This window comes from Beta vulgaris, chromosome 6 (genome assembly GCF_026745355.1).
Source record: "Beta vulgaris subsp. vulgaris cultivar EL10 chromosome 6, EL10.2, whole genome shotgun sequence".
Classification (NCBI taxonomy): Eukaryota; Viridiplantae; Streptophyta; class Magnoliopsida; order Caryophyllales; family Amaranthaceae; genus Beta; species Beta vulgaris.
Window position 1 is genome coordinate 18,028,881 of NC_079207.1, and position 72,089 is coordinate 18,100,969.

Consider the following 72,089-nt stretch of genomic DNA (forward strand, 5'->3'; position numbering starts at 1 on the left):
TTGATTAATGTTCTTGTATACTTCTCTTTGTTTTGATTAATGTTCTTGTATACTTCTCTTTGTTTATTTTGATTAATGTTATTCTTGTATACTTCTCTTTTTATTTTGATTAATGTTCTGTATACTTCTCTTTGTATTAATTTCTTGTATTTTCATCTTTGTTTTGATTAATGTTCTTGTATACTTCTTGTATACTTCTCTTTGTATATTATTTTTTGTTCCTTTTTTTCATTTTCGTTTCATTCTTTTTATTGTTTTGGGTTTAGTATTTTCGTTTCGTTTCTCTTCTCTTCTGTTTAATTTCAGAAAATGTGAGATTATGAGTAAAAAAAGGACAAAAAAAAATTTTTTTTTTTAATTTTTTTTTTTGGTAGGAAGGGCTGCGCTAGTTAGGAAAAAGTGCAGCCCTTCTAGCCCAGAAGGGCTGCGCTTTTTCCTAACTAGCGCAGCCCTTCTGGGCTAGAAGGGCTGTGCTTTTTCCTAACTAGCGCAGTCCTTCTAGCTTAAGGGCTGCGCTTTTCTAGCGCAGCCCTACTTAAAAAGTGAAGGGCTGCTGTCAAAAAGCGCAGCCCTACATGCCTTTTTTAGCGCAGCCCTTCTTCATTTTTCCACTAGTGGCTCCTCCTCTCCTTCTCTCTCCTGTAACTCCCCTTGCTCTCCTTCTCTCGCGTCCTCCAACACGTCTTTCTTCATCTTCAAGAGTTGTAGATCTAGCGTTCGATTTCAGAATGGGTAGGGTTTAGGGCGCTCCGTGGTGGTTCGGTTTCAAAGATTGTTGGTGGTTGGGATGGGGAGGGAGGGTGTTGATTTCGTGAATGGGGGTGGAAATGAGATGGTTTCAGGTGGGGGAGGGGATCCGAGGGTGTTGATGGTTGGGTTTTGGAAGGGGATCCGAGGGTGTTGATGGTTGGGCTGGGGAAGGGAATCCGAGGGTGTTGGTGGTTGGGCTGGGGAAGGGAATCCGAGGGTGTTGATTTCGGGGATTGGGAAAAATGGGTGGTGGAGGGGAAAAGAGGCAACTGGTAGGTAGGGGAGGACGGTTTTCCGGTAGGCATGGGTGGGGGAGGGGGAATGAGACAACTAGTAGGTAGGGGAGGGCGGTTTTCCAGCAGTGGTGGAGGTAGAGATGGAAATGGATCGGGTTCGGGGCGGGTGGACCATCGCCCGCCTCCATCCACCCCACCCCATCCATCCATCACCTATCAAACATCCACCCGAATCCATCCATCCATCCATCACCACGGGTGAAACGGATGGATCGAATGATAATCGGATAAACTAAAATAGCAAAATAGCAACAACAAAAGAGACAATCAGCAGCATTAAAATAGCAAAACAACAGCATCAAAACAGAAAAATAGCAGCATTAAAAGTTTAAAAAAGAAAAGTAAAATTATTATAACAGAAAAACAGCAACTTCAGCTCTAAAACATCAACAATAGCAGCATTAAAATAGCAAAACAACATCATTAAAACAGAAGAATAGCAGCATTAAAAGTTCAAAACAAAAAAATAGCATTATTATAACAATAGCAGCAAGACATGAATTAAGGACGGTAAGGAATGAAGTAGCAACATATACTTTAATACTGATACAAATATATACAATTAAAGAAAGGAAATTTACCACTTATAAACTAAATCATCACTACAATTCAATGTTTGTTTTGATTCTTGCATCAATTGGGAATCCAAAAAAAAAAAGGCAAGTTTAATACTTCATTATTTTCGTGAGTTGAAATGTGGAATGGAGTGAGAAGACTTGAGAGGAGCGAGGCTGCTGCTAGGGTTAACTTGCTTAGTTTGGGCCTCTAGACCATTGGATTTTTTGTTACTTTAAACGGGTGAAGGGTCGGGTGGTGAACGAGTGATGGGTCGGTTGATGGATGAAAAAATATTACCCGAACTCGACCCGCATCCATCACTCGGTTATCGATCACCCGGCTATCATCCGTTTAAACCGGGGTTTTCACCCACTTAATAAACCGGATGGAGCGAGTGGTCGGGTGATCCACTGGATATTTCCATCTCTAGGTGGAGGTGGTCGGTGGTGGCGTTATGGTGGTGGATGGTAGGTAGAAAGTGTTGGGTTATAAAGTTGTTGGGTAATTAGTTTAAGTGTTTTATTTAATTAAGTGCCTAATTTCTCCTTTAAGTGTGGTCCTCTATATGTTGCACTTCTTTAGAAAAGTAAGATAGTTTAAGTTAAAATATAATTTAATAAAAACTAACAAGTTAATATAAGTAAAAATAAGTTAAATAGAAAAGGTCCAATTTTCCTCAATAGGCTACAAGATAATGGGGATGGAATTTTTTTTTTTTTTTTTTTTGAAGGGAGGGATCGAATTGGTAAACAAGTAAATGTCGATTGTCAAAGTCGTTAATGACATAGGTTGAAGTTTTGTAAGGGCAAAACAAGACTTCTTTTCTTTCGTCTTATTTACTCCTCTCCTTTCTAACTTTGATTCCAACCAAAAAGGAAGTGAAAAATACTAAATTCAAGATGTGATTAGACTTGCACCTCCTGTTCTGAAATTGGAGGCAACTCATTTCCTCTTCACGTCAGCTCAGACTAGCTTGTGTAGATGGACCAGTGTCCAGTGATATGAGGTCTTGTCGTGCTAGTAGCCACTAGAGGAGGAAGTTAATCTATCTATTGTATTTGTAGTTTTGTACCATTTGATTGTCTCATAATTGTAAGCATTTTAATTTTATTACTGTATTCAGACTTCAGAGTAGTTTCTTTTCTTTTCACTAACAATTTCATAAAAGAGAAATATTTAATTATTTGTAATACTTTCTACTTTTGTTGTTTTTTCTCTATTTTTTTTCAGTTATATGGGATTTTCTCTTTTTTTCCTTTCTACCCCTCTCCTACCCAAATTTTATATTGGAGTTGATGGAAAAAAGTATTGCAAGTAAAAATACGGAGGAAATATATAATTTCAATAGACTTTTATTATGTTACTTTGCTATTACTCTTTCCGTTGTTTTAATTGCTACATTTTTATTAAACAGTTGTTTCTTTATAATTGTTATATTGTTTAAACTTTCCTTATTTGGAGTACTTGGCCCATCAAATAGTAATATTATTCCCTCCGTCCCATAATATAGTGTCTACTTCATTTTTGGTGGGTCAAACTTTAAAATCTTTGACCGAATATCTTCATTTGTATATATAAAAAAACATATTCATGTGGGATCTTGTTAGATTCGTCTCGATGTGTAGTTTCATAATATCAACTTTTTATATTTTTTTATCAATACGGAATTGAAAATATTATAAGCCAAAGTTACGTCCTGGAGACCGTTTATAAAAAGAAACAAGCACTATATTATGGGACGGAGGGAATACTAAAATCTGTTTTTTTTTTCTTTTTTTCTTTTTCCACCAAAAAGTACTCTTTTTCCACTTTTTTTCATTATTTTACATTAAATTGGTCAAAAATACCCTCTAACAAGTTTGAAAGTGACATTGCCTAAATTATTGTGCAAAGTAGAATGTAATAATTAAAAGAACGGTTTTTTCACCAAATACCCCTGACAAATCAAAAAATTCACATTATACCCTCAATATTTCAACAATTCACCATATACCCCTGACAATTCATTTTTGTGCACCAAATACCCTTTTTTTAACTGCCGTTAACCCACCGTTAGATTTATTTACGATTTTACCATCATTAAGCCCTAATCCTAATTTAACCTAACCCTAACCCTAATCTAACCCTAATTTTAACCCTAAACCCTCCCCTTTACCCTAACCTTAGCCCTTGGCAGCCCCCACCCCACCCCCACCCCCACCCCCACCCGGCCCTCTCCCCTCCACCCACCCTAGCCACTACCCCCACCCACACCCACCCCACCGCCGATGTGCGTGCCGGCCTCCTCCACCCCGATCGCGGCTACGCGTGCCGGCCTCCCCACCCCCACCGCCATTGTGCGTGCCAGCGTCTCCCACCCCCACTGATGCTGCCCGTGTCGGCCTCCCCACCCCCTGCGCGTCCGTTCGCCGCCGACCACCTCTTACCCCTTCCCCGTGATTTTCCTGCCCAGACCTTTCGAATTCCCCACCCTACCCCTCCCCCTTGAACGCCAAACCAGTCGATTTTCGAACCCCAACCAGTCGATTTTCCAGCCCCAACCAGTCGATTTTCCAGTCCCAACCAGTCAATTTCTAGGCTCGGTTTTACACATTAACCCGCGAAAATGGCAAATAGTGGTTTAATTGGTGGAGATTGTGGTTTAATTGGGGAGGGAGTGGTGGTGCGGTGGGACAAGCTGGGAAAACAGAGGAGAGAGAGAAAGATTGCGAAACAGAGGATTAGTGGAGATGGTGGTCTGGGCTAGCACGGGGATGGCTGGGGGAGCAGCGATGGAGGGGAGGGGAGGGGGTGGAGGAGCGATTGGGAGGGGAGGGTGTGGGGGAGCGACTGGGAGGGGAGAGGAGGGGGGTGGGAGCGGTAGTGGAGGGGAGAGGAGGGGTGGGAGGAGCGACTGGGAGGGGAGGGTGTGGGGGAGCGACTAGGATGGGAGGGAGGGTGGGGGAGCGGCAGTGGAGGGGTGTGGAGGGGGTGGGGGCCTGGGCTGGGTGGAGGGAAGGGGAGGGGGTGGGGTGGGGCTGCCATGGTGTTAGGGTTAGGGGTGGGTTAGGGTTAGGGTTAGGGTTATGGTTTATGTTTAAAGTTAGAGTTAGAGTTAGGGTTAGATTAGAATTAGGGTTTATGGTTAATAATGGCAAAATGGTAAATAAAGTTAACGGTGAGCTAACGGTGAGTTAACGGAAGTTAGGAAAAGGGTATTTGGTGCACGTTTTCGAAAACTCAAGGGTATACGATGCATTGTCGAAACATTGAGGGTATACTGTGAATTTTTTGATTTGTCGGGGGTATTTGGTGAAAAAACCGTTAAAAGAAAATGGACCAAGGATCTCTAGGTTCCATGATCTTGTTTTCTATCTCCCACATAGGAGACCAAATCTTGGTGGAAGCAAATTTTCTTGTTGTTGAGCAGGAGGGGGTTAGGGTTTGTTGGGCCTATGGGTGAGTGACCTGTGCGGGGACAGTCCAAAGGCAAATTATTCCTATCATGGGATTGGTGAAAAAGGGCCCCCAAAATAATTAAAAGAAAACGAATGTAATATTTACAAGAACTTTAAACTTCTTTGCTCATATAATGGGCAACATGCATGTGACGACCTAATGTGCTGACATCATATCCGATTCGTGATGTCATGTGGTTGAATTTCATCCTATGAAAGAAAGATCTCCAATTTCACCACCTAGTTACAAGATATTTTTAACTAAACTACCAAAAAAGAATTGTTAATATAGATAAAATAAATGCTTCTTACATAAAAAAATAAGTATAATTATGTACTTCGTTGTTGTACAAGTATCAATGTATATCTTCAACGTATTACTTTTTGATAAGTTATACTGAATGAATATTGAAGATATTGATTTTTAAAGCTATGTGTGTGGCAAGCGTAAAAGTCAAAATATTACAGATAGTTATTCAACTCCTAAAATCATGTTCAACCAAAAGAAATAGAACTCAAAAGACTATAAAGGGGGTTCCTCTTTCAAAAATCTAGCATGATTCTAACACGACACGATTTTTTTCTACTATATTCAGGTGAATCTAATACGACAAGAAGCTCGCAAATCCATCATATAGGACGGCATAATAACTCAGGGCATGTTCTCTTCGGCATAAAATAGTTGAACTGAACTGAACTTATTGGAGCTGAATTGAACTTATTGGAGCTGAACTGAACTGAACTGAACTGAATTGAATTGAATTGAATTAAATTAAATTGTATTAAATTGAATGTAATAAATATATAAAGAATATTTTAAAAAATAATAATATGAATATTAAATAATAATTATAATGATAAGTAATATAATAATAGCATTTTGGATATTTTTAAATGATAGTTATAAATAAATAATATTAATAATGATAAATTAACAATAATAATAATTAATGATAATAATGATAATTAATAATTATTATTTTATATTATTTCTATTAATATATTAATATTTGATGATGATATATAATAACAATAATATCTCAGAAGTAAATTAATATTACTATTTTAAGAATTAGATTTAATAATATAAAAATATTTAGTAATAAAAATAATGATTTGGTTGGACCGCGAAAATTACATCATAAACCGTCTTGACGCGATTTGATTGGTTTATGGCCTTAAAAAAGTGGGTTTATTTGTGCTTTGACCCAAACCATGTTCATCCTAATAATAATAGTAATAATAATGAGTAAAACTATAATAAACAAAACAATATATAGAAACACCAATAATAATAATAATAATACTTAATAGTAATGATATATATTTAAATAATAATAATAATAATGATAATAATAATAATAATAATAATAAGTGTATTTAGTAAAATAAATTATACCAACATAATAATAATATTTAACAAAATGGTTATATTAGAATGGAGCTGAACTGAACTGAACTGATTGGAGATGAACTGAACTGAACTGATTAGAGCTGAACTGAACTGAACTTAACTGAAAATAAGTTGGGGAGAACAGACTCTCAATCCTTACACAACTCTAGCTAATTGAGAAGCATTCTTATGTCTATTTGTATCATATGATGTCTTGCTATTAGACAACCCTTTGCCACTTGATCGTAGTTCAAGTTTAGGAAAATTTGCCAATATATACCATAATTTGAGTACTTTTTGAAATAAATATCTAGATGGTATGAAATTCTATATAAAATCAACGTTAATTTTGCTCCATTAGTGGCAAATAAAATTAGAAGAGAGAAGAGGATCGCAAGGAGTGTATTCAACATACACCAGGCTATTTTTTGCTCATTTGTTCATTTGAAGCTATATCTATTATGTAATTATACTCATTTGGAGGTTTCAAATGAACAATGAGCAAAAAAAAAGCATTGGGTGTACCATGACCATGGTACACCCCGGTGTATGATAAAAATTTTCGATCACAAAGGTAGTGATGAGTTTCGCGGGGTTCTCGTGGTAGAGGAGTAGGAGATTAATGGAAGGTAAGAAGGTAATTTTACATGCCACTAACGGAACAAAAGTAACGATTTTGCAAAAATCTATTAAGTGGTAGTGATTTCAAAAGAAATACACAAAAAGTTAGTATTTATATTAAATAAGGCATATTTTTCGTGCAGCAAACCATGTGGCAGATTATATTGCAAATGTCGGTCATTTAGTCTCCTTTGAATTCATTGTTAACCCCTCTTTCGAATCAGCCCTCCATAAAATCATTATAAACTATAAGTTAGGAAATCTCCTTGTATGGAGGGCTCCTACTTTCCTTTTAAGAAAAATATTAAATTTTAAGGAGCTTAAGTATTTATTTCAAAAAAAATACCCAAAGTGTAGTATTTATTAGCAAAATTTCCTCAAGTTTATTAGTCTTGAGAAAACTCAGCCTAATCTTGGTTTACCTTTTCATTAAAAAGTAGAATACAATAAAGAGTAACAATGATATAACCTGTTAATTTCGATTAAAGGTAAAGTGTAAGTGGTAAAAATTCTAAAAAGTGAAAAAAAAAATCTAAAGGAGAGAGTTTGTAGCAAGCAAGTAAATCTGTAATCAGAGAGACTAAGCTTGAAAATCAGGGAATTAAAAAAAGGCACTCCTACAGTCCTGCTTCAAAATACTCTATATATAATTTAATTTTAAAGGGAAAATAGCTTTGCAGATTAACCCTTTCTATTTAGATAAAATCCCAACATTATTAATTTATTTTATACTCTCACTCTCTTTCCTCTCCATCTTCTCTCTCAAATCTTCTTCCTCCCATCATTTCTCTCTCTTAAAATACACCACTCTAAATAATTAATCTTCTTTTTACAACTTTTTTTTAATTCAATGATGGAATTCGAGGATGAGCACGAAGAAGAGGAGGAAGAGGAAGAAGAAGAACAATCATCAGAAATGGCCATAACTCCAACTTTCAAGAAAAACCAACAACAACAAAATCTAGCAACAACAACAACAACAGTAACAACAGTGAGATACCGAGAATGTTTGAAAAACCACGCTGTCGGAATCGGAGGCCACGCTGTAGACGGTTGCGGTGAGTTCATGCCAGCTGGCACAGAAGGTAGCATCGACGCTTTAAGATGCGCCGCGTGTAACTGCCACCGTAACTTCCACCGTAAAGAAAATCTCCCCGACAACAACGTTGTTGTCAACTCTTCATCTCAACTCACTCTCTACACTCCTCGTCCCCACTCCCACCAAATTTACCAATTTTACCCTTACAACCGAACAACACCTGGATACCTCCACGTGTCGGGTGGACAAAGGCCGTTGGCGTTGCCATCTCCGACAATGAACCAGAACCACCATTACAACAACCAACAACAACAACAAAAACACGAGGAGATGGTTGTCGGAAGAGATGAAGTTGTTAATAATAATAATAATAATCACACTCATCATATAAGTAGTACTACTACGGGTGTCGGAGAAGGAGGAACAATGGATATAAGTGGAGGTACGATGTTGTCGGGAGGTAGTAATTCTTCGGGGAAGAAGAGGTTTAGAACTAAGTTTACACAAGAACAAAAGGATAAGATGTTGGATTTGGCGGAGAAACTTGGTTGGAAAATTCAGAAACAAGATGAACTTGTGGTGCATCAATTCTGTCATGAAACTGGGGTTAAAAGACATGTTCTTAAGGTTTGGATGCATAATAACAAACTTACTCTTGGTAAGAAACCCTAATTACTTTTTCAATTTTATTAGCTACTAGTCTAGTAGTTGTCTAGCTACTTTAGTTGTGTCTTTGTACTTGATAAACTATATATTTTATGGTGATTAGTGATGTTATTATTAATATGATTATGATCATATGTTAGTATTTTTATGAAATTAAAGGGATTTGGAGTAGGAAAATTATTCTAGCTCCCAGGTGTACTTGTTCTTAGTCTAGGTGTTATGAAATTAGTGTAAAACTCTGTGTTATTTTTTGTGGTTTTAATGGAGTATTAGTTATTATCTTGGTTATTAATTAATGGAGATATTTAATTACATGTGTTTTTTCTTGATTATTCTAGCTCTATTTATAATGATGTACCAATGTTTAGTATTATGACTTGCAAATTATGGGTTGAACATATAATTACATTGTTGTCGTTGTCCAAATGTTTTCTTATAAATATCTTGTTTGAAGCCATGAATCATCTAACACTTTTTCATCCTTTTATGTCTATAAATGGGAGTACTATAACTAAAAGGAAAAACTCCCTTATTAGGTGTTACTAATTTGTTCTTTCAATGAGTGTGTCCTCCATTATTTCAATGGCTCTTTCATTTGATTGAATCCCGGTTTTTCTTTCATAATTACGCCTTTGCATTTACTCTTTTTGAGTACACCCATATGATTGTTACAAAGGCTGATATTTTGTTGATCCCAACCCCCTATAGAGCCTTTAAAGTCGTACTACATACCACAACTATCCACAACTATCCAAGACATATATGTATAAACCCAAAATACTAGCATGGTCTAGTGTTCGAAGTGCTATCATTACACTGCACAAATACTAATTACAATATGTGTTTCGACATTAACTAGGATCCTTAGTTTGAGGGTTGGTTTCTCGTCTTGATTTTAACTAGTTATATGAACTTATTTGATATAAACTAAACTGAATCTGAACCGATCATCCCTAGCTTATTACTATAAACTATTAGAGCTTGTTGTAGTTATAGATTGAACTCGTGTATTAGTTCTTGTTGGCCTCGAACCTAAACTTATTTCTCTGGACATAACCAATCTAAACTTAATCGCCTTAAACTGTATTTATCAGGCTGAGAATATTGGGAATCTTGAGGGCAGTCTCAGAGTCTTGTGGCAAGACTCAAGAAGATTCGGCTATATTTGAGTAAAGTCCTCGACAAAGTCTTGGGTTGAGTTTTGATATTCAAGACTCCTCCCAAGACTTTTGTCATGCAACGGATATTTTTTTGGCCAGTAAAAAAATTGTCATGCATCTTCTTCTTTTTTGTGGAGTGTGAGTCTGAGGAGAGTTTGAGAGATAAAGTCTAAAATTGGAATGAGTTTGAAGTGAGTTTGTAAAAGTAAAAACTAATGGAAAGCTGATATGACACAGTTTGAAGTTTGGATTTGAGTATGAGGGATAAACTCACCCTTAGTTCTGGTTGACCCTGAAACCTAGCTTGAACTTAATAGCCATGAACTGTACTTATTTTTTATTTCAAGCGAGTTAAGAAAGGGGAGAAGGACCCTAGAGGGTTGAAAGAAACGCAGTGCTCCAGCTAGCAATGCAATGCTTTTGGTTTTTACTGATGTTACTTCTATTATATGTTCGCTAAATAGACATGGCAGTTTTTTTATTAATATAATTTTAACTTAGGAGTATGATAAAATGAATGAGATGTTGCAACACATATACTGCAAGATTCAAGTGCTGCTATGATTGATCCAGCAGCTCTTCTGAGACTACATGGGAAATGCAAGCTAAGTGTGTTTGAATGGGCCTTATATTGACATTGTCAGCTACACTATTCCTTCATTGATGAAGTAGTTTACACTATTCCTTCATTGATGAAGTAGTTTATACCTGATCCATTTTTAATAGTTTGTTACTGTTTGACTTTTACGCTATTTATGTATTTCTACAACCTTTTACATATAAGATATTGTCGGATTTATCTCAAATATATTTACAAAAGTTCAACTTTTTATAATTGTCAAAATAAGATCATTATACTTCATCCATTTTTTTTAGATGTTACACTTTCTATTTTAGGAAGTTTTAAATTAGATGTTACACTTTTATTTTGGGTAATAACTTCTCTCTATCTCTCTCCTATCACATGTTCACATGGGACCCTTTTGTTTTTCATTCTCTCTATGGCTATGTTCAGTTCACCTGAAATTTTCTGATCTGAACTTATCTGATCTGATCTGATCTGAACTTATTTTTTCTGATCTGATCTGATCTGAACTTATTTTTTCTGATCTGATCTGATCTGATCTGATCTGATCTGATATAAAATATATTATTACTATTATATTATTACTTTGTAAATCATTATTATGCAATACATTATAAGATCTTCTTTATAGTGTTACTATTATTATCATTTTATTTCTATTACAACTTTTATACAACTTTTATTATTAATAATAATTATTATATATTATCATTATTATAAGAACAACAATAATAATTAAATCATAATTATTATTATCTAAAAATAATTATATAACTCAAGTCATTGTTTTATAAGAGCACTTATACAATGTTTCACACTTTCCCTTAAAAAAAAGTTTCACAATTGAGAAGTCGGCAAACTGAACTCTTTTTTTTTAATATAAAATAGAACGATATACAAACAATATGACTTGAGCAAAAAATAAATAAATATCGTGCAACTTCAAATAGCTAGAGAGATTTGGAATTCGGTAAGAAAGGTATACCGAATCTAAATTTATTAATTTGTATGTCACACTTAGCTTATTTTGAAATGTAATCCGAAATAGTAGTTTCGTTGTCAGAATTTGAGATATCATTTTTATATATTTCTTATTTTTGCGTCAACTTATGTTCTTAACATGTGGCTTTAATTTTCTATTATTTAATAACAACAAAATAACTTAAATAATAATAGCAATGACATTTATAATGGTAACAACAAGATTAATAATAATTACCAATATTAATAATTAATAAGTACAACAACAACAACAATAATAATTCTTTTGAACAAATGTACTAGTAAATAATAATACCCCCTTTGTATTTTTTTATCTTTGTCACTTAGAATCTTGACACAATCCACAATTAGAGATAATCTTTTAGATTTTTCTTAATATATAAGAAAAAATATAGTCATGTGGGGTCTTGTTTGATTCTTCTCAATGAGTACTTTATTAATATTCAATTATTATAATTTTTATTAATATGTAGTGAAAGATATTTAATAATAATAAGTTTTTAAATATAAGCATGATATGATCTGAACTGATCTGATCTGATCTGATCTGATCTGATCTGATCTGATCTGATCTGGTCTGATCTGATCTGATCTGATCTGATCTGATCTGAACTTATTTTTTCTGATCTGATCTGATCTGATCTGATCTGATCTGATCTGATTAGATCTGAAATAAGCAAAAATAAGGTGAACTGAACATAGCCTATCTCTCTCCAATCCAAAAATTACCTAGGAGTCCGTGATTTGAAAAGTGTAACATCTATAAAAAAACGGAGAAAGTAGATACTAATATAGATGTTGTGTATTGGTTAAGTTTGAATTAGGATATGCTCTCTTCGAAATAAAATAGCTGAACTGAATTGAACTGAAATGAATGAAATTATAACTAATAGAAATGATAATTGGAGTTGAACTGAACTGAACTAAACTAAACTAAAAAAAAAGCTGTGGAAAACAGACTCTTAGTGTTTGTTTGGTACACATGAAAATATAAGCAATAAAAATTCTCATGATTTCCTAATTCCGAGAATTTTAAATTTCTACATGTATGAATTGATTTACCTACCCTCCTCTTGGTCACTCATATTTACTACATAAATCCCTATGAATTACAACTTTACTTATGACCACTAAATAATTTAGACTAATTTATAGAAAATTTCAAAAAAGAATTAAATTCCCAGAATTTATAAATTCCTTTAAAAAAAATAATTCCAATTACAACCAAATAAGCACTAAATATTGCAACTATATTTATATTGTATTTCCCATGTCCACGCCACTATTATATTATATGGCTTCTGTTACATTTTCTCTTGGGAAAGAGGAGCTGTTTTAATCTGCAACCAACAAGCAACAGTTTATATTTACTACTCTACTCCACTTCTCATATCTTACAATTATAAATATACTACTCTACCACCTAGTCTCTAATCCATATGTACGTCCTGTTTTTTTTCACCTTCCAGAAGATCGATAGATCCAAAGCTTTATTTTAAAAGAAAAGAAAATACCATGTTTTCATAGTATTTTAATACTTTGGTTTTTTTCATATAGTATATATTAAGAAATACTAATATTTGACAAATTTCTGATCCCCAGACTTCACTCCTCAATCACATGTTGGCACTTGAACTTCTTAAATCATATAATAGCTTTTTTCAAAATAATAAAAAATTATTGTATTTTTTTTTTCTAAAAAAAAGTTTTTTTTTTTAAAAAAAAAACCCACATGAGCGTCATATGTTGATACAGAAGAAGAGTTTATGTCACCCAGACACCAACATTAATATAAATCCAAAGAATCAGCAAAGTGCATCACTTGAAAAAGATTCACTTTCCTTCCTACTCTACTACATAAATTCCCACCAGCAGGCAGCAGTAACATCTCACTCATAATATTTTTTTGGCAGCTTTACCATTGCCATCTTCGACCATGTATGTTTCACAAATTTCAAATACCCTCCCCTCCCTCAACGTCTATTGTTTTGTTTTTATTCTTTTGTATGTTTGTTTGTTTTTGTTTCACAAATTTCAATTAAAGCTGCATTATTGCATGTTATTGAACAAGTGGTCCTGACAATAGTTGTCATGATTTTTGCTTAAGACTTTGGAAGGCTCATTTATTATTAAAGGATGGTCCTGTTATATGAAGTTTTTCAGTCCAAGGTATACAGATAATGAAGATGCATGTCAGTGTGTAATTTAGTTATGTTATAAATAATGTTACATCGTCCGTGTTACCTAATTCAAGTGAAACCAAAATTCGACTCTTAGTCATTTGCATTGCACAACCCTTCTATTTTTGCACAAGGCACCCGGATCTATGGGATCGGATATTTGAATATATGAGATCTTTGTAAAATTAGTTAGTGGTGGTACCTAATTTAAACTAAATAGGCATCCAATCCTTGTATGAGGTCTTTTTTTATTAATAATGCTATTAGAGAGAATGAGAAGGCAAATTAAGAACACAGGTTTAGAGGGAAAGTAAGGACACTGCTGTGATTTTTCATGTTATTACCGTGTTAGCTAGTCACCAAGCTGACTGTTAGTTTTATTTTTACAACACTGCAATGGATATAGAAAGAATTTCACATGATATAGTACGTACTAGCTAGTAATCTAAATAAATGTTTGGTCATTAAATAGTTCACATGGAACTTATTAGAATCTCTAGAAGTACTTTATGCATGACGTTTTTCTGTGACTTGTATTATTAATAATTGTACTTGCACAAAGCCTTCTAAGCCTTTTCAATGTGAATCAATTTGTGGTTGTAGTCTAGGTCATTTTTGGACGTCATGTAATAGCGGATAACCTATATACCATAGTATATATCAATATATGAGGTTAAGGTGGTGAAGTAGTGAACATTGTTTTCCACTTTATATCCCTGAGGTTTAGGGATAAAACCTTATGAGACTCATTTGAGGATTTCTATTTATCCCTCTTAAGTAAGTCTCATTCATCTTACTTTAATATATATATATGAACTTAAACCTATATATATGTATATACAACTCATCTACGACACGTATTACAAAAATCTTGATGTATGATTGCTTTTCAGTTTTCACTTTTCACCATGTTTTGAAGAATTTATTGGACCTATACAAGAATTATTTGGTAAAAGGTAATATTGACGATTATGATATCTATTTCGAGTGGTGCCATCACTTTTCACTTCATTTCAAATATCATGTATTAGATACTTCCTCTGTTTCTTTTTACTTGCAACAGTTTGACTTTCACGCTTGCCAATGCATAATTTCAACCATCAATAAGTTTAATTACCGATAAATAAAAAGTATATATTCAGAAAATATACCTGCAGACGAATCTAACAAGATCCCACATGAATATGTTTTTCTTCAAGTATAAATCACCAAACATAAACTAAGTAGAGTTGGTGAATAGTGTAAAAGTCAAACCGTTGCAATTAAAAAGAAACGGATGAAGTACTTTGTAACTAAATATCATTATTTTTTTTAATTTAGGATTTGACTTGGAAATAAAGCATTTATTAAGCTTAGAATAAAGTGTCACGACACATAAACTTTCTTAAGAATAGTTTCAGCCAAACAGGAGTATTCACTCAACAGGTAAAAAAGAGTTCCCAAAGAATACCTGTACTTGATCTATGTTTTCGACAATGGTGAGCAAACTACCACATTAGAATTTAGATGTCAAAAGTCCCAAGTAACTAAAGCTTGCGAAGAAAATATCACATTAATTGCTAGATTTTACAAAATTATAAAGGGACATACTATTTGTACCAAATATCGTTGCCACTACGTTTTCGGTATGTAAAAAACAAAACATTGCCAATTTGCCATACACAGCTCTATACATATTCTAGGAAAATTTGTCTAAATTCTTTTTCAAAGTTTACTTTTACGAAAAAGAACCGTTTAAAATATTCGTTGCAAAACAAATTACAACTTTAATTTTATTTTTTTTGCAAGATGAAACATATTCCAATTTTTTCGGTGTGGTTTTTAAAAAGCATAAGGATGGTGATGCAGTTAATAAGAATAGGGGGTTGGGGGAAGATTAAGGGGTCACCCCTATACATCTAAAAAACCACACCGAAAATGAAAATAGGTTTCATCTTACAAAGAAAATTAAATTTGTATATATATATATATTTTTTTTTTTTGCAAAGAATGCTTAAAAAGGTTTTTTCACAAATTTAAACTTTCAATAGGTTTTTTTACAAATTTTTCTACATTCTATTGAGTGTAGGTCATTTATTACACACTTGGCTGTAAAGATAGAACAACCATCTTGATCCACAATAAATGCTAAAAATTGAGCTTGAGAACAACTTTAAGAAAAACTTAAAACCAAATCACCCACGAATGTGTAGATATACTTTAGTATAGATAGATATGTAAAAATCTTTTAGAATCGAAAATATGTTTCATTAATCTTATGTCTCCTTGTGTGTGTATAACTTCAAGACTGGTATACCTGACATTACACGCGTAAATGATGGTGTAATATTATGATTGACTTCATATATGCATTATCAATATTCTTATGCGTGTTTGTTAGTAACCTAAATATGCATTAACAATAATTTCAATGGAATTGAAATTTACAACCTTTTTAGTAGTAGTTCATAGATTAATTAATTACCCAATTTATACTAATCACTAATAATCCACGTCATACCAACAATTGATGATGTGGTACATTGAATAGAAAATTTGTGAATCTTGGATGTGTAGACACTAACTCTTCTATTTTTGTTTTCTAAAAAAATAGTAGAGAATAAACTCATTTTGAGTAAGACATAGATATTCCCACTATGAAAGTGTACATAATGGAATATACTCATGCGAAAAGTAAATTCAAAGTCAATGTTGAGAGCCTTGAGGCTGTATAAACTCCAAGCCTACACACATATGATATACTTCCTCTATTTTTACTTAAATACTACATTAAAAACAACTGGAAAAACAAGTTAAGCTTGGTCTAATGGTAAGGAAAGAACCTTTCAACTTTGATTGGAGATTTGATCCCCACTAGTGACACTTTAAGGGATGGTTTTCTCTTATCATCCCCCCAATTTCAAAGTGTCTGCTCGCAAACCTAGGCTGCGTTAACCTACGAGAGGATTCTGTTTGACAAGGGGGTCTTCATCTTACCATATGGTTCCTAGTGAAGGGCCAAAAAATATAAAGAAAGTGGGTAGTTTTTGAGAAAGGTATATTGAGAAAGGGACCACTACTTTTGAATAAAAAACATATGTTAAGGAAAAAATATGGGTATTTTAAAAAAGAAAGTAGGGGTACCAACTATTTAATACTCCATCTGTTTCATATTAATTTACTCACTTCACTTTGGGGGAGAACCAATGAGGAAGTACAAAAGTATGAGGGAGAAACTGAAAAGGTGGAGAAAGAAAATGAAAAGTGAGAAAGAGAAACAAAAGAGTGGGTTAAAATATTAAACAGTGAAAGACATGAGTGGAAAAAGAGTAGAAAGTAGATGTGATATGTTACTAAATATAGAAAAAAGCAACATTGTGTAGATTAAAAAAAAATAGACTAAAAAGGAAAGTTTGTAAAGTAAAAAGAAACGGATGGAGTAGTATTTTAAAATTTGTAGAATGAAAAGGGATCAATTTATAATATGTATCGAGGAACATGATAATTATATTTTAGGAAAATGTGCACCCTTCCAACTTCAAGGTTGGAGGTTCAATTCCTACTAGAGACATTTTAAGGGTAGGGATTTCCCTTATCCTTCCCTCTTACTCTCAAGTTTCTGACTCATTAAGATCCAAGTAGAGTTCGGACCACTTCTTTTTATCCAAAAAAAAAAAAAAATTAGAAAAATGTAGCAAGTATTAAAAACGAAGCAAGTATATTGGACATAATTTTTGGCCATTTTCTTAGTGATTGCATAGGTGTCACAGGAGTGAAACGCTTTAGTGGAAAACGTTTGCCTCTTAAAGAGGAAGTATTTGATGCTCAGAAAAAGTAAAAGCTTTTCACCAATTTAGCCAAACATGTTCAAAGTGAAGCATCCTCTATGAGTAAAAGAGATTAAAAGCATTAATAATAAACCTCCTTCCCCCCAACTAGCACAAGTTCGCAAAAACCCAAACCAACCCTCCCAAAAAAAAAAAAAGAATCATCTGTTATAAAAGTGATCAAAAAAAAGGAAAGAAAAATTAGGTGGAAATAACAAACAAATTAGGAGTCAAAGATACAATTTGCATCTCATGTGATAATTAAAACAGGAAGCCAGAAACTACTGCAAGTTTTCTGTCACCATTTACCAGTACTGGTTCTCTTCTATGCCTCTTTTACAAATCAAATTCTACAATATCAGTGTGTTTTTTCAATAAATAATGTATTCAACCTTATGTTAACCTGTTTAAGTCGGCCTTTATTTGAACTTATTAGCATTAATTGTAATTTATAAGCTCAAAATTGAACATATGAAATAGTGGAAATAAGGTGAGGAAGAATAGAGTAGTGATTCTGTCTAGAAATTGAGGATTGTTAATGTGTGCTGAGTAGGAGTGAGCTCCAAGAGCGTTCGTCTGAATTGATTATCCGTACGTCGGAAACTTGCAAAAGAAGGTTAGACTATCTCGGGGTTGTTCCAGGATCGCCCCTCTGGCGCTCAAGTTAGTTAAGGATTAAGGTAGAGAGAGAAAGTCTAGAGAGAGATGCTCTAGTTTGTTAGGTGAGAATTGAATGCATGTTTATTGATGAGACTATTGGTATTTATAGTGTGGGGGATTCCCAGACAGGAAACATTGATTGGATGGACCTCCTTGGGATCAATGGCTATGTTGCCTTTTCGGGCAATGATCATTTCAGCCCTTTAGTGAATCCCCAAACTCTTGATTAGGTCAACTCACTAGTGGGACCCACTGCTGCCACCTGTCCAAGACCTTATGAGGCTTTTATGCCCTAATTTGGTTGCTGATCAATTGAGCTCAAACAATTAGCCCCACGCCAGGGATGGGGGATCATGGAGGTCTGACCGGGTGATGCCCATGCGTGACGGAATAGTAACTGATCTAATTCCTACCGACTCACTGTTTGACTGAGGGAGATAGGCCGAGCGAATCATAGCGCCGATCGGGTCACTTCCTGTGGGGGAAAGAGGCGACGACCGGGTTACTTCCTGTTGAAATGAATAGTGCCGACCGAGTGGTTTTTATTGGAGAGGATAGTGTCGACCGAGTGACTCTCTACGGGAGGGAATAGTGTCGATCGAGTCACGTCCTGTTGGAGAGAATAGAGCCGACCGAGTGTTTTTTTCGTGAAGCGGCTATACATCCGACTAGGTCGCTCCCCGTTGGTGACCATGAAATTAGTAAACTGATACTTAGCCATATTTGCCTAAGTATTAAGATGGCTCGGCAGGGGAGGAGGAACCTCTTGATGGCTGAGTGGGTTGGACGCTACTCGGATGAGGGGCTAATGAGCCCCAAGCTGTTCGAATGGGTGTCAACTAACACTTAGCCATTTTTAACTAAGTAATGAAGCGAGTCGTCACAGGAGAGAGGGTCCCCCTTTCGCCGAGTGGGTTGGACACCACTCGATTAGGGGCTAATGAGCCCCATGTTGTCCGAGTGGATGCCAATTGACACTTAACCATATTGACTAAATGAAGTAGGGACTCGGCACAGGAGAGAGGGGCCCTCTTCGACCGAGTGGGTTCGACATAACTCGGATAAGGGGCTAATGAGCCCCAAGCTGTCCGAGTGGGTGTCAATTGACACTTAACCATATTTTACTAAGTGAATATGCGACTCGGCACAGGACATGGGGTCCCCCTTGGGGCGAGTGGGTAGGACGTCACTTGGACGAGGGGCCAATGAACCCCATGTTGTCCGAGTGGGTGCTAATTGACACTTAACCATATTTGACTAAGTGAAGTAGCGACTCGGCATATGAGAAGGGTCCCCTTTTGGCCGAGTTGGTAGGACGCCACTCGGACGAGGGGCCAATGAACCCTATGTTGTCCGAGTAGGTGTCATTTGGTACTCTTTCATTTTTTAACTAAGTATGGAAGCGGCTCGGCAAATGAGATAGGGTATCCTGTGGCCTAGTGGGTAGGACGCCACTCGGATGAGGGGCCAATGAGCCCCATGTTGTTCGAGTGGGTGTCATTTGGTATTTAGGCATTTTTTGACTAAGTATAAAAGCGGCTCGAGGAAGGAGATAGAGGGTCCCTTTGGCCGAGTGAGTGAGACGCCACTAAGATGAGGGACCAATGAGCCCCATGATTTCCGAGTGGATTCCATTTGGTACTTAGCCATTTTTTAGTAAGTATAGAAGCGGTGGCAGTTGTCTTGCCCGAGCGAGTACATCAGGCTCCAAGTGCCACTTGGCAGCCAGGGATACTTGTGATTGTGGGGTCCCTCACGATGATTGAGCTGACTGGGAGTTGTTGAGAACTTTTGACATTTCCTCTTCCCTGGACCAAGGCCTTTCGGCTAATAAGATCTACTTGGGCCGTCTAAGGAAGGCCCTTTAAGCGACGGGGGGAGGTTTGTGTTGTGCGTCTCCCGAGGTTGCCTTTATATATGAGGAGGATAGAGAGATTTGAATCATTTGTCATTCTCACAATTCTCTCTCTAAAAAAAATCTCCAACTTCTCTCTATACTCCCAACTCAAGTCCCCAGTTGTCTTCGTCTGATCAGGTACACTTTTGATTTTTCATCAAGTTCCTTTCTTTTTCCTTCAATAATTCTCAGGCAACCCCCTTTGTCTATAAATAATGAGGTGTTCGTCCGAGTCGGTGATCCCCCCACCCCCACCAACTTCACCTCCTTATAACTTGTCTGAGCAGCTGAGGGAGATGGGAATAATATTAGTGTCAACTTTGATAAGTGGAAGAGGAGGCTAAGGGCATTGTTCCCTATTCCTGGGAGGTGTCCCTAGCCTATCCTTCTTCAAGGAGTTTCTTAAACTGATACTTGTCTGATGGTTTAGTTAGGGTAGCTATGCCTGGGGCGGAAGGCAAGGCGTCCACTTCAGGCCGACTAGAGTATCCCGACCTAGATCTGAAGGGAGGTCCAGTCTCCAAATTCCCCTTCCCTTCCTTAATTAAAGTGCTGATGGACGACTCCTGAGGCCAAGCGGCGAGGTTCCAAATGAAGGACCCTTATCATCTGGTCCGATAGGCCTTCCACACAATTTTGACTCTGACTCCTGGATGTACTGCTGCATATTACAAGGCAATGGATATGGGCCTTCGATTTCCTTTGACTCCTTTTGTCAAGGACCTTTTGAATGCCTACAACCTGTCTTTGGGCCAGTTTTTGCCCAATTCTGGGGGAGGTATTTTGGCAGTGTATTCCATATGTGAGATCATCAGAGTGAGGTCGACTGTGACTTTGTGGCGTCACATGTATAAGATGGTCGAGATGATAGTTGGCGAGCACTAGCCGGGTTGGTGGTGTTTGCAAGCTCTTAGGGGCACCCGGACCCTGCTAGATCTCCCCACTTACCAGAAAGGGTTCCGAAGGGGGGTTCACCTTCATTTACTATGGCGGAGAATGGGGGTGCCGACCGTCCCGCCAACGCCAAGCCAAATAACGAGCTTAACTTACGAGTCCCTGAGCTGGACCATGAAGAGGTTGTTGAGGCATGTTATATGCAGCTCAAGTCGAAAATTGTGAACGGGGGGAGATATTCGTGGCTGGCTATTTGTTGCCCAGTTGTCGTCTTTTCAAGAACGAACATTTCCTCGCTACGATGGGACTGAGCCCGGTCTTTCCTAAGGGTAATTTGGCCGAGGGAGTCCAGTTTACACACTAACTCTTTGTTTATTTTTTTTAACTTTTTCCTTTTACTTTGTGGAGCCTTCACCTGCATATTTGACCGAGTCTGATCTGGAGATGGTTGAATGAGTAACTTCTGCGGCTCTTAAGACGCCTTGGATTAGAGTCGAGTTGGAGCCATGAAGAAGCCTGCTGCTCCCAAGGTAATGTTTGCCGACTTAATCCTTTTGATTGTTTTGGTTTATTCGCATGTGAATTTGCCTAACCTTTTGGGATTTCAAGACCCTGCCAAGCCGAAGGTGAAGAAGCACAAGGAGCACGCTGAGGAAAAGGTGGCTCATACTGAGAAGGTCTTGGCCAAGGCCCGGGCCGAGAAGGAGGCGACGAAGAAGGCTAAGACGACCGCCTCTATAGAGGCCAACAGCCCGTGAGTCAGCTCTAGGACTGAGGAAGCTAAACTCTCCCTTCACTCTTCTAACTTCAGGCCTCTAGGAAGTCCTGGATACACTTCTCGGTCTCCTACCCCCTGAACAGGCGGTGGGAGATTAGATTGTCGAGGCGGTTCTTGTTAAGTTTACCCAGCTAAAACGCTCAGATAAGAACTAGAGTCTAAACGATGCTATGAGGATTATCTGCACGCACACTGACCGGGAGCATATCAACCAGACTCTCGGTAAAACCGATACGAATGAGATTTATCGCTCATGGCTTGACGTAAGTTTATTGCCCGACTCCGTTACCATTATCATCGTTTTACTCTGGTTCTAATTTCTTTGCTTTAGCAGTTCTCAATCTGCATGTGCAACATTGCGGAGAACCGATAGGCCTTGCACGATAAGGTCGAAGAGTTGAGGCAGAAATCCCTCAAGCATTTCGACGAACTGAGCAAGGCTGAGAAAGGAAGCGGATCGCCGAGTTGAAGTTGGACGACGCTTTGAGGGCCATAAAAAAAGATCAGGAAAACGTCAAGGATGAACGGGTTCAATGGACAAAAGGCAAAGCGGGCCTTATTATGGCAAGGGATGAGGCTCTCATTTCTAAGGCTGATGCCGAGGCTCGGATGGTGAAGGCGGAGCAACACTTGGCCATGACGGCCGAGGCGAATGGTGCACTGGCCGAGAAGTAAGGCTACTTGGTCTGAGGAGCAGTGGTTCACTCATTGGCAGACCACCCAAACTTGTGACACATATTATGCAAAGGTCGACCATGTGTCCCACAAGATGGGTGAGGACGAGGCCCTCGAGTGGCTGAAGGGTGTGTTGACCAAGTCCTGCCCCTCGGTTAAATGGAATGACATCTTGTCCAAGTATCAGGATGCATACGAGCCGAGGCGGCTGAGATCCGGGCTAAGAATTCCCTTTGAGGAGGACAAGGAAGACGATGATGATGATGAAGCCGAGGCCTCCAATGCTGCTGATGTTGATGCTGCGTCCGACTTGCCTCCTAGTTTTTAGGCTTATCTTGTCTGTACTTAGGTTTTCTTTCTTTTATAATGTATCGCCGATCTAGCTCGCCTTTTGTAATTGAACCGATTTTTTAAATAAATGTCATATTTTACTCCATATTAGCTTGTTTGTAATTTGCAATATTACTTCTTTTGAATTATCCGGCCGACTCTCTGCTTTTGATCCGACTAACTCGTGTTCCATTTGCTAACTGGTTATGTCTTAACAAACGGAGTTTCAAATTGATTAAGTCTTTGATTTATTTAGTCAAAAAATCAATTTCGGCTAGTAAAGCCCTATTATCCGGCTCATTACAAGCTAGGCCGATTGTCGACTAGTGAAGTCTAATTGATTAAATAAATGTCAAACTATTCGGATTGGCAAAGTCTTATAGTCCGATTCATTTCAGAATAAGCCGAATAACGAATACCATTATTTCTATTTCGATGTACTTAGCTTCCGCCACTCGGAAGGCGTGGCTTATGAAATAGATTGGGTGTTACTTTTCTTCTCTTTCAGCTATCTACTGAGTGTGTATTATAATACAACCAAGTAAATGAATAAAATTTCCTCCTTTTTTCTCTTTCGGCTATCAACTGAGTGTGTATTATAATACAGCCAAGTAAATGAATAACATTTCCTCCGGCAATGCGGGGTATCAGCTTTGGAATGGTTGATATAGATGTGTTTTGAGGGAGGCGAAGGCTTGTTCGGCCTCGTCGTCCCATGCGAACGCTTTCCTCTTAAAAGCTTTAAAGAAATACAAGCTTTTCTCTGCTGACCTCGAGAGGAAACATTCGAGGGCGGCCAAATAGCCGATTAGGCGATGTACCTCTCGTACGTTCCGAGGGGATTTCATCTCAATTACTACTTTGATCTTGTCGGGTTTGGCCTCGATCCCTCCCTCATCCACCAGGAATCCAAAGCATTTCCTCCCTTTACTCCAACACGCACTTCTTCGAGTTCAACATTATGTGGAACTGCCTCAGGGTGCCAAGGGTTTCCCTTAAGTCTGAGGGATGGTCCCCCTGGACCTTGCTCTTGATTATACGTCAACATACACTTTAATGTTCTGACCTAGTTTGTCGTTGAATATTTTGTTCACTGTTCGTTGATACGTAGCCCCAGCATTATTTAGACCGAATGGCATCATCCTATAGCAGTACACCCCTTGGTTGGTGACGAAGGTGGTTTGGATTCGGTCATGTTCATCCATCGGGATTTTGTGATAGCTTGCGTTTGCATCCATGAAACTTTAGAGTGCATGCCTAGTCGTGGAGTCGATCAACCTGTCGATCTTGAGCAGAGGGTGGTTATTTTTCGGGCAGGTCTTGTTCAGGTTTGTGAAATCCACGCACATTCTCCCCGCGTCAAGCAATTTTTTAAAATCCGCAGGTTCTGCGGGGTTCCTCTCGAGACCTTGATGTCTCAATTTTTGCTTGATCGACCTGAACCCCTCTTTGATGTTTAGCTCATGACTCATGATTTTGGGGTCGAGTCCTTGCATTTCCGAGGCCTCGTATGCAAAGACATCTTTGTACTTGGTGAGTACCTGAATAATTTCTTCTCTTGTTTGAGGGTCCATCGTTCTGCCTACCCTTAACGTCCGACCAAGCTCCTTGTCAATGATTACTTCTTATCTTCATCCTCCTCAGTTGGCTAAGGACGTTCGTATTGCTTGGGGTTCTCAGTGTTGTTAACCCTGAGGCCACTTGAGGGCCGATTATCTTCTCGCAATCTATTTTTCGAGTCCTCTTGGATGTCGACTTTATTTTTCAAACTGTTAACATAACATTCTCTTGCTGCTTATTGATCCCCTTGGATCTTTCCGACCTTACTTTTGTCGGTTTCGAATTGCATGAGGAGTTGGTAGGTGGACATGGCATCTTTGAATTTGTTCAGAGTGGGTCTCCCCATTATGATATTGTAGGGTAAAGGGTTGTCCACTACCAAGAAGTCAATCAATAGGATTCTACCGTTGCCTTTTTCTCCCATCTGAGAGGGTAGTTTCACTAGTGGAAAAAAGCCCATTTGATGCGGTCAAAATCGGGCTTACAGATGCGGCTTTGGTCTCCATCAAATGGGTCCGTAGCAGCTAACAACAAAATATGATGCGGTTAATGTAATAGCCCTGTTTTTAAGAATGCTTATTTAAACATTAAATATAATTATTAAGTTAATTATGTTAGGAAATTTATTATTTTATTTGAGTTGTGGAGTTATTATTATTATTATTATTATTTTATATTTTTGGATTTTAAGTTTAAGTTGAGTGGTATTTGGCCCAAATAGGAAGTCAAAGTTGGTCTTGTACCCCCCTTTGTCGGTTTGATGAAATAAAACCCTAACCCAAATGTTTTCTCCTTCCCCGTAAAACCTCAAAACCCAAAACCCCAATTACCACTCTATCTTCTCTCTCGGTGAAACCCCAACCCCAGCCATGTTCTCTCTCTCTCCTTGCTATTCTCGTCGGAATCCAAGCTCGCCGGAGCTGCGTCGAACCACCGCAGCCCTGTAGTTGCTGCTGCTCCTTTCGCGAAAAACCCCTGTTTCGTTCGGTTGTGGTGACTACTCAGTTCTCTTCGTTCGTCCTGCTATGGATGTCGTGGTTGCCGCCTTACCTGCACCGCCATGAGCTGGTGCTACCAGCCCTTGCTGCTGCTGTTATTGTTCGTTGCTGCTATTGGTGTTGTTATTGTTTTGCTACAATTCTCTATATTTCTATTGCTAATTCAGAGACCCCAATTTATGGGTGAGGTATATTATAACTAGCTTTGTCTTATTTTATTTTGATCAATGATTTCATGGGTTTTGAAAAGAAAATCAGATTAAGATTTATAATTTATCTTTGTTGTATTGGTTTTTATTGATAGTTTATTAGTTTCATATAAGAAACTTAGTTGTTAGGGAATTGTTGTTGTTGTAGGTTGTGTTGTTCTATTGTTGCAGCTATTATGTTATTGTTATGTTGTTGTAGGATTGTTGTTGTTAGAGTTATCACAGTCTTATTAGTTTACAAATTAATTTTGTAGTTGATTGCTAATCTCAGTTAGTATTTCCAAGATTTCATAAAAGAGTTTTGGGTTATAAATTCTTAAATGAATTTAATATAATATTGTTAGTAATAGTAATATGTTTGATGTGTGAATTTGCTAAATTAGTTTCTCATTTGTTTAATTTAGCTTGTTAGCTAAGTTGAGTTTGTTTAGTTCAATAAGTTAGTTTTATGATTTCAAGATATGTAGAATTAGCTTATGGAATTTAGGATTAAGAGTTTGGAAGTATGGTTGTAAAGGATCTTCAAATTAGGAATTAGTTATGGTCTCGCTCTGTAGTTTAGATTAGTTTAAGAATAGTTATTAATTATCGATATTGTTGTGAGGTGATTGTGATTGTGGAGTTCAAGTGAGAGCTGGTGATCAAATTGTCGATGAACTTGGAGGTTCATTAGTAGAGAATCGAATTGCAGTTCAGGTAACTTTTATGTTCAGTAAAATGTATTACTTATGCCCATATGTGTGAATCTCTTTGTTATGTTTTCGTAAATAACTTCGTACTATGGTCATAGTTATGAATGTGATGTTATGAGTTGATTCTGGAAATGTTATTCGATGAATATGAATAGGAAAACTGTTTTGCTGGCTTAGTTTATGAACTGAAAATAGAAAGTGGGCAAGGTATTGGTGGAGGACGGTTACTCTTTGACCTGATACGGTCGGCTACGCTCCATAACGAACCTTGGGGGTAGTATTGCTGGGCTCCATAACGAATCTTGGAGGCAGTGTTTGTTCTTTGTCCAAAGCCGATACTTGCCACTAGTTGTTTAAGAGAATGAGCTATGCCAGCGTTGTAATGAAAAGGAAATGATTTGAGAAATAAAATGTTTATAACGGGCTGAAGTAAAGGTTACGAGTTTTCCACTCATTTTGGAATTGTGTTTGTTTTGTATTTTCTTCTCTGAATTTGCAGGTTTGGTATCAAGAGCTCCAGAATGGAAGTGAAGCAAGATTATGGTGTCGTCCTAGATTTAGGATTGAGCTTGTATCTAGTTAGTTGTTTGGAGAATAGTTTATGATATTTTGTTGTATAATATTTTGGGAATTTTAGTTCAATTATTGGTGTATTTGAGGATATTTTTCCGCTGCGATTTTATTAATTAAGAGTTAATTGTTGTTTATGGTTATTAAGTGTGTTTCGCTAGCAGCTCGAAAGAGCGGGCTGTTACAGTTAAAAACTGCATCAGTATAGTGAGAATTTGATGCGGTTCTTAACATGACCGCATTAGATTGTGGGATTTTTGAAAAATAAAAAAAAAGTTACAAGTAGCAGGCCAGCCAGCAGCGAAGCAAAACAAAAACCAATTTATAACACCTACAAGCAAGATGTATGAACCAAATTGAAAAAGAAAAATGAAAATTGACAACGAAATTATACTGAAAACGAAATATTAAATAAGTAAACTATACTAATCTATACTAATCGAAAGACGAAAAATTGGAATATTAAACGAATCTATACATAATAACGACATTAATTGGGAACGAAATTAAAATGAAAATTAAATAACTAAACTATACTTAACACTGAAAATTCGAAAAAAAAAAAAAACAAATCTAATAATCGAAAAATGTTGAACAATATAAATTAAAACTGAAAAATCGAAAATAAATAAATAAATCAAACAAGATAAAAATCTAGACCCTAAATTACATGCCAAATTAAATTCACCATCTTCGTCTCTTCGTGCTCGTTTTCGTCTCTTCGTCTTCCTCTTCGTTTTCGTCTCGTCGTGCGATGCGGTGGCGATGGTGGTTGGTGAAGCGGCAAACAAGGAGAAGGTGGTGAAGCGACGAAGATGTGGTTCGTGGTGGACGCAAATGGTGGTGGTGGTTCAGTAGGGAAAAGGGAGTAGGGAGGAAAGAGAAAAAGTCGGTAGAGAGAGAGGAGAGATAATTTGAATTGTTTAGGGCTAGGGTTATAAAGGAGGGGGTGGGTTGGGGTTAGAGAGAAATGGGTGCCACAAGAGAATTGGGCCTGGTCCTGGGACGTGGTTTTTTTAGGATTTAATAATGCTAAAATTTTATGCGGTCTCTAAACCGCATCAGATTTAAGAAATTCGCAGCGATTTTTTTAATCTGATGCGGTTTTTCAATGACCGCATCAGATTTTTTGCCAAATTTTCCCTCTCATTTTTTGGTTGGTTTTCGGATGCGGTTTTACAAAAAATCGCATCTGTTACTAAGTGACATATAAGGTTTTTTCCACTAGTGTTTTATTGATCCGACTAGGTGTACCGAGTTTCCTTTGAAGCCTCTGAGTGGCTGATTGAGGGGGTTGACTTCCCGTTCACTATACTTTAACTTTTTTAGGCATTCCAACGTGATAATATCAATTGATGATTCGCTATCCACTAACACTCTTTCATCTTGTGTTAGCCACTTTCTATTCGATCACCAGGAGGTCGTCATGGGGTGTATAGTATCCAACTGGATGCCCCGAAGGTCATTACGGGGGAGTCTGGTCGGGGTTATTGGATGTCAAGCACCTGGTGCTTGAGACTCTGTAGGTAGGCTTTGCGAGATCGGCCGGTTAGGCCTCCTGATGCAAAGCCACTTTCTATGACTCCGATAAACCCCTCGGTGTCCCCACTATTCGACGGACCCATTTTCTGCTTGCCTTTCTCCTCGCTTGTGCGCTTGAGGTAGCGGTTCAGATTGTCTTGATCTTCTAGGTTATCAAGGGACTTCTTGATCTCTCTGCAGTCCTTGGTGGTGTGTCCACACTCTTTGTGGTACTCACACCACTGGCGTTTATCTCTCCGAGCAGAGGAGGTTCGGATGGGAGCTGGGCGGGGGAGCATGGACTTGTCTTTTATGTCCATGTAGATCTTTCTTCTGTTTTTGTTGAACCGCGGGTCATGGCCATGGTCGCTGAACCTGTCTGACCGACCTCCCTTTTTTGTTGTTTCGGCTGGTCCTTGTGGTTTCCTTCTTCCGTTCTCTTCTTGCTTCCATAATTCGAGTGGCGACATTACCTTAATCATTGCCTCCAAGAAAGTTTTTACTTCACTACCATCTCAACCGACCGGGTTGGGGTCCGGACATTTATAAGCTCTCTTACAGATCATTAACAATTTCTTCAAGTTATTTGGATTATTTTGATCGTATATTTTGTACACATAAAAAAGGGATTATTTAGGAACTAACTTAGATCTCGTTAATATCTATTGTTGACCCCGATTGCATAGACGGGGAATATCAGGAGTGCTAATCCGTTCGCGAACTTAACTTTTGGGCACAGGTCACGAGGTAATCTTCGATGTCCATCTAAACATAGATCCCGTTAGTGTAAAATGAATTGATTACGTGATTATGTGCTTACAAAATTTATAAGTGTGTATTATAATTATGGATTATTGACTTAATGCGGATTATGAATATGAAGAACCAAATGGACAACGACTATGGGTGTCAATTATGAATCATGACTATGGACAATGGACGATATGCCAACGATGTTTATTATAACGTTATTAAAACCGTTTAATGTCATTTAGAAATGTTATTATTATTATTATTATTATTATTATTATTATTATTATTATTATTATTATTATTATTATTATTATATTATTATTATTATATTATTATTATTATTATTATTATTATTATTATTATTATTATTATTATTATTATTATTATTATTATTATTATTATTATTATTATTATTATTGGACTTTATAAGTAAGAACTTGTAATTATGAATCTGAAGTACTAAATGAACTCAAGTAACGGTTGTGTTTATGAAATGAGTTACTGAAACCGCTATGAATGGATTGAGATAGTGATGGATTAAATATGTTCACACTGGATTGAAAAAGATGACGTAAATGTGTACGTGATTTATGTGATGACTTGAATTAAAAGATGTTAATCACATAAAATGAAATATCGGAGGGAAATGATGAACAAGTTGCCCTGTATGAGAGGTTCAGCGCCCCCTATAGGTTCTCTGGTTACTATGATGATTACTTTGTTACTTGTCTTTCTTCTATCTTGTTGTGATCCAAGTAGAAGGGGTGTGCGCACTAGGGACTTTGTTATTATGGCTATGATGTTATCCGTGGGTGGTTACAGGGGATTGACTCGGGCTATAATGATGAAGTAAGTGGTTACAGGGGATTGACCTAAACTTACTGGCGTTCTCTTTCCTCTCCTTGAATAACTGGATTAATTGAATTAACTATGTGATTATTTAGTGTATACATATGTGCATATGTGTTATGGCTTCCAAACCTATTAACCTACTATTTTACAAAGTATTTTTAACTTTAGTATTTTACGGGATGGAGTTGGAATTACTCAGTTTTTCTGATTTTTGAGAGCTCGTCTCTCTTGTTTCTTTTCAATGTATTTGTGCAGGTGGGTGATCGACGGGGGAACAAAAGGGAGATCATTTAGAGTTGTCATCCACTTAGCATATGATTAGCTTTCGCTGGAACTCTGAAACACTTAACCAATTAGTATTGTTTAATAAACGATTTACTTGGTTGTAAGGATTAATGAATTTGAGTTTAGTATGCTTTAACTTAGCCTTGCATTTATTCCCAAGGAGATAAGTGCGGCAGTAGCGCTACCCGTCGAGTCGAACCTTCGTGGATTTTCTCCCCCAAATCTCGAGTTTTGTCGATTAAAGAAGGGTTCGGGTCGGTGGAGGTGTTACAACATTAGGGCGGCAAACACCACCGCGTCTTGTAAGTCTGAAACTTTTAGTGATTCTTCATTGAATCTCTTGATGTAGTTGGCCAAGCTTTCATTTCTCTCCTGTCTGACGGCCATCAGGTGGAGGCTCGTCTTTTTCTGTCGTTTTCCTACTATGATTTGGTGGATGAATAGGTCCTCAAGTACTGAGAAGTCGGTTATGACTCAGGCGTGCAGTTCCTGTAACCAATTTAGGGTGAGGCCCTTGAGTGTGGTAGGGAAAAAAGGGCACCAAGTGACTTCACAGTTGGTCTGAACACTCATTTGAGCTTTGTAGGTGGCCATATGATCATTCTGGTCAGTTAGTCCCGCAAATGGTTCAATTGGGGGTGGTTTGATTTCTTGGTTGATTCAAAGAGGTCTGGAGTGAGCCGAATCGCCTTGCTCCTCTCGCTGAGTGGCCTTCCTGTTTAGGATGTGTCTGTCATCATACCCCTCACTGAAACGCTTTTGGTTAAGGAAGTGTCGGACGTCCTCAGGTTTGTGTCTGACATTGCCTCTAAGGGATTTGGAGACATGGGTTTCTTCTCCATGCCGAGAAAACCTCCCCTTAGGTGGGCGCCGCTCGTCTCTTTCCTATCCAGATCTCTCCCTATCATGCTGACTGGGCTCCCTTACCTCAGATCTTTGCCGGCTAGGCTGACCACGGACCGAGCTAGGGTTGTGTTCTTCCCTTTGGGAACGTAATAGGACTTGGGCCCTAACTTCGAGGAGGACACGGGGGTTAGGGTGATTTTGTCCCTGTTGAATGCATTTAGCATATCCATGATGCTACGTTGTAAGGTTTGTTGAAGTTGAGCAGCTACTAAGGTGATATCTGTCGCAGACAGGGGTTGAGGGTCAGTTGATTGTAATTGTTGTGAAGGGGTTGGATGATCGTCGTTGGATTGTTCCTGGTTGGGATCCATGGTCTAGACTGTAGGAGACACGACGAGGGGGAGGTGAAGGTTCCCGTTCCAATCTCCTATGGTAAGAGGATAAGGGTGCCCGCTCAGATCTTTGGGTATGTGCTGAAGGCTATTTGTTACGAGTGCTCTTGGCTGGGGCCATTGCTGAGTAACAACGAGGTGAATCTTGTTGAGTAGCAACGGGGTGAACCTTGCTGAGTGATGGCGAAGTAACTTTTTGTAACTTCTCCACAAACGGCGCGAAACTGTTCTGTCTACAAATTAAGGATTGCCGATGTGTGCTGAGTGGGAGTGAGCGCCAAGAGCGTTCGTCTGAATTGATTGTTCGTAGGCCGGAAACCTGCAAAACAAGGTTAGACTACCCCTGGGGATTATTCCAGGATCACCCCTCCAACGCTCAAGTCAGCTGATGATTGAGGTCGAAAGAAATCCTCTAGTTTGTTAGGTGAGATGATTACTAAAAAGAAAAAATGTTAGCGCCTTTTCTCTCTTGTTTTCTCTCTCGTTTTTTCTAAAACGCGACGCCATGGCAAAGAAACCTGGAGGTTGTAAGGCTGTAGTTAAGAAGAATAAGGGTCCGAATGTTGAATCGCAAGCTAGGAAGACGAAATCGGTGGATGAACTTATGGGAGTAGGTGATTTGACGATCGGTGAAGGTAGAAATCGTATTGATGATGTTGAAGAAATTAAAACCCCTGATGAATCTCTGAAGGAATTCATTGTGGATTCTGCGATTAAACGAACATTTAGTGATTGGCTTACTGTAATATCTAAGAAGAATGATGTACGGGCTGAATGGGAAGGGAATGCGGCGCAAAGCTCACGAGGTAATTCTCATTCTCCAGTTCCTATTTTACAATGGAATGATGAACTGAATGATAATCTGGATAATACTGTGATTCCTGATGTGGAGGAGGTGACTCTTGGAGATGTTAGACGTGAAGTAAATCAATTGAAAGTTGATACTCCGATCAAAATTGAATTGGAGGATATTCAATCTGAGATTGATTATTGGAACTCAGCTATAGTGGGGTATGTAGCAGGGGCAAATCCACCTATCAATGTGATGGATGGTTTTTGCCGAAGAATTTGGAGGAATGAAGGGGTAGACAAAGTTGCTATGGTCAAATTTGGTGTTTATTTGATAAGATTCAAGTCAATGGAGAAGCGTGATTTGGTTCTAAACAGTGATATGCCATTTTTTGACAAGAAGCCAATGTTTCTCAAACCATGGTCTCCGAACCTGGAGATTCATAAGGATGACTTCAAGACTGTCCCTACTTGGGTGAGGGTTAAACTGGACTTTGAGTATTGGGGTGAACGAAGTCTATTCAAGATAGTGGGAGGTTTAGGGAAGCCTGTAAAAGTGGATATGGCTACTAAGAATAGAGATAGATTGTCCTTTGCTAGGGTGCTGATTGAAATGAGTATTGATCATGAATTCCCTGATCAGCTGGTGTTTATAAATGAGAATGGCATTGAGGTGTGTGTGGAGGTTGAATATGAATGGAAGGCCATTAAATGTACTAGATGTCAATTAATGGGACACCATGAGAAGGAATGTAGGAAGAAAATGGTGGAAGAAAAGGTCCAGGAAAAAGTTTGGGTACCTAAGATACCTAATAAAGAACCTGCAGTAGGAAGAAAGGAGATGGAAAATGAAGAATTTCAGAGTCCTATTAAGGCTGTGAAACCTGTTACTCCTAATGTTGTTGAAGTAGAAGTGCCGAATGCTTTTTCTATTCTAGAAATTGATGAGAATCTTGATAGAATAGAGGTGACACACATGGAGGATGAAAAAGAAGAAATAGGAACAGGTATACAGAAGGAAACAGAAAGGAATGAGGGAGGTGGAAACTTCCCTATCCAAAATGGATAGTGTAGTAGTTTGGAATGTGAGAGGTGTAAATAGCCTACAGAAGCAACAAAGTGTTAGGAAATTTCTTAACACTCAAGCTGTGGGTGTTGTATGCCTCTTGGAGACAAAGGTGAAACCTATTAACATGGGTTCACTTTACAAAAATGTGTTTCAGGGTTGGTGCTTTACTTCCAATTCAAGTTGTCATAAAGGAGGGAGAATAGTGGTTGCTTGGAACCCTATGTCCTTTTCAGTTGATTTTGGTCTTATGACAAGCCAAATAGTTCATTGTGTCATCACCTCTACTCAGAATATATAAAAACATTTGTTTCAGATGCAGCTTTGTTTATGGACATAATGAGGCAGTAAAAAGGGGGAATCTCTGGAAGGACTTGAGAAAGATAGGCAGTATGAACAATAATCCCTGGATGGCAGTAGGGGACTTCAATTGTGTTTTGAACACAGATGAAAGAGTAGGCTCTGTGGTAACAAGTAGAGAAACTGCTGATTTCAGGAGCTGTGTGTTTGATTGTGATCTTAGTGATCTTAAAGGTGTGGGCCAGTTTTACACTTGGAGTAATAAGCAGCAAGGTGTTGACAGAGTGTTCTGCAAGTTGGATAGAGTGCTTATTGGTGGGAGTTGGGCTGAGAAGTTTCCTGAAGCAGAAGTGAGATATGTTCCTGAAGGAAGTTTTGATCATACTCCACTGGTAATTAGATTGATTCAGGACAATCAAAAAATGAGAAAACCTTTTAGATACTTCAGAATATGGAGAGAATTGGATGGCTATGATCAGGCTATCAATGATATTTGGAGTAATCAGGTGAGTGGATCAAAAATGTATGTTGTGATCACCAAGTTGAAAGCTACAAAGAAGGCAATAAAAGCTCTCAATAGAGATACAATGAATATCCAAGCTCAAGATAATGATGCTTTGAAGAATCTTATGGAGTGTCAACAACTATTGCAAACTAATATCAATAACTCTGACCTGAGATTGCAAGAACAAAGAGCTTCTGATAAATACAAGAGAATTCACAAGCATTATGTTGATTATCTGAGACAAAAGACCAGGGCAGCTTGGATTAAGGATGGGGATGACAACACAAGGCTCTTCCATCAAGCAATTAAGCAAAGGAGGATGCAGAATAATATATACAGTATATGTGACAAGGAGGGTAACTGGGCAGATAAGCCTGATATGATTCAGAAAGCATTCCTGGAGTACTATTTGCAGCTATTGGGTTCCACTATGGAGAACAGGAAGTCAGTTGTGCAAGAGATAATTGATCTTGGGCAAGATCATGAAGGACTTATTACTCCTATTAGGCCTGAAGAAGTTAAACAAGCCATGTTTTCTATATCAGGGGACAAGTCTCCAGGTAGTGATGGTTTTGGATCACATTTTTTCAGAGATAACTGGGAGCTCATTGGAGATCAGGTAACTCAAGCTGTCATTTCATTTTTCCATAGTGGTAAAATTTTGAAAGAAATTAATGCCACAGTTTTAGCCCTTATTCCCAAATGTAAGGTGCCAAATTCTGTTGTTGATTTTCGTCCCATTGCTTGTTGCAATGTGGTATACAAGGTTATCTCTAAAGTCCTCTGTATGAGATTGAGCCTATTCTTCCTAAGATTGTTGCTGACAATCAAGGAACCTTCATTCAAGGAATAGTGAATAACATAATGATATGCCAGGATCTCTTAAAAGGGTATGATAGGAAAGGTTGCAGGCCTAGTTGTTTGATAAAGATGGATATGAGGAAGGCCTATGATACTATTGAATGGAATTTTGTGAGAGAAATGATGACTAGTTTAAAATTTCCTCAGAAATTCATTGATTGGGTGATGACATGTGTTACTAGTACTAGTTGCTCTCTGATGATAAATGGCAATCTATTTGGTTTTTTTCACCCTAAGAGAGGGCTCAGACAGGGTGATCCCATCTCACCTCTGTTATTTGTCATTTGTATGGAGTATATGAGTAGGATAATGAAGTTTGTAGGGATGAAAAATGGCTTCAACTTTCATCACAGGTGTAACTCACTCCAACTAAATCATCTGGTATTTGCGGATGATGTGCTATTATTCTGCAAAGGGGAGTTTGTCTCTACTTATATGCTTTTGCAAGGGTTCAAGCTATTCTCAGACATATCAGGACTTTGTGTATTTACATTGATGAGCTTATATATTTCTCTTCTTACTGGTTCAAAAAATAGTTTGTTAGGTGAGAATTGAATACATATTCATTGATGAGACTGTTGGTATTTATAGTGTTTGGAATTCCCAGACATGAAACATTGATTAAATAGGCTTCCTTGGGATCAATGGATATGTTTCCTTTAAGGCAATGATCATTGCAGCCCTTTAGTGAATCCCCAAACTCTTGATTAGGTCAATTCACTAGTGGGACCCATTATTGTCACCTGTCCAAGGCCTTAGGAGGCTTTTATGCCCTTATTGAATTGCTGATCAATTGAGCCCAAACAAGTAGCATTTATATATAACTGTTACCATTTTCTCCATTTTATTATATAAATTAGAACTACTCTCTCATTTATTACTTGAAAAAAATTAAATCCTATACAGCAGTGCCCTATAATGGCTAAGAAAAATGTTATTATGAAAGAATAATTATTGTATAATTGTGTTTTCAGGAATTTATCTTAGCGATCCATCCGTAGTATTTTTTTATATAGAAAATTGTTACCATATTTTATTTGTATTTTATAATGCAAATGTTTATCTTTTTTAATGCAAGTACTATTAAAAATTAAAGCAAATGATAGTTTGCTTAATTCTTGTGCAAAATAAGAAACAACACTCTAAATTGAGACGCATTAAATAGAAGATATGAGTTACTCCACCTATTTTCTTTTGTTGTTCTTGTACCTTTGGTCCATTGAAAAATTTTATATGTTGTTTCTATTTTGAATCTTTCCACATATAGTGTAATATATGAACTAAATTTCCCATTAATTTTAAGTTACAATAAATATGTTGACAGTGTTAGTGCTACATGTTTGATATATATATAGTGAGATTGTGCTGATAGAATTATATATGTTGTGTTGATCCATAATAATTCAATCATAAAGAGTCTTCCAAGTTTTGTTAGGAAATAGATTTGAAGAAGTTGATATAAGTATTTGATTATTTCATAGCTGATAGGGCCAGAACCTCAACTGAGTGAGTGACCCACAAACTCATGATAAATTAATTAGTGATATGTCAAAAAAGTTAATTTTATTTTTTTAGTTGGGAAGATAAAGGACCCTATACTGAACTGGCACCTCGCACACGTATCACCAACCAGGTTTGCAGGTCAGATTTCTTGAAGGGAGGGGGATAGTAAGGAAAACCTCACTCTAAACAGCTCCTAGTAGAATTTGATCCATGATCTTGAAGTCATTAGGCTAAACCTTTATCACTAGGCCAAGCTTTGCTTGATAAAAATTTATTTGTATTAATGTAGGGCTCTGATGGTGTATATGAAACCATTGCTTTACATAGTTGAATTAGACGTTTTTTCCTTTCTTACCTTATTAGATATTTTTTACCACGTATAAATATGCACCCATTAGTCCCCCTCTTAATACACATTCCTTCTAGAAGGTTATTTCTTTTTAGGTAAGTAAGATGAAAGATCCTATTCGTAGGTATAACTATTTAGGTTTGCATGTTAGATTTTTTGGGAGAGATGAGACATGGTAAGAGAAACCTCATCCCCAAAGAGCCACTAATGGAATTTGATTCTATGACTTTGAAAGTCACAAGGCTAAATTTTTACCAACAGGCCAACCTTTACCTTTTTTTGGTAAGAAGAAGTGGCCCGGACTCCACTCGGATCTTAATGGGTCAGACACTTGAGAGTAAGGGGGAAGGGTAAGAGGAATCCCTACCCTCAAAGTGCCTCTAGTGGGGATTGAACCCTCCAACCTTAAGGTTGGAAGGATGCTCTTCTTACCACTAGACTAAGTACTACTTGGTAGAACAACCTTTACTTGGTACTATAGAAGTATATGACCTATCATGGTTTACATTTTTTCTACTATACAACACATCTATATCTATACTAATATATTAAAAGGCGTGCATAAATCAGGAACGGTGCCACGTGGCGCTCTCCCTAAGGAGTTTTAGTTCATGTAATCCATGTACAATAAAAAAATATTAGAAATTGCATAGTATAGGTTTTGATCCCGTGACCTCAAGTTCATGTACTAATGTTTTGATCGCTAGACCAAGTTGTATTTAGTGGTATCATATCAAAGTACAATATTAATAAATGGAACTTTTTCTTACCCGGAGCATAGCTCGGGCCTAACAACTAGTTTATACACTTAAAAAGATGGTGGATCTAATGAGTAATCCTACTAAGAAATTTAGAAATAATTCCTTTAAAACAACCTTATAAATACACTATAAAAAAATATTATTTAACTAATTATTGACCTATGACCCACACCGTATTAAAGTACTCCCTCTATTCTTATTTGTATTTCCTGTTTAGAATCTTTTTGAGAGAGAAAAAAAAAGTGAAAATAGGAAGAACAAATAGAAACAAATGGAGTAATAGTATGATCAATTGCATGTGTAGATTAATATATGGAGTTACCACAGGAAAATAAAGTACTTTTGATTATCCGCTCTTTATTTATTGCAATATAGGTGTTTGACCTATTTTTTGAAGATATGGAATAAACTATAAAGGGTGTTTGGTCACCTCAGCCCATGTATTGTGCTAATGAATCAGAGAAATACTTTTATGGTTTTGATTTAGATAGAAAAATGTTGCAATTGATAAGAATTTCCAATTATGATATACTATTTTCGGTCTTTATTAGTTTATTCGTATTTCTTTTTGGAATGTCCCTTATTAGGTTACCCATTTCTTTTGTTTCTATTTTTGAAATGAGACCACTAACTTTCCACCACACATACATTTAACTTTAACATAAAACAATAGTTTATCTTTCCTTCTATGTCCTACAATATTGTTTCTCCTACAACATTGTTTATCCTAAAATTTTGTGCAAAAGAACAGAGGAATTCTGAAGTTACTGCTCAGTTTAATCACCCTGGTAGAGTTCATTCATCTACACCCGGGTGTACCATGGTTTGGTACATCAAAGTCTAATTTTTACTCATTTGCTCATTAGAAACCGATAAAATTTTTGTATCAGAATTTATATGGACAAAAATGAAAATTTCACATTTTTTGACTTATTGTTGTGATAGTAAATAATATACCTCAATTATTTATTAGATTACATCTTTGCTTTTTTAAAGTCAAAGTCAGTCAATCTTAATCGTGATTTAATACGAATATATGCTTCTATTATAGTATCACCACTTGAAATTTTGTTAAATTTGCTTTGATATGTATATTTATTAATTTTTATGAATATACAATTAAAGATATTAACATCTATATAAAAAAGATATTAACATTAAAGGGAGATTTTGAAGATTGTACTCCCTCCGTCCCAATTTATTTGCTACATTTGCTTTATCACAAAGACCAAGGAGGGAGTAGAGACCATTGCCATAACAAGAATTAACAAAAAAGCAAATAGGTAAATTGTGGGACCTATGTACTATATATGGAAATATTTGCAAATGAAGTAAATAAATTAGGATACACCTAAATGGCAAAATGTAGCAAATAAATTGGGACGGAGGGGAGGGAGTAAAATGTAAAAACAAATTGATAAACTAATTTTAAAAAAGGAGGGAGTAAATTCCAATCGGAGAAACGAGGGGGTAGGATAAGTTCGAACACTGATTTCAAGGAGGGATTTGAAAGTTCACAAAAGGCCGTCATGTCATGCAGTCATGCTACCGAGCACTCCACTACGGCAGTGCAGTAGATTAAAATTATCAATCATAGAAGTAAGGCTATTTCGCCTAATTATGTTAGCAAGTTTTCCATCCGTTCTCCTTCTTTGGTGTATAGGTTTGAGTGTTTGACCCTTTATCTATTTGTTATTTCTTCCCTTTCTTTTTTAAAGTTTACTTATTTTACTATAAGGAAAACCTAAAAAGAAAGTACAAAATCATGAAAAGGTATTCTGAAAAGATGAAGAGAAGAACTAAAAAATAAAGAGCGAAATTAAATAAACAGCTTAAAATTTTTAAAAATAGATGGTATGGGTGGAAATTGGAAAAATAGCATAAAGTAGATGGAAGATGTTACCAAAAATAAAGAAGGCAATAATAGATACTCCTTTCGTTCTTTTTTTATTGCAACAATGAGATTTTTACACTATTCACTCACTAGTCTTTCACTATCTCTTGTGATTTTTACATAAGCAAAAATATAGTCATGCGGAATTTTGTTAGATTCGTCTCGATTTATACTTTCAAAATACTAAATTTGTATAATTTTTACTAAATAGTAATTAAAGATATTAATAGTTAAAGTTGCGCATTGGCAAGTGTGAAAACTCTATTGTTGCAATAGAAAAAAAAAACGGAGATAGTAGATCATAAAGAAACATACCAAAAAGGAAAGTGAGTCTAGGTGGGCTATTGGACGGGTGTAATCCGATCCAACCTTGTACCGACACGTAAAAAGACCACCAGATTACCGCTCTCGGGACCGGACAATGCAACAAAATGGGTTCTCGTGGGCTAAAATGATGAGGAAATCGGCCGAACCCTAGCCCTGAAACTGATCAAGAACTGAACTCAACCTTGAATCGGACAATAACCGTGCTCAACCCTGAACCGGTCCGTCAAACCAGTCAATAAAATGCATAAAAATACTTCATGCTCGACCCACTTGTCAAAAAACACTAGTGCATATGAACGGTATCGGGTAAATAATAGTGCATATATAATTAAAATTTAAAAATCAAAACAAATTTTCATTTAAGTAAAAAATAAAACACATAAACGGTGGGCCATCCTGAACCGACTCAGCTCGGGCGAAACCTGAACTGGACTGAATCGGGGCCGAACTGATTCAGGTTTGAGAAAAACTGTGTCCAGTGTAGATTAAAGAAATGGAGGGAATATAATGTATGCTCAACAAGAATGATATATATATATATATATAATTATATTATATATATATATATATATATAATATATATATATATATATATATGATCAATAAAGGATATAATTCTTATAATTGATATATGAGGAAAGAAAAAAGCAATATGACATCATTATATATAAAATTAGATATCAATAAACTTCATTTAATTGAAAGTTATACGACATTTACAATCGATATTAAAGAAAAACAAAAGACATTCACACTTGATTAAATAAAGTTCATCCACAATATAATTATTATATTAATGAACCAAATCTGACAAATACTACACATCCCCCCATTTGTTTGCTGAATCATGTAGCTTTATGTTAGAAAGTCTATCATTTTGACATGGATTTGAGAAGAATATTTTTTTAACGGGGTACATAGGTTAGGAAAATCCCATAGTAATTACAATTTTGTACAACAACCGATCAATAAACTATATTTTTGCAACAAACCATAAAAACCAAACTTTTACTAATAAGAAAAACATAATTTTTAAAGTTAGAGTTGTTTGCGTGACTGAAACGACACAAGAAGTGAATTGAGCGATGCATAAGCCCCTCTCATAAAATGTATCCTGAGTCCAGCTTAAGCACGACAAGAATCTTTACTAAACCAACGCTATGTGGCATGAGATCAATTATTGACTCAACTAGTGCCTCCATATAACTACAATTATTGTCAAATGGAGAAAGTATATTACGTACTCCGAAACTGAGATGCTAATTATGATAATCTTCATAATCTAATGAATATCATTGTATAGTACTTCCTCTGTTTCTAAATAAGTTCAATATAGAGGATTTGGGATTCTACCACCAACTTACCCACCACCCACCCAAAATCACCAGCACCACCAACACCATCACCACTGCCACCATTCCTTGACGAACACCACCAAAACCACAACCCACCCGAAATCCTGACCACCACCATCACCATTGCCACCATTCCTTACCGAACACCACTAAAACCACCACTACCCAAAATCCTGACCACCACCAACATCATCACCACTGCCACCATTCTTTGATGAACACCACTAGATCCATAGTTTCTCCCCACTACCACCATTGCACCAACATACCATCACACCGAATCCGCCACTGTTCAAAAATCGAAACCCTAACCCTTGTTACCAACACCACCGTCGGCATCTTCTGCCTCTTCCCAGCACCACCATTGCACCAACACACCAACCCTACCACCGTTCCAAAATCTAGTGTGTGATGGTGCCGAAACCCTAGATCTAAAACTATTGGAGATGAAGAAAGGAGTGATGGAGGAGGTGAGAGAAGGTGAGGAGGATGATCAGTTAGAGGAAACGAAGGAGAAGAGAGAGAAGGGTGTAGTGGTGTTGGGTCGAATATGGTGGCATGGTGGTGATTCCTTGAATCATTCATCATGCCCACGTAGGGTCATATACTAAACTTATAGTAGCAATCCTAGGCTAATAATACGGAAACTATCATACATCAAATCAAGTATCCTAATTTAGAAGATTACTTAGATTACACTAATTACAAGAAAATTCACCATATATTCTAGGATGCTAACACACCCCCATAGTCGAAGCGGAAAAGGAACGAACACTAATTAGATTGTCACAAAATTCCCCAAATAAGACCAGGGGAAGGCCTTTGGTAATGATAGCGACAATTTGATAGAGAGAAGAAACATGTAAGACACGAACCTCCCCGCGAGCAACTTTATCACGCACAAAGTGGATGTCCATCTCGATATGTTTAGTGTGTTGATGTTGGACAACATTACCAGACAAATATATAGCACTAACATTGTCACAACAAATCAATGTAGCTTTGCGAATAGGACAATGTAATTCTAAAAAAAGCAACTATAACCAACAAGATTCTGAGACCACATTGGCCACCCCTCGATATTCGACCTCAGCACTCGAGCGAGACAACGTAGGTTGGCATTTTGTAGACCAAGTAAGCAAATTATCACCAAGAAAAATATAGTAATGAGAAGTATACAGTCGGGTATCCACACAACTAGCGCAATCGGCGTCAGTATAAACAATTAAAGAAAAGGTTAAAGTCGGATACAAATGAAGTCCATGAGTGAGAGTACCCTGGATATAGTGTATAATACACTTAAGAGCATGCATATAGATTTCTCAAGGATCATGCATAAATAAACAAAATTGTTGCACGACATTAGCAATGTCTGGTCTGGTGAAATTAAGATATTGAAGGGCCCCTGCAAGACTCCGATAGTGAGATGGATCAACATAGGGGGGACTGGACTCAACACTGAGCTTTGGTTTAGTGATGTCAACTGCTGTAGAAGATGGCTTACAAGAGGACATGCCAGCACGATCAATGATTTCAGTGGCATATTTTCGCTGAGATAAAAAGAGACCACCTGCATGACGGGTTACAACAATGCCCAAAAAATAGCTCAATGGTCCCAAGTCCTTCATAGCAAATTCTGTACTGAGAAGAGAAATAATAGACTTGCGAACAACATCAAATGAGGCAGTCAAGATAATATCATCAATGTATGATAAAGGATACGCCGCAGAGGTGCCTTGCCGATAAATAAATAGGGAATGTCAGAAGTACTATGAGAAAAACCAATAGTGGAGACATAATCAACAACGCACTGGTACCAAGCTTTAGGGGATTGTTTCAAACCATAAAGAGACTTCTTCAACAAGCAAACATGAGTGGGTCGATGATCACGGTACCCCAAATGCTGATACATATACATAGTCTCTTTCAGACCACCATGCAAAAACGCATTTTTAACACCAAGTTGGTGAATAGGCCGATAATGAGACAAAGCCAAGCTGAGAACTGTATGAATAGTAGCCGGTTTAACCATTGGACTAAAGGTTTTACCACATCAACGCCAACCTGTTGTTTTTTCCATCACCTACAAGACAGACTTTATGTCGCACAAAAGAACCATCAACATTTTCTTTATGAATAAAATCCACACAGATCGAATAACACTAAGAGCATGATATTCATCATCCATGGCCATTTTCCAATTTGGATCACAGAGAGCTAACACTGGGTTACGAGGTAACGGAGATTTGGAAATAATGGTATGAAGATTAAAGAGAGTTTTAAGTTTGAAGATCCCCCATTGACTTCGAGTAACGTGTCGCGAAGTGGAAATATTAGGATGCTGGAATTAGGAGGGATTGGGATAAGGAGGTGGGACATATTCGGAGAGCACATGAGAAGAATTATGGGGTGAAGGTGATGTTAGGCATGTGGGGGAAGGTTGGGAGGCGCTGGAAGGGGATGAGTGAGCTGGGTAGATAATTGGGCCAGGTAGGGAAGGCCTAGGGGCAAGAGAAGGGTTAGGCATTGGAGAGAGTGTAGGGACAACGTGTGGGTCATGTGCTGGGATAGGCCCAGTAACGTGCATAGGGGGAGAGTAGGGCATTTGGGCCATGGGCTGATTTTCAAGTATGGGATCAGGAGGGGGTTTATTTTGGGAGGTGCAGTTTAAGTGATGAAGAAGGTAAGGTGACAGGCCATGATCAAGAAACGTATATGAAGTGGAGGTAGGAGAATGTAAGGAAGCGAAAGGAAATTGAGTTTCATCAAAATTACATGGGGGCTAATAATGATTTTTTGAGAAGATAAATCATAACACTTATATCCACGATGATTGGAAGGGAATCCCAAAAATAAAATGGGGTAGATCGAGCTTGAGTTTGTGGATTGTAGTAGAGGGATAGAGAGGGTAGCAAAGACATCTAAAAACTCGAAGATGAGAGTAGGATGGAGTTCTGTTATACAAAATTTGTAGAGGAGATTGGTAGCTTAATGATTTGCTTAGAAGAATGTTAAGTAGATATGTAGCCATTTGCAAAGCGTGATGCCAAAATGAAGGAGGGATTGAAGCATGAGCCATTAATGAACAAACAATGTTATTGATGGTGAGTATTTTTCTTTCGGCTTTATCGTTTTCTGGTGATGTATGAGGACAAGATAAGTGAAAAGAAATACCATTAGTATTGCAAAAATCCCAAAATGGCCCATTATCAAATTCTTTACCATTAGCACATTGAATATTCTTAACTTTCCGTTCAAATTTAGTGCGAATGAAAACATGTAGGGCTTTGAATATGGGAAAAACATTGGATTTCTTAGATATGGGAAAAGTCCACAAATAATTAGAAATATCATCCAAAAATAACACATAATAACGATGTCCTGCAGTACTCAAAATCTGGAAAGTCCAAATATCACTATGAAGAATATCAACATCATAGTAGTGGTATTAGAAGCAACAAAAGGTAAATTAACCAATTTTCCAAGCGGACAAGTAGGACAAAATTGTGAACTACGAGTCTTGTTACAAGCAATCAATTTATTGGAGAAAACAGAATCTAAAACAGGAAACCGCGGGTGACCCAAACGAGCATGCCATAAGGAGGGAGCAAAAGTAGCAAAGGTAGATGGAGAATGAATGGTAATGGGATAGAGCTCGCCTAGCTATCACACCTCATGAGACGCATTCCCGTCTGAAAATCCAGGGTCGTCTCATACAATTTGGGGGCCATGTGCTAAAATAATTAATGAAATCCGAATGGTAAAAAAGACATACTGCAGAGTAGTTATATAACTATAAAAAGTTATCACCATTATACATTGATATATTTTATCCAGCCACTACTGCATGAGTAAAACTGCAGCACGAGGAAAAGGGTAAAACTCAAGTCATACATCTTATATTCTTATTTCATCTAGCAACAACAGACAAAAGCTTGTTTCAAATTATTTACATTCACAATACTGTAGTAACAGTTTAGCAGATTCAAGTTTTATATGTCACATCCACTTTCAACCACAAAAACGTTAATATATTTTTACATAACCGGCCACTAGTTGAATAAAGAGCCAACATGATTTGATATGAATCTCAAATCATTAATATCCAGAAAACCAAAATGATATGAAACAAATGGTCAAGCTTCCATATCTAACCTTATTTTAACATGACGATCACTAATAATTTATACATCCTACTCTTTGTCTTTCATTCAAATTGACATCATCCCAATCAACATTATAAGTATTCTCATTCAAGTTTTCATTCAAATTCACATCATTGCAATCAACATTATCATTCTCCACATTAAAATTCTAATTTTCATTTGCAAAAAGAAAAAAAAAAAAAAATACCTCAAATTCAATCAATTTACAAAAACAACAAATAAAAACCTCACATTTTATACAATTTACAAAAACAACAAAAAACACAGAAGATAAAGAAAGAGAGGTGTAAAAAACATGAACCATAAGCAAATTACAAGAGAAGTCTAGAGAGAAAGTCTACCATTTATGATAAACCTCATATTCACGGTCAAGTTCGCGAGCGCAAAATGAAGTCGTGTAGCAGAAGCTAGGTGATGAGTCAGTGCTAACCTTCTTAGCATCGAAGACAAGTTGTTCAAAGCTTTGTTAATGGTGTTTTTTTCTATGAGAACTTGAGAAGAATCAAAAAAAATTTGGAGTCTGGTCTCTGGTGTCTAGAGAACAGGAATAGAGAAGTACTGATAGATGATAATGGATGGAGACGAGGAGTCAGGCTTTGTTATTGGGGTTTAGCATCGTTTTGGAAATTGGAGGGGGGATGGAGTTGTTTACTTGTTATGTCAGAGGTGCGCGTGGAAGAAAGCAACTAAAGTAAAAAAAACGCTTTGGGAGCCCAAAAATAAATTGGGCCCTCATATTTTAGGGGCCCTGTGCAGTTGCTCATGCTGCATTGGGTCTTAGACGGGCCTGTGAAAATCCTTCACAGAAAACCCAAAAGGATCAAATTCCACAGAAACATAATTATCTTTGGTGAATTCACGAACACAAACTAAGTTTTTGATCAATAATTTAGGTGCATGAAGGATATTTTTTAAGGCTAAGGGAGGGTGAGGGTTTGATAAGTGAGCATAACCATAACCATAAATCGGAATAGAATGACCACTACCGACAACATTACCACGAATACTGCTCAAATCAAAATAAGATGAGAGCGTGCCTCGGTCAGATGTCATATGAGAGGTTGCACCGATGTCCATATACCAATTTGCATCCGGAGGAGTGAGCGTAAGAGTATGCATGGCTACTACAATATCAGTTGGAGTGGACTGAGGAGCTCCTGCCATATATATAAGTTTAGGCAGGTTTAGGCCCAAGTATGTTATTGGACCCTTTTTGTTCTTGCTGAAATTGGGGCCTAACCTAAGGAGAATTGGGATAAGACGGATACGGGCAAGGTGGCACTTACCAAGGAAACCAAGGCCATTGCCCACTGAGCTGTACCTGTGGCAAGTTGTGCTGACCACCGGACTACGTGCGACCACCGTCAGTGTGGGAGTGGCTGCCATCGCCACCATTCTGGCCACCGCCACTGTTATGCTTGCGATTTTTGCCGTAATTTGTGTGATTTTGTGATTTATTTCCACCATAAACATGATGTGTATGTGGAAGAAGACAAATTATAAGAGGAAGACTCATCAACATCATGAGCCACCACAGCCGTGCCGGAGTTGACCGCGGCTTGCTTGGCCATGCCGGCCTCTACTAAAGTGAGCATGGATCGTGCTTGATAAAATGGCAGACGGGGTTGCTTTGACAGATAAGAGTGCAAACACTACTATAACTTGGAGTAAGGCACGACACCATTTGAAGAACAAGGCGGTGGTTGGAAATCGGAGCACCAACGTATTAAAGTTGATCCGCCAATTCCTTGAGCCTTTAACAATAGGCTGAAGCATTTGGGAAATCCTCCATCTTAGTATGAGAGAATTCTTGTTCAAGAGTAACGGCACGAGAATTTTGGTTATCTTGAAAAATGTCTCTCAAACGGTTCCAAGCTTCCATGGCAGTAGCATCAAGGTTCAAGGATAGTATGAAGAAGGTCATGAGAGATGGTGGTATATACCCATTGAAGGACTGTCACATCAAGGGTCGACCATAACTCTTTTTTGCCATCGGTTGTAGGCACCTTCTCCTTGCCTTTTTCTGGAGGAATAATATGATGGAGAACCTTGTGAGAGCGAGCATGGATCTTAAAGAGTTCAACCCATGTGGCATATTGAACATTTTTCATTTCAAGAGTGATGGAAATGTGGTTTTTAATGTTTGAAACACAAAGGGCGAGATGGAACTTGGAGTCCGACATTCTGCCAACAAGAAAAAAAGAGAGATAGGATGAGAAAGAAAAGTATAATAGGCGGCACAAGGTGGAGACTAGGGCGACAAAAGGTGGTGGGAGAAGGGGGAATCAAGGCCCTAGGAGTAAATATCTGATACCATGAAAGTGTTTGATTCCTCGAATCATTCATTAAGCCCACGTAGGGTAATATACTAAGTTATAGTAGCAATCTTAGGCTAATAATAAAAAAAACTATCATACAACAATTGAAGTATCATAATTAGAAAATTACTAAGATTACACTAATTACAAGAATATTCACAAAATATTCTAGGATGCTAACCGAGGTGGTAATGGTGTTGGGTCACATCTGATGGTGTGGTGGTGTTAGGTTGCATCTGGTGTCGAGTTGGTAGTGGTGTGTCGGGTTGGTAGTGGTGGTGGTGTCAAGTTAGTGGTGGTGTTGAGTTGGTAGTGGTGGTGGTGGTGTTAGAGACGAGAGAGAGAGGTGGTGGTGGTGGCTGAGAGAGAGGGGTGGATTTAGGTTGATGGGAGGAAAGAGAGGGGTGGGTTAATGTTGTTTAGATTGGTAGAGGGGTGGGTTAATGATGTTTAGGTTCGTAGAGGGATGGGTTAATTAAGTTGCTAGGGGAAAATAAAAGGAAAAAACTTTTCATTTTGAGCTATGTTGCACTTATTATGGTATTTATTATGTATCTATTTTTGGAATGGGATCAGGGCCGTCTCATACAATTTGGGGGACATGTGCTAAAATAATTAATGAAATCCGAATGGTAAAAAAGACATACTGCAGAGTAGTTATATAACTATAAAAAGTTATCACCATTATACATTGATATATTTTATCCAGCCACTACTGCAGGAGTAAAACTGCAGCACGAGGAAAAGGTTAAAACTCAAGTCATACATCTTATATTCTTATTTCATCTAGCAACAACAGACAAAAGCTTGTTTCAAATTATTTACATTCACAATATTGTAGTAACAGTTTAGCAGATTCAAGTTTTATATGACACATCCACTTTTAACCACAAAAACGTTAATATATTTTTACATAACCGGCCACTAGTTGAATAAAGAGCCAACATGATTTGATATGAATTAGAGGTGATCATGGGCCGGGCCGCGGCCAAAAAAATTTGCCCAATGGTCGGGCCGGGCCGGGCCGGGCCGAATTTTTGTGTCCAAAGCCCGCTATTTCGGGCCTAAATTAGCGGGCTTTTGCGGGCCAAAACGGGCCGGGCCAAAAAATAGACTAAAAAGTCGTTTTTGGCTTGCCCAAAGCCCGCCAAAGCAAAAAAAAAATACGACCGGGCCGGGCCCGGCCCGCGGGCCAAAACCCGGCCCAAAAACGAGCCGGGCCGGGCCAAAATGATCACCTCTAATATGAATCTCAAATCATTAATATCCAGAAAACCAAAATGATATGAAACAAATGGTCAAGCTTCCATATCTGACCTTATTTTAACATGACGGTCACTAATAATTTATACATCCTACTCTTTGTCTTTCATTCAAATTGACATCATCCCAATCAACATTATAAGTATTCTCATTCAAGTTTTCATTCAAATTCACATCATTGCAATCAACATTATCATTCTCCACATTAAAATTCTAATTTTCATTTGCAAAAAGAAAAAAAAAATACAAAATACCTCAAATTCAATCAATTTACAAAAACAACAATAAAACACCTCACATTTATACAATTTACAAAAACAACAAAAAACACAGAAGATAGAGAAAGAGAGGTGTAAAAAACATGAACCATAAGCAAATTACGAGAGAAGTCTAGAGAGAAAGTCTACCATTTATGATAAACCTCATATTCATGATCAAGTTCGCGAGCGCAAAATGAAGTCGTGTAGCAGAAGCTAGGTGATGAGTCAGTGCTAACCTTCTTAGCATCGGAGACAAGTTGTTCAAAGCTTTGTTAATGGTGTTTTTTTCTATGAGAACTTGAGAAGAATAAAAAAAAAATTGGAGTTTGGTCTCTGGTGTTTAGAGAATAGGAATAGAGAAGTACTGATAAATGATAATGATAGGAGACGAGGAGTCAGGCTTTGTTATTGGGGTTTAGCGTCGTTTTGGAAATTGGAGGGGGGATGGAGTTGTTTACCTGTTTTGTCAGAGGCGCGCGTGGAAGAAAGCAACTAAAGTAAAAAAAACGCTTTGGGAGCCCAAAAATAAATTGGGCCCTCATAATTTATGGGCCCTGTGCAGTTGCTCATCATGCATTGGGCCTTAGCCGGGCCTGAATGGGATCACTAATTTTACATCACAAATACATTCAACTTTAACATAAAATAATAGTTTTTCTTTCTTTTTATATCCTATAACATTGTTTCTCCTAAGACTTTGTGTAAAAGAAACGGGTAAACTAATAAAGACCGGAGGAATTATATATTAGAGGTGCACAATTTGTATCATGCCTTTAATATACTTCCTCCGTTTTTTTTATATGTTACACTTTTCAAATCACGAACTTCCAGGTAATTTTTTGAGAGGAGAGAGATAGAGAGAAAGAAAACAAAAGGGTCCCATGTGAACATGTGACAGGAGAGAGATGGAGAGAAATTATTATCCAAAATAAAAATGTAACCTCTAATTTGAAACTTCCTAAAATAGAAAGTGTTGTATATAAAAAAAAAAACAAAGTAAATAAATGTATTTTTTTTCCTTGAAAAGAGGCCTTAAAATTTAAAAGTAATTCTACCCTTGACAATTTGCGTGTAAATCTGGTGAATGAAAAAAGAAGTTACAAACAGTATTATGGCAGGCCAAGAGATCAGGCCATAAATTTGTCCCATACGTAAGATTCGTCCTTCAAATTATGTCACTTTATTGAAAGCAAAATCCTGCAGTTGGGCAAAAATATGGAAAAAGAAGGAAATACTCCTATACGCCCTACGGTAAAAAAAACAAAGCAAGGAAACCAAGTTAGCTTTTGCAGTGCTATGCGTCATAACTCATAATAATACTCCTACTTGGTAAGGAGGTGCCTTTTTCCAACGGGTGGAGGAAAAAGTGAGATAAAACTTTGATATGATCCCAAGAAATAATAATAATGCATGTTTTCAGACATTCCTTTTGTCTTTCCTACTTGGTCCCGTCTAAGGTTCGAGACTCGAGAGCCTTCTTCTTTGTGCATCTTGGTGTGTGTTTGTGCTTCAAAATTCAAAACTAAAGAAACTTGGGAAACCCTACATTGTGTTGTTCACCCATTATTGAAGTGAAAATTTATTCAAACAGGTCTATAATTGTTCTATCAAATAAGTAGTCCGTTTAGGTATAATTGTTGGTGCAAGAATAAGTGCAAATTCAATCAGGTATTGTTCCAGTAATTAGCACATTGATTAGTTCATAATACCATGATAATTATTAGGATGTTTGATTACTAGAGCTTAGTTATCTCTATTATATAAGGGAAGGGGGAAGCTATGGCGTCCTCTTTTGAACTGACTATTTTGCCCCCTTCCCTTTCTAAATTACAAAATGAATATCAAAATTAAAATCGGGACTCAAAAAAACTACCGAAAATTAATTTAACACTCACTAACAAATCATTTAAAAGAAGAAGCTTTACAAATCACTCATAATTAAGAAAATCATGTTATAAAAATCACGCTAATCACTCAAATAATCAGGAAACTTTATTAAAACTTAAAATTAACATACAAAGTAAAACTAATAGCCTAGAATGTCAATACATACAAAAACATTTACTACAAAAATTTACTTACAAATCACTGTTCTCAAGAACCATTCACAATTACATACTCACAGAAGTTACCTATAAACACAAATTTGAGAAAAAGATAAGATTTTGACGGCGATATCACACATTCATCCATCGGCAATTTGCGAACTTCGAAAAAGGTACATAATTCTTTTAACCTTCAAAATTATTTCACATAAGTTGAAATAAACAATAGTAAATTAGTTGACGGTTATGTAGTTAAAAAAATGGAGATGACAACAATGAGTTCAAAAGGGCTTTTATACAATCAGATTTAAATTTAATTCATTTTCATATAAACAAATTTAGTTTTTTCTAAAAAAATGCCAATATTAAAAATTTTGCCCATAACTTTTGCAAAAAGTCCATGTTCAGAAATAAATTTTGAAAAACAAAACAATATCAAGTCCATGTTCAGAAAAATTTTGAAAAACGAAACAATATCAACTTTTTGCGAACAATTTTTGCAAAAATCCATTTTCAGAAAAAAAAACTAAATTAATTTGCGAAAAGTAACGATTTTTTTTTCTACAAAAAAAAAATCCAATATCAAATTGTGTATGAAAAAAATCAAAATTTCATTTCAAATATAATTGAAGCTCAAAGTGTTAAAATTTAGAAAAGGACAAAAATTAAAACGATGGAAAATTTTTAAATATCAATGTGTGCAAACATAATTTAGAAGTTAGACAAGGAAAAAAAACCTGAGGTTGTATTTGTTAGTGAAATCATAATTTAGAAGTTAGACAAGGAAAAAAAATTATTTACTTTTTCATAGTGTTTCCTATATATAATGAAACTTTTACATATATTTGGACCTATCTCTTTCTATATATAATAGCGATTAATTATCAAGGTAAAAAGGTTTATGTAAAATATCATTCAAGAATTAAAGTACAACATATCTCTATTATATAAGGGAAGGGGGGCTATGGTGTCCCCGAATGAAGAGACTATTTTACCCCTGACCTTTTCCTTTGTAAATTACAAATCCACTTACAAACCAAAGGGAGATTCAAATAAAAATACTGGAAATAAAATTATAACAATCACTCACAAGTCAACTTAAATCATAGAATTGCATAATTTACATTATACAAATCACTCAAATGATGAAACTTTACAAAAACCAAAAATTAACTTACAAACTACAACCAATACACTACCACGTCAATACATAAACATACTCACAAAAATTTGACTTGAAATCCAAATGTACACTTTCTTCACAATATATGAAGTAGTGTACTTAATTTAAAAATCAACTAAATTATAATATTAGAAATCATAGATAAATTCAATAAAATTTCTATTTTGTTCATAGAATTTGACCTTGAAAAGTAAAAAAAAAGAAAAGAGACTGGTCAGAGACTTAAGTGACAGAGACTAAACCAATTAAATTTTGTAACTAAAAAATAATTATACTTGTATGTCTAATGTTCAAATTTTGACTTTTACATAAGTCGAAAAAAATTGAGTTTCTATCTTGAAAAGAATTCAAGCACGCATCGCGTGCAAAAAATGCTAGTAGGCTTATAGCTAAAGTCGGGCGCAAGCCACATCACTGGGCAACATAATGGGATAACATGTCTTATGCTTGGGGGTGTAAGTGGATTGAAATGAATTGGACTTTGTCGAATTCAAATCCAGTCCAAAATTTTTTGGACTCGAGAAATTGAGTTCAAGTCCGATCTAACTATTTTTTGAGTCTAGTTTAGTTCGATAATTTTTTCTTGATTCCGAATCCAGCCCAATCCAATTCAATCCGATAATTATATAATTTTCTTCCTCCCGATTAAGCTCATTTTATCCGTTACATAAAATAAGTCACATACATATTTTATATCATGTATATTAATATTAAATATATATACACACTATATATTAATATATATATATATAAATATTTTTGGATTGAACTATACTTATTGGACTCCAAAGGAGTGAGTCCGAATCTACTCCGAAAATATTTGGATTCGAAAATTTAAACTGGACTGAATTGGACTCTGGACTTTTTGGAATCCGCTTATACCCCTGCTCATGCCATATCAAGTTGAGCCGTACCCGAAGGGGAAAAAAAAGTTGTCACGCCCATTTTCCAGAAGAGGTTTCATGCACTACTTAATCAACATGTTGTGCGATGTCGTCAAGCCGGTGACCTCCTTAATAACTTGACCTTTCTTACATTTTTTTTGTTATAAATGAATGGGCCAACTCATAGGCTGGCCGTCATGCTTGTACTAGGCTAGTGCTAATTTTTGCCATGGCCAAAGCCCACCATTGTGCCTCTCATGAAAATTGACATGGCTTCATTGTCGGCCCTACCCTATAAAGCCATACTCAACACTAGTTTTTATGGGAAACCCGAGGATAAAGTAATAGTCAGTTGTTGTAGACTAGAAGTATTTCATAGTATATGGGACAAGGGCCCATCAACATATACCTTTGGGCTTTAATAGTTACATACAAATATTTTGGCTTAGATCGATATAATCGCAAATAGTATCATCCATTTACTCTTTGATCTTTAAATAACAATCCAGGATCTAACATTGTAGAAAGTAAATATACTTCATTGTTATTCCCCTCAACCTTTACAAACTTTAAATCCAATAGAAAATTTGCGTTTCAGATGGTGCTTCATCTAATGTCCCAAATAAGATGATCTTGCCACCTCTCTCGCATAATCTATTTACTTAGTTTGATGAGATGACAACATTAAAATGTACTGTCATCTAGATAGGACATATAAAGAACATATATATAATCTCATCAACCCTGTGAGAAATGGTATTGCTACATATACTGATATACATGACATATAAATATGCAAATACAATATAAATTAGTTATTACAAGGTACATATTACGAGTATATGGTAAAGTTTTATTAATGTGATGAACCCCACCCCCTTTCCAACTTCCAATTTCCATGCGCACATCTATGCGGTACGTAGCTTGCATTTTGGTAACAAATTTTTCCCTTTTGGGTTTTTTGTAACTTCTTTTCCCGTTTGTATCTTCTTTCGGACCACATTATGACAAGTTTTTAGGGGTCTAATAGATCTAAGACTATTGGCCCAATCAAATTTCTTGTGATCAGTAACATTCTTGTTAGAATCATGCTTACTAACATGAAACTTGTTGTTATTATACTTCTCAGCAGGCTTCTTTTTAATCTCTTTAATTTCAATTATGGTCCCTCCCTCCACTTTTATCATAATGTTGACCTCAAAAACTACCTTGTTTTTGTTACTCTTGTTAAGTTGTTGTTGCTTCAATTGTTGCTGTTTCTGTTGTTGTGGCTTGCTACAAGTCTGCTTGTCTTTTTGGTGTTGGTATAGACGATGAAGGCGAAGCGCGAGGCGAGATAACTCATCTTTGATTTCTCCTTCTAAATTTTTTTCAATGTCCATCTCAAGCTCTCCCCTGATTCTTTGCTCTTCCTCAGACATATGGGTGTTGCCTTTGTAATTTTGCATGTTTTCTTTGTGATCAACTCCTTTGTGCATGTTTCGTGGCTCTTCGACTTTCTAAGCTTCATCAGTTATAAAAAGGAATTAATATTTTACACTTGTGTAATGTAACCATTAATTTTTCTCATAACATCGAATTTAACAATTAACACACGTAATTAAATCATCTACCATTATGTATGTGACATAATCAAACTTATTGTACGTGTTCATTAAGCAGTGTATGTGGTTTATATTGAGCCTGTCTAAGTCAGGGGGTGAGATTAAGTATTTATATAAAAATGTTTAGTAAAATCAATCGTTTATTAGCTATATTGGGTCTTGAGTAAGGGGTGGATTAAGTATTTATAAAAATATTTCGTAAAATCAATTGATTATTAGCTCTATCTATATCTAAGTAACCAAATTTATAATAACACAACCAAAATTTGTTCCAATCAATTTCTTTTCATTGCAATTGATTAATTAACTAGTAAGCTAATTAAAAAAATCAATTTCCAAATAAGTCTCGTTTCACAATTATATTTTCACAAATAAGGGTGTGTTATTATCAACATATTGATTCACATTTCAAATGCATCTATGGGACCTTTGGAATTAAACAAAAGGTCTGTGGTGGTTTGATTATGAAGTACTCCCATCAAATATATACATGGAATTTGCACCAAGTAGGCGAACATAATTCAAGATTGAATGTTATAATGCACAATTGCACATATAAAGAATTCATGTATCAAATAGTTGCAAATCGATGGGGGCATGCCCAATAGTGACAACACTATATAGTAGACGGGTAAGCAAATCATGTGGAAAGAAGCGAGGGACAAGCTTAAGGATATAATTGTGAACATAACTTGTTTTAGTGATAGAATTATTTGTATATATCTCCCTCTCTTAAGTCTTAGGTATAGGAGTTAGAACAAGCTTTACAAGAACTCTCCTCGTTGGAAATAGTAAATTCTACTAGTGTTCATGTAGGTGGTTCAATAACATTATTCCTCCAAACACTACAAGAACTAGGTTTTCGTCATCAACTAGTTACTTTTTATAGGAAAAAAAGTTAGCTATTTCTTTATGTGAGAACATATAAAATGTGAGAGTAGATTTATGTTTAGAACATACACAACACTTTTCAGAGTATATGCAGTATTTTTTAGAGCATACTTAACCTTTTGTTTTTAGAGCATATGTAACACTTTTTAGAACAATAATTTATAGAACATATGCTATGATTTCAAAACATGAATTTCCAAAGTTTAGAACATGAAATAACAAGTTTTAGAACATATAATAACAATTTTTAGAACATGAAATACAAAATTTTAGAACATGAAATTCAACCTAGATAAAATTGAACTTCAGAACTTCTGGTGAAAAAATTTGTTAAACTTATTAACAATCACTATTGAATTCATGTAACTTTGTTGATTTATATATGAAGAACTTTGTTGAATTTCATTTTGAATTTAGTGCAGTTTATTTGAGGAGAGAGAATGAGTATTCTTTAGTAGTGAAAATGGTCATTTTCAGAAAAGAGAACAAACATGAAGTCATTCTAAATAAGTTTAATCTTTTATGAATAATTCCGTTGCACTTGTTACGAACTTGATTGAAGTTGAACTTGGAGCTTCAACTAAGTCTACTTGAGCAAAGAAAATGGGTATTCTTGAGAGAGAGAATTACTCTTCTATAGAGGAGAGAGAAACAAAATAAATTCGTAGTTAATGAATGTGAGCTAAACAGATTGAATTTCAGAAAATTTATTGAAGAATTTAGTAAAATTTGTGAAAAATTGGTTGAATTTGAGTTTGAAACTTTAATGGAGTCTTTTTTAGAAAAAAAAACATAATTTAGAATATATCACTTAATTTATAAAACATAGAATGTGTTCTCACATTAAAAAGTGTTTTCACATAAGGTGTTCTCACAAGAGTCTTCCCCTATTTATATACTAGCCTTCATATGCACGCGATGCGTGCGTTAATTTCAAAATTTGTTATTCTATTATATACTCCATTCGTACTTTATTTATGATTAAACTTAAATGTGAAAAATTCAACAGTTAGATGAATTTAGATATATTAACTCGCTAATGTAAAAAAATAAAAAGATTGCGAGTTATTGTTAACATTACTTTTTTGTGAATGAATATTGAACAGAAAGAATAAAAATAATGAGTTGGTTTAACTGAATTAAAGAGTATCAAAGGTAGTGAATGTTTAGACTTTTCATGTGCACGTTATGTATGCCATCTTTTTTTTTATAAGGTATAAATATTTTGTCCATTTAATTTTTGATTGAAGTATTTGATGCATATACCATTTTAAACTTGTTTTAAATGGCAAATTGGAATGAGAATTTTTAAATGATTTGCTTTTGTAATTTTTTTCATCCTATTAATTAGATCATTAAGGGTATTTTAGTCACTTCAAAAGAGGACACCACACCTCCTCCCTTGGCTTATATAATAGAGATATAGATATATATATGTTTGCGCTTTCATGTTGATGCATGCAAACACTATCGATACATGTGAGTCAGAATTCAGATTGCATCAATGTATAGCAAATGAAGGACATGTATATGAGATAAAAGATATAGATTATTTAGGATTTAATTGTATTCTTTTTCTCTCTACAAAAAACCGTATTTAGTCTCAAAATACCCAAGTCACCTCCAATGCAAAGGCATGAAATATTTTTTTTTACAGAAATTATTGGTTGTAAGTGTCTAACTGTTACACCATAATTTATGGTGCAATAGCAACCTATATGTGGGATAGATTTAGGAGCATTTCCTAAATCTCTATCTATCTATAAGTGTTTATCTTGACATATCTAAAAGTATTTGTTTCGAGATGATATTTCTTAGTATTATATTTAGTTTAGGATAAATCTATCTATCTAGAATTGTTTATCTAGACATACATATCTAAAAATATTTATTTCAAAATAAATACTTTTATATATATATATATATATATATATATATATATATATATATATATATATATATATAAACACTTCTAAATAGATAGATTTAGGAAATACTCCTAAATCTATCCCAACATAACCCACAAACCACCACTTCTTTTGTAAAAGAAAAAAAAATCAAATTACATAAAATGAACGACAAAATGACATAAGATTCATGTCATTATTTGTATGGTGCATGCATGTCATTCCTTTTGAGTTCTATGTCAGTATACATGTTACACAATAAGTCCAGTGGCGGATCTAGGAATTGGACCACGTGGGTTCGGAATAATTTTAATTTTAATTTTTAATTTTTTTTGTTTTTGAATTTTTTATAGCATTGAAGGACGAGGAAAAAAATAAACTTTCAATTGTACTTAGCAAGGCTTTATTCTTGATTACATCATCACAAAAAAAATATGATAATTAATTTCTTGTAGTAATGAAAGACTATCAATTTTTTAACAAGCTATAGAGTTATAAAAACTACAAATCGAGTATTAACTATTAAGACTTTTTTCATTGAATTAACTTATCATGTTATACACTTATATGTATAACAAAATATGAAACTTTAACAACTAGCTAGCACAAATATGACGTCGACAAAAAGATAATGTAAATTAACCGAATTCATTAGTTTTTACAATATTTGTACTTGCTGGGCGGGAGAGATTTATAGATAAAAAAGAGAGTTTAAAAAATTAAAGGAGCATGAAGAAAAAGAAAAAAAAAACAAGGATATAATGCAATAAGCCAAGAAGGGGATGAAAAAAACCAAAGAAATAATGCAGTAAGTCTAAAGGGAATAAGTAAGTCTAAAGGGAATAAGGAAGGATCAAAAAAGGGAAAAAAAACAAATAATGCAGTAAGCCTAAAGGAAGTAAGTACTAAGGGAGGATAGAAAAAGAAAAAAAAAACAACAAACCACTTTACTGAGATTCGAACCTCAGACCAGGAGAACAAATGAGATTGTAGTTCATTACCTTTACCGCTGAGCTACCAGGCATTTAAACGATATAAATTCGCTGTGTTTTATATATATTTTATTGTTTTCTTTGCCCAGTTTTCGTGTTTTTGTCCCGGATCCACGTGGGTTCAGTTGAACCCACTGAACCCACGCTGGATCCGCCCCTGAATAAGTCATGATATAACATGTTACATATTTATATGTTGAGCTAATAAACCTTCATATATTATATGGAGCATAATTTTGTATGCTCCTGAGTGCATGCAATAATTTGCTAATATAAATAGGATATAGGGTGCATGAAATAATTTGCTAATTAGGCTAGGGTAGAAATATATCATATCGATCGCCTTGAAATAATCCCAAATTTAAGAAAGACAGTACAATGAAATGAACATAATCACTAAAAGGTACACTTCAAAAAAAAAATCACTGAAAAATAAAATAGAAGAAGAGAGGAGGGATTAAAAAAAAAAAAAAAAAAAAAAAAAAAAAAGAGCAGAGAAATGAGAAACCTATTGAATCAAGATCAACATGAGCAGCTTGGTGGACACCATCTTTGATTCGAATGTATGATTATTGTTTATAGCTTGTATCTATGCAATTTTGATGAAAATTGTTGACTCTATGCATAACTTTCTGTTAGTTGGTCCCCAACTTAAATACACCAATGGAATCTAGGATTGATGTGACTACAAATAATCTAAGGAGCACGAAAATAAGGAGTGAATAAGACCTAAATATTGGTGTGTTAAAGAATAAGACAAATTACAGTTGATTTATTCAAATTTAGGCGCCAAATATCTGTAACTGAAATTGTAGCTGGGAATGAAAATTAGAGATTGTGTTAAGAGTGCATGACACTAGGAAACTGACTGCCTGATATAATATGAGGAAATAAATTGAGTACTTAACTTAGAAGGAAACATAATATGGGTTTGGCCAGCCTTTGAAGCATAACACAAGTATTTCTTGCATCACATTTACATTAACTCATGCACATGGGTTTTGTATTTTGACATATACTTCGTTTTCATGTCAAATTGTGTCTCTCCTTGAAGCTTTTCACTTTGAAATTTGAATATTAGAATATGTGTTACTAAGGAGTCTAGTTCAGTTAGTTCAAAACTAGTTTTACATGCACGCAATGCGTGCGATAACATGTGATAACAAATGAAGTAGAAAATAAAACTAATTGGGTAGAATTACTGTTTTTACATTTTATTTTCTTAAAAAACTGATATTTTAAATGTCCTATTTTCCCCCTCTTTTTTCATTCAAATGAAACAGTTAGTTATCCCCTATTTTTTTCTTTTTTTCCTTTTTCTATTTTTTGGTGTCCCCCATGTGTTGCCTTATATAATAGAGATGTAATTCTATCTGTAAATACTAATGGAAAAAAGTTCATCTGATGGGGTCAAATTTGGGCCATATTGATGCGATTTCGGTAGTGGTGTCAGAAACAGATCTGACCGCTGGGTCAACCTGATTCTGACCTGACTTGAACTTGGTTCGACTTGTGAGGGTTAGTCTCCAAACCTGACCGAAACCTGACCTGGAATTACCCAGACCTGACCGGCACCCGGCAAGATTATATCCTGACCTGTTCAGACAGACCTGCTTTCAAACCCGAACCCGACCGTAATGAGCAAGATATTATTAAAATTCAATATTTTTTTATATCTACAAAATCATTTAAATATGTTAATTTATAAAACTTATTATATTTAATATTTAAATAAAATAAATAATTAAATTACATTTAATTTAATTTAAGAATATTGAATATCATGTACTTGTTTATATTTTCATTTAATTACCCAATGTCCTCATTTTCAAATAATATTAAAAAATATCTGGTTATACTCCAAAATTATAATCCATTTTAGTATTCTACTAAAATTTCTCCATTTTTTCTACCAAATTATCCCATTTAATATTCTACCAAATTTGCTACCAAATAATATTTCAAACTCTCATAACCCTATACTAAAGAACAACATATGAATATGAAATTCATTCTTATTGAAGTAAAAGTTAAAGCATATACAATGAAGTAAAAGTTACAGCAAATTTGAATTGAATTGATTGTTTAACTTTACATCTAGAAAATTAAAGAAATGAATCTACAATTCAGTAATTTACAGAAATTTGGGCAAAAAAAAAAACAATTCAGTGCTTGAAATTGCATCTTCATTCTTCACTTAAAAATTTGCAAGAAAGATGTTTCTTCAACTTCTAGCTCAAATCTTCTACATAACCTGGTCTTTAGATCTGGAAAATTAGAAAAAAATAAAGAAAGACAAAATTCTCAAAACCAAAGTTGATACTCCATAATTAACGAGAGCTAAAGAGTAACTTACCATCCAACAACAATGAAGCAAGAAGGGAAGAAAAATCAAAATCGAAAAGGGAGATGTATCGAAAAGGGAGATAGTAAAAACCAAGAACGACTAGGTAAGCTACTTTATTAAAACCAAATCGAGATCATAAGCGTCCAACAACTTACAGGCTCCCCATGTTGTTATGCCAACAATATATGCAAAAAACTGGTAGAAATCATTATATAATAACCAAAACTACAAGTTGATCAACAAAATTAATTCCTTTTATATAAACATAACTACAAAATTAACTATACCTTTTGGGTTGATTGACTCAGAATTGGGTACTGGAGCCATAATTTATATCGACAAATAACTGCGATAAGAAACATATAAATCAGTCTTAAATCCAATAATTCAACACAATCCTATCCTAGATCTAACCAAAAACTAATTCAACACAAAAAACTAATTCAACTACTTGCAGATAAGGGAAGGGTGAAGGCTCTTCATCTGACCATAACATTAATCAGGTTTGTCGTCTTGACTTGCCTTATTTATGTTGTTTAGCAAAGATAAAAAATTTAGATTGCTTTTGGGAATCGAATACTGAGTCGCCGGCACCTAAACAAACATTCCGACGATGATGAGAATCAGAAATTGATGAGAGAGACTCATAGATAGTGATCATCGTAAAGTGATGGATTAAAAAAAAGAAGATCTGAAGCAATGGAGTTGAAGGATTAAGAGTTTTAGAGAATTAGAGAATGAGATGGAGGCCGGTGGGCAGATGAAAGATTGAAAGGGGTGGGGATTAGGGTTTTAGAGAGGATAGATGGAAGAAAGACTAGAGAAATGCAAATGGGTTTTAGAGATTGATGGTTAGATTTTGATCTTTCTTAAATCAAAGGGTTCTAATTCATGATCCATTATATTATTTCTTGACCAATAGGAAAAGAGAATGCTCTAACACATGGATTGATGACCTAGCACACATGATTGATAATCTTCTATTCTTATAAGTTATAATCTTACTAATTATTGTCTTGGTTTAGTAACTTACTAACTTTATATTGAAATTTTGATTATTTTTATTGAAATTATTATGATTAGTATTTAAGCCATAACTATCATTTATTAATTAACATATTATTATTATTATTGTTATTATTATTATTATTATTATTATTATTATTATTATTATTATTATTATTATTATTATTATTGTTGTTGTTGTTGTTGTTGTTGTTGTTGTTGTTGTTGTTATCGTGTTATTTTATTATTATTATTTCGAATCGTAATGCGTACCATAATTGAGTCGTTTATATTTTATATAAATCTAGTAATTGATCGTATTTTCGTAGTTAATATGTAATTCTCATTATATTATCAGTAGTTGTACTATTAAAGCATATTAAGAGTCGGTACTCCTCATACTTGTTAATAATCAATCACGTATTCGCTATAATGGTTCCAATATTATAAACGTCTTAATACATTTAAGCCTACTGATAAAATAGTTTCTTTATAGTCACATATATATACAAAGTTAAGAGAATACCACAAATACTATATTTAGTAACTAGTAAGTACTTGTTAGCAATTAACTTATTGATGTTACTTTTAATAAGTTATTGTTAGCTTTTATATGGGTATATATTTGGATATAATTTACTATTATTAATATTGTGCAACATATGAACCCGCGTTATAATCACGTGCCTCATATAGTCATATGAACCGTCGTTGTAAATCTATGAATTATATATTGTTATTGTTATTGTTATTTGTTATTATTCCTCTTCGTATTTGTATTACTATAATAATAAATCCTTTATATGAAGTTTGGACTTAATCTTCTACTCGTATTATTGTCTGAATTATGATATATAATATTTAAAACATATGAAGAGTCGCTCTACTCCTTTACTCATAGGGTGGTTTTACGCAGTTGATTAGTCGAAATAAGAATTGACTAAGAGAATCACTAACATCACGATATCAATATAGTGTTTTTATTGGTTTTTCGTTATTACCCACATATTAATCGCACACACACACTATTTTACTTAACTTATGGTTGTTATTGTTAACAGTTAACTTATTTTAATAAGTTATGATTAACTATTTTACTTAACTTATGGTTGTTACTTGTTACATGTTCTATGATTAACTATTATCATTTTCATTTGATGTTTATTTGTAGTATTGTTCTCATTACCATTATAGCTATTTACAAACTTATATATCAATCATAATGCTTATAATAATAAATCATTTATATAAAGTTTGGAACTGATCGTATACTCATTATTGTCGTTGGTTATAATATATAATATTAAAACATATGAAGAGTCGTTCTACTCCTTTACTCATTAGAGTCGTTTTACGCAGTTGATTATTAGAAATAAGAGTTGACTAAAATAATACATTAAACATCACGGTAATCAATATAGTGTTTTTATTGATTTTTCGTTGTCATCCTTATATTTATCTCGCGCGCGTGCGTGCGCGCGCGCACACACACACACATATATATATATCGATCTTAATACTTTTATTAATATAATTCGTTTACAAAATACATAACAACAAGATGACCCGACCAGGAGTTACCCGAAGTTGAATTGACATTCAATAGCGAATGGACCTGATGTTTCACAATGATCGAACTAAGTTCATTACTAATTCAACCCGAGTACATTTCACTTAACTCAACCGCACATGGAACCTAAATACGACCTTCGCAAACCCGGCTAAAAAAATGTCAAAGAGCGATTATACCCGGGAATGGATCGACTTGTAAACGAAACGTTCAGACCTGTCCGGCACCCGGGAATCCAATGATTCAAATGTGTTCGACCCAGTTGAACAAAACCTGACCAGTCATGACCCGAGCACTGACAATCAGAATCCTGACATGTCCGGGTCTGACCTGGTTCGCCGTGGGTATACCCAGAACCTGTTTACTAACCTGTTTTGACACCACTAGATTTCGACAGACCCAGCTAATGACAAGTGCAACCTGTGCACTAGAACAGGGCCCCCAATAAAACGGGGCCACTAATTAATATATAGGATTTTTTGCAACATGTACTAAAAAAGGGTGGTTGTGGTGTAGTGGTCTTGTAGATTGATGGTTTTCTTCAAATTGCAAGAGTGCAGGTGTTCGAATTCTTATAATGATTTAATTCCTAAATTATTTTTTTCTCTTCCCAACAAGTCTAATGCTTACTGTATTTATGTCATTTATGTTTTACACATTTTTCTTAGTAAATGCAGTTGAACTATATAGCCAATCCATAAAAGGTTAGATGTTTTTAATTTTTTTAACTTTTATGCCAATAAATCACTAACACTACCTAGCAAATAACAATTACCCTCAATAATTTTTCTTCAGAACCCCAATTCCTTGCAACCACTAATTATACTTTAATGTGGATGTCATCTAACTTGAGGATAAAACTTAATTAACCCTGTGGGTAGTTACCCAATACTAATATAATTTAATTAAAGTCCTGGACTATCCCTCGGGTGATTATAATTTTCATTTGTTAAGTTTTTTACTTTAGAATAATAACTAGGGCTGGCAATCAGGTCGGGTTGGGTCGATTTCAGGTTGACCTGATTTATATTTCAGATCGAAAACCTCAACCCAAACCGACCTTATATTTTTTCGGGTTGACCCGAAACCAACCCAAAATGACCTGAAATAAAAATCTAAATATCCAATGATAAAAAAACTGCCAACTTAATTCAGAAAGGTATTGTACATGTAACATGTTTAAGTTTCAACATTCAAAGCCGGAATTTTCAGGTTGAAGTGAGTTGGCCTTGGCCCAATATTATAACCTAACCGGCTAAGGGCTAACCTAACATAATATAAGTTATTTCTAAATCAGGTCATTTCGGGTTATTTTCAGGTTCAAAATGTCAACCTGAACCTAACCCATTATATTTTCAGGTCGGATTGGGTCGACCCATTTTTTTCAGGTCAAAAATCTCAACCCAAACCTAGAATTTTGAGGTCAGTTTCTGGTCGGGTTATAAGGTTGGGTCAGTTTTTGCCCTTAGGCGGATGATTTGTTTGATGATGTGGTTATGGCACTGATGTTGGCGCGCCTAGTGTTGTTGATGGTGCCGTGCGTGCGCCTGATGGTGTTGTCATGCATATGGATAGTGTGGTCACTATGCATCCACACCCCACTCGAAGCATAGTTGGTAATGCTTCTCCAACTCATGTGCATATTGGTGAGGTAAAGTGTGACATCTCCACGCCTCTTGACTTGAGGTGGAGTTAGTCGTTGTTTGGTGCATTGTTAGGGCGTGGGCATCATACTAAAGTTCAATCATGCAAACTCCATGATTTTGTGACTCATACTGTGGTGTGTGAGAATATTGACTCCAAACCCTCTACTGCATCTCCTTCTCCGTCTTTTTGTTCAGGTACGCCCTTTGCTATAGCTTGTTATACAGATTATAATATTTTTTTTTGTAAAACATAGAGGTTTTCTGGCAGCTGTTACTAAAGGATAAGAGCCTCAAAGTTTTCAGGAGGTTGTGAAACATCCTGGTTGGCGCAAGGCTATGGAGGTGGAGCTTGTGGCTCTTGAGCGCAATGGTACTTGGAGTTTTGAGGATCTTCCTTCAATTAAGAAAGCTATTAGTAGTGGTTGGATGTATCGTATTAAATACACTTCAACTGGCGAGGTTGAATGGTTGAAAGGTAGACTAGGTGTTCATGGTAATCATCAGATTGAAGGTGTTGATTATAATGAAACGTTTTCTCCTGTTGCTAACATGGGTATTGTACGTTTATTTTTAGCTGTTGTTGTATCTCTTAAATGGGAACTGCATCAGATGGATGTCCATAATGCTTTCTTACATGGTGATTTGCATGAAGAAGTTTATATGAAACTTCCTCCCGGGTATCGTGGTGCTCCTCCACGGAAGGTTTACAGGTTAAGAAAATCGTTGTATGGATTGAAACAGGCACCTCGACGGTGGTTTGGAAAATTGTCTCAGGCATTGAAGTCTTGTGGTTTTAAACAGTCTGCTGCAAATTATTCTTTGTTCAGTTACATTCAGGGACATGTTGCTCTTTATGTTCTTATTTATGTTGATGATTTAATCATTGCAGGCTCATCTCGTGATGTTATTGTTCGCTTTAAGAAATATTTGAGTTCATGTTTTCATATGAAGGATTTGGGTTTATTGAAATATTTCTTAGGCATTGAGGTTGCTAGGAGCAAGGATGATATTTTTTTTTTATCACAACGCAAATATGCGTTGATGTGTTAACAAAAGCATGCATGTTAGGTTTTCTACCCCACAAGTTAGACATTTATGATATTCATGCTCCAACTTGAGGGGGAGTGTAACAACCCGATTCCCAAGCTGCTAGCTAAACACACTTAAGATTCACTAATCACAATCAATGCTTAATAAATCTCGAATCAAATATTTACTCGCAGCGGAAAAAAATCCTTAGTTACACCAATATCTCGACTAATATTCCCAAATATTATATACAACGAAACATAAATAACTATTCTCAAATCAACTATCTAGATACAAACTCAATCCTTAATCTAAGACGACATCATAATCTTGCTTCACTTCCATTCTCGAGCTTTTGATACCAAACTTGTAAATTCAGAGAAGAAATACAAAACAAACAAAATTTCAAAATGAGAGAAAAACTCGTAACCTTTACTTCAGCCCGTTATAAACATTATATTTCTCAAATCATTTTCATCTCATTATAATGCTGGCATAGCTCACTCTCTTAAACAAATCAGTGGCAAGTACATGCTTTGGACAAAGGACAAACGCTGCCTCCAAGCTTCGGTATGGAGCCCAGCAATACTACCCCCAAGGTTCGTTATGGAGCGTAGCCGACCGTATCAGGTCAAAAGAGTAACCATCCTCCACCAATAACTTGCCCACTTACTATTTTCAGTTCATAAACTAAGCCAGCAAAATAGTTGCGTATTCATATTCATCGAATAACATTTTCAGAATCAACTCACATCATGTTCATAACTATGGCCATAGTACGAACTTAATTATCAAAAACAGAACAGAGAGATTCACACACAGAAGGGCATGAGTAAATGATTCTATTGAACGTAAAAATTAACTGAACTGCAATTCAATTCCTTAATCTCCGACTAGTACTCCATGATCATCCTCCAACAATGACCTCACAACGACAACAATAATCAATAACCAAACTTAGACTAATCTAAACTATAAAACATAATCATAACTAATTCCCAATTTAGAAATTGTCAACCTTTAACATCCCAATTCCACAATCCTTAATTCATAATCAACTATAAATTCAATAACAATACTAGCTATGTCACACGACTAGCATCCTCAATTCATAATCATAATTCTAGATTGTAGAACTGAACTAACTAAACTTAACTCACATACTAATATGCATATCAAAAGATATTTCATTTCACAATCATACATCAAAATAGAAAGAAACAATCATTTGACCACAGGTAGGAAAATTATTCTAGTATAAGTTACAATCCAAACTAAGTGTGTACCTTCACTTAGGTTGCTTAGTGCACTTAAAACTTCTTATCCCAAGTGGTTTACTCTTCCTACATCTTCCCTTGAATATGTAAAAATGCTAAAGATTAGTTTGAACAAGCTATTAGAACATAAATAACTAAGCTAAGTACAAGAGAGATGCAAAGATGTACTTATAGCAATATGTTTTGCGTTCCTATGAAGTTTTTTACAATTTCTCAAAGCTTGAAAACTCTACTAAAAGCTTGAAATACTAAGGAATTATGTGTCAAAGAGTTGTATGTAAAGAGAAATAGGTGTTGAAGAAGAATAATTAGGAGAAAAGGACGAAACACCATGACACCCTTTTATACGGCCTGTTCTGGCGATACCCATGAGGGAGGGATACCTCTTCTGGTTGAGGTCGGTTTCTTGGAGTTTCTGGGTAAGTTGTTGGAGATGTTAGCTTGAGATGTTGGCTTTCATGCATGCAAATATCTTTAAGAGATCGACAGTCAAGCAGCTGCTAAGAGGCATTCCTTGAGGATAGGTCTGAACTGATATTTCAGCTGGGCCGGATCTTCCTATGTAAGGAATTCACCCTATTTAGCCACGTAAATTTTGATGATGAATGACCATTTTATCCTTAAGACATCCCAAACTTTGGTTATATCCAATTTGAATAGATTTTGAGCATGTATTCTATCTCAAAAGGCCTTTCAACTGGAATTCTGCTATAAACGGTCTCTATGCGATTTTCATAATCTTAAGGAATAGGCTCTCAAGGGATTTCTAACTTATCTATTGGTTCTCAAAGCCTTCTTAGCCACTAATAATGATAGTGCTTATCCTCTTTGACCTTTCTTAACCATTAAGAATCATAGTGCTTACCCACAAGCTTTCTTAACCACCAAGAATGATGGTTCTTATCCACTTTTAGCTTTCTTAACCACTAAGAATGATGGTTCTTATCCACTTTTGTCTTAGTATGATGTTGGAGAGAATTCTAACTACTTAAAGGACCAAAGTCTGATGAAGACTTAGTATAACTAACAAAACATTTGAACCTGCTTAAAAAATTCAGGCAATTACAGGAAGTGTTGGAATATATGTTACTAAGGAGTCTAGTTCAGTTAGTTAAATATGTATTTCTATCTGCAAAGTTGTTGGGATTTCTAGTTCAGTAAGGTTTCATGATATCAGGTTGTATATATATTCCTCTAAAGTTTAATAAGAAGATTGATGAGTTTTCCTATATTATATACTTTAACATTGAACGGCCCAAGTATATATGAACATGCACATTGAATTTGAGAGGGTCGACCCGATCGATGTTTAGCTATGGATCGGTATGACGATAGTCGTCCATAGCTTTTAGAAATACCCCTTTCATTTTAAAGTTATACTTCTCCGTTTTTTATTACTTGAAATGTTTCTTCGAACACACTTGTCAATGGCTCAATGCATGACTTGAATCACTAATATCATGAATTTTTTATATATAAAAATTAGAAAAGTTGATATTTTGATATTATATGTTGAGATAAATCTGACCACATCCCATATTACTATATGTTGCCTGAAGTTGAATTTGCAAAACTCGGCGAAACGAAATTAAGTGAATAGTGTAAAAATTAGAATGTGTCAAGTATTTTGAAACAGAAGAAGTATATTTTTCAGCTTATTAATACATATAACATTTGACTTTTTGTTCATAATTTTTAAAAACTTATATGCTTACAATGCATGGAAACATTAACATGCAAAATATTGTTAGATGAATAATGGCTTAAAATTTTGTTATATTCCTAAACGATTTATGTTCATTCGTATTTGAATATTAATCTTTTGTGTTTTTCTGATGTTCTTTCTTGAGTTAAGTACTAGAGCTGGCAAAATATTACCCAACCTGCCAACCCGACCCGAACCCAACCCATTAATAATGGATTGGGTCAAAAATGTGAACCCGTTTAATTGAATGGGTCGACCTCACCCAACCCGTTTAATTAAATAGGTCGGGTCAAGTTGAAAATTCCAACCTGAATTTGACCCACCTAATCCATTTATGAAAAAACAAGCTAAAAGAATTTGGAGTCCTCCACTGCTCTGGCTTATTATGACTTAGTCATTACACTTAAGGTTGAACAATTGCTTACGAAGTTGTAATGATATTAATTTTAAACATTTGCTATGTATTGATTTTGAACAAAAGCTATGTTAATTTTGAACAATATTATCATATGGTTATGTAATGACTTAATTTTAATTTGCTGCCTACTGTTATTTGCAAATAAATTATGTTGTTTTTATTTTTTTCTAGAAAAAAACACGAAAAAAATTAAACGGGTCGACCTTAAGGTTGGGTTGGGCTGTAAATTCCAATCCGTTTAAGTTAACAGGTCAGGTAGGGTCAAGGGATTCTCAACTCGCAAGCCCTATTAAGTACTCTTTATTTGGTAAATAAACTTGAGGAGAACCAAAATCAGGAGAGAGGAAAAAAACGGAAAATGTATCTTTAAAATCAATGTAATAATAAAAAAAGAGCAGAGGAGTGATATACTTTGAGAAGATATAACTCTTGAGTGAGAAAAGAAGAATGCCAAAATAATAAATGCAAAGTAAATAAAGTGTATAGAAGAGCATCACAGTGTCAAATCAATTTTTGAAAATACAATCGTATTTATTCATTGGAGTTGACTCAATGTTTATTCGTCAACCATGTGTTGTTTTTCGGGGTCCTCCAAATGTTCATTTAGTCCAACCTCTATTTAAATTGCCACATTTTGTCTTTATAGAAGTTGTGTTTTGATGTGTGCATATGATAGCCTACATAGCCAGATAGGACATGTGCACCATTTATACGTTGCAAAATTTGAGATCATTCCTAAATAATTCAAAACTTATATATATATATATATATATATATATATATATATTATATATATAATATATAATATATATATATATATATATATATATTATATATATATATATATATATATATATTCTTCCGTTTCACAATAAGTGAAACACAGAAAAAGTGGGGAGTTACCAATGAATGTAGGGAGAGAAAGTTGGGACCACAATAAAGTAGAGTGATGAAACGTTATGGTCTGCTCTTGCTTTTTGATGGCATATTTGTAATAAGAGTGAATTCTTTTTACCATTTAGAGCTTGATTGCATTTATTGTGACTATTCCAAATAATGAAAGTGTTTCACTTATTGTGAAACGTAGATAATATATATTTTTGAAGGCTCCTTTCTAAAACCTTATGGTAATATGAAATTTCTCTTGGCTACCCTCGCACAAGACCACACACCCAGAGATCCAGCAAGCTCAAACCCTAATGAAATTTTAAATTTTCTTACTTAGTCCAAAATTTAAACTTTCATCTCTCACATGTAAAAGATAAAAAAATCATACGGTTGAACCAAACACCGAAGGGTCCTTGTTCATTCAAAACTTATATACCAGCGTGAGAAACCACCAATGTGAAAAATTCGAAAAGCAAACATTTGTAGAAACAGCAATAGTCAAAACAATTGTGGAGCATCTCCTTTCTTCATGACGACTCCGTGCACACCAATTACACCAACCATCCTACATTATTCCTCTCTCTCTCTTCGCGCGTCAAACCCCTAACCTCCAGTTCCACACTCCACTCGCGCAAACACTGTGACACATATACTCATTCGTAGAGAGAGAAAAAGCGCGATCTTCCAAGTTTTGAACTCCAATGGATGCGCTTTCAACGGCGATCTCCTCCAAATTCGCGCCACCGGCTGCCACGAAAAACACCGATTTCTTCGTCGGATGTTTTCGCCGGAGCTTGCATGTTACGACGACACGTTTCCGGAGAAGAGGGAGAGCGACAGTATCAGTGTCAGCGGAGAGTAGGAATACTTCGAAGGAAGAGATCGATTTAAGCGATCCAGAATGGAAAATGAAGTATCAGCAAGAATTTGAGCGACGATTTGACCTACCTCATCTTACTGACACTTTTAAGGATCTTAAGCCTCGTCCTTCTACTTTCTGTCTCAAAATGCGGTACTTGTTTTCAACTTTCATTGTTTTATTCTTTGTCTGATTACGTTTTGTTTTCAAAATTGTTGTTACTTGTTAGTTGTGTAGTTGGAGTGAACTGAACTATGAATGCTTTTCAGGTTTAGGTTTTATTTGTTGATTTCAGGGTGAAAGGTTCATTGTTTGGTGATTTTATATATTTAGATTACATGTTCACTGGTATTGGTCTTTTTATACACAATCTAGTCTTTCATGGTCATCGAGAGTATGGTTCTCTCCCTACGAACATGTGTATTATTTGAATAAGATTATTAGAAAAATGCCAAATATATCACAAGAATGCACATATTAGTGGCATGTTGTATACTTCCTCCGTTTCAAAATACATTACACATTGACTTTTCCACTATTCAATACAATACACTCTCCTTTGATTGGTTTTGTGATTTGTAAGGAAAATTATAGTCCTGTGGGATTTTATTAGACTCACCTGTCTTGACATTTACTTCTACAGTATCAACCTTTTATAATTTTTGATTATAGAAAATTAGAGATATTAATGGTTAAAAATATGTATTGGCAAGTGT

At 35.7% G+C, this 72,089-nt stretch overlaps 4 protein-coding genes across 5 annotated transcripts in view; 2 read left to right on the forward strand and 2 right to left on the reverse strand.

Annotated features, from left to right (window-relative positions):
• The first annotated feature begins 7,731 nt into the window (after positions 1-7,731).
• Positions 7,732-9,072, forward strand: LOC104896056 (zinc-finger homeodomain protein 2). Its single transcript, XM_010682740.4, has one exon. It carries the CDS (start codon positions 7,906-7,908, stop codon positions 8,764-8,766), a length of 861 nt encoding a protein of 286 aa, XP_010681042.2. The 5' UTR covers positions 7,732-7,905; the 3' UTR covers positions 8,767-9,072.
• Positions 9,073-42,438: 33,366 nt separating this feature from the next.
• LOC109135175 (uncharacterized mitochondrial protein AtMg00810-like) lies at positions 42,439-43,148 on the reverse strand. The gene is made up of 2 exons (XM_019249880.2): positions 42,959-43,148; positions 42,439-42,851 (listed from the first exon to the last, which is right to left on the reverse strand). Exons 1-2 carry the CDS (start codon positions 43,146-43,148, stop codon positions 42,439-42,441), a joined length of 603 nt encoding a protein of 200 aa, XP_019105425.2.
• A 10,846-nt stretch (positions 43,149-53,994) lies between these two features.
• On the reverse strand, positions 53,995-59,290 carry LOC104896057 (hypothetical protein). 2 transcript variants are annotated; one of them, XM_048646659.2, is made up of 2 exons: positions 59,138-59,290; positions 53,995-54,734 (listed from the first exon to the last, which is right to left on the reverse strand). In XM_048646659.2, the coding sequence occupies exon 2, from the start codon at positions 54,711-54,713 to the stop codon at positions 54,144-54,146; it is 570 nt and encodes a 189-aa protein (XP_048502616.1). In that variant the 5' UTR covers positions 54,714-54,734; positions 59,138-59,290; the 3' UTR covers positions 53,995-54,143. The 2 variants fall into 2 exon arrangements, with proteins under 2 accessions (XP_048502616.1, XP_010681043.2); XM_010682741.3 differs by having other exon boundaries at positions 53,995-54,739; positions 59,138-59,289.
• An 11,685-nt stretch (positions 59,291-70,975) lies between these two features.
• LOC104896058 (ATP-dependent 6-phosphofructokinase 5, chloroplastic) overlaps positions 70,976-72,089 on the forward strand; it is an 11,395-nt gene continuing 10,281 nt past the window's right edge. Inside the window, exon 1 of the mRNA XM_010682742.4 lies at positions 70,976-71,526. Within this exon, the coding sequence (XP_010681044.2) occupies positions 71,216-71,526 (311 nt within the window). The 5' untranslated portion in view covers positions 70,976-71,215. The remainder of the gene's footprint in view (positions 71,527-72,089) is intronic.

What these genes read in the sequence shown, in the direction of transcription:
- LOC104896056 (XM_010682740.4), top strand. Translation starts at nt 7,906, where the DNA reads ATGATGGAATTCGAGGATGAGCACGAAGAAGAGGAGGAAGAGGAAGAA.
- LOC109135175 (XM_019249880.2), bottom strand. Translation starts at nt 43,148, where the DNA reads ATGGTTAAACCGGCTACTATTCATACAGTTCTCAGCTTGGCTTTGTCT. An exon ending in GTTGAAGAAGTCTCTTTATG is followed by an intron (nt 42,852 to 42,958) that starts GTTTGAAACAAT and finishes TTTATCGGCAAG; the next exon opens with GCACCTCTGCGGCGTATCCT.
- LOC104896057 (XM_048646659.2), bottom strand. Translation starts at nt 54,713, where the DNA reads ATGCACAAAGGAGTTGATCACAAAGAAAACATGCAAAATTACAAAGGC.